Here is a 72,089-nt window from a genome sequence, read left to right as displayed (position 1 = left end):
TTCAAATAATTAAAAACAATAGCCTTTTGATTCCAAACCGAATCAAACATAAACGCAATCACAATGTACATTTGAAACTCCTTTGATTGTGACAGATTTGATCAGGAATTAATTCTAGTCATTTGTTTTTTACTAAGGGTGAGATATGCTGTAACAACACTCTTTCATGAATACAGCGCATCTATGACCAAAAGAACTCTTGATGTGGCTAGGGAATAAGAAACCTCCTGAATATGAAACTGAAGAGCCCAGCAGTCAAAGGATCTCAGTAGCAATAACAGTATTTTAAACAGCCCTTTTCAGGGCTAACTACAAACGGCCCTTTTCAGGTCTACCTTTTCCACACTACTTATGCAAACAACAAACTATTTTTATGCAAACCACAAACTAATTATGTGATGCAACTACTACTGCCTGTCTGCCTTCTGACACTCACCTGCGACAACCATCAGACAAGCTCACTCCTGCAGTCTTCCAGCGCCTTCTGCAGCCCGCAGTGTCTCCTGCAGCTTTCCAGAACCTGTACCCGTCAAGCTACCCGTTCCAGTGCCTGTACCCATCAGGCTACTTGTTCCAATGCTTGTAGCTGTCAAGCTACCCTTTCCAGTTCCAGTCAACATCAGCCTACCCATTTCGGAGCCTTGCAACATTCAGCTACACATAACAGTGTCTATTGATGTGCAGCCTCCCTGTTCCAGTACTCACTGTCATCTGGTTACCTCCTCCAGTGCCTACTAACGGCAGATTACCTGTTCCAATGCTTGTAGCTGCCAAGCTACCCTTTCCAGTGCCAGTCAACATCAGCCTACCCACTTCAGAGCCTTGCAACATTCGGCTACACATAAGTGTCTGTTGATGTGCAGCAGCTCTGTTCCAGTACCCACTGTCATCTGTTTACCTCCTCCAGTGCCTACTAATGTCAAGCTTCCCTGTTCCAGAGGCTGATTCCAATCTTAGTCAGACTAACCACAATCTCCATGCCTTTCGAATTTGCTACTTGCATTTATTTCTCTTGATACAGAAAAGACGATTCGTCATCTTTAAACGTACTTCAGCATTTTTCATTCTTCTTTTACTATTGCTGTTATATTTTTGCCTCTATGTCTATCTTATAATTGTACAGGTGATTGGCACATCTTCATACCACCTCGCAATCCACTGCAACAAAAAATTGTCTCATCATGCCTGATGAAGGTCGAAGGATAATCCGACCAAACCATTGCACTAATAACACTCAATATATATATTAGTTCAATCAATACAAGTAATATAAATGTTTTCACATTTTAATCGCGCATTTCTCTTGTTTCTATGGGTAAAATAAATTAAATTTTTACTGAAAATGACTCCTTGTGTAATAAAGTTTAAAATGTAGTAATCACTATGTATAGTCGGAACAAATTCCTGGCATGAACATTTCATAGCGATCACTGCTTCAATGCCCACACATACGAAGAATGCGTAGGAACACGACGTCGTGATGCGACCATCACACACATAATCCTGTTTATAAATTGTTTATTCTACCAGACCACATTCTTACAAATGGGTGACTCCACCGTGAGTCTATCCCACAATTGCTGACTTTGCTATGAATTCGGAATCCAACTATTACTCAGAATATGGACCGCACATTTCAAATAACATCGCTATTAAAATAATGAAAACAAACAATTTATTAATTTAATAAATCATAATTCCTGTGGCATATGGACAGTGATCAAGGAATTACCCGACGGCAGTAGCAGACTAGAACATCAATGTGGCATACAATGGAAAATGACACTGTCATCAAATTCGATTATGCTTGCGATAGTAAAGGTAGAGAATTTCAGGTAGATGACCCTACACTTTGGTCACACGTGTAGAAGCCTAATTTTATATTCAAAGGATGGACAGTCATCTTACCAAATTCACCCATGCTGTGGCTTCACTATCACATGAGGTACTGGCTTAAGTGCCTGACTAATAATGGTCTCGCCTGGGTCGATTACATACAACACTTATAAGTCAGAATTGATTAAATGAACATCGGATTCACAACAGAACCGCCTTTGCCAGGTCCTCATGGAAGAGGAGCTGGGCGATAGGAAGCCGTCTCAACTCCTGAGAAGGATGAAGCAACTACTAGGCGAGAACTCGCCTTATTCCTAATAATTGGATGGAATATCTCCCTCTCATACTCCTGTATTAGATTTAGCATTAAAATAGACATTGGACTTACAGCTGCCAAGATCTTGTATGCAACACCTCTGACTTTACCAGGACAAATGATTGCACTGACTGTCATTGGAAGCATGCTAGACCAGACTAGCTATACGTCTTGCTTGAAGAAGCACATGTCAAGACCTTGCATGTCAAACAAACGGCTAAAACAAGCAATGATTCACTTTCCTCATGATATACACACATGGACACATGTTTTTGTAAGAAACGATGGAGTACCCATGTGCCTGCAGCCACTCTACTCCGGTCCTTACAAGATTCTTAAAAGATATCCAGTGATAGATAAGATTGGCAGACATAACTCGATCCGCATTGATCGACTGAAGAAAGCATTTTTTGACAATACAAACTGTACTACCACAGTAGTACAGACTCCAATCCTGGGGGATTCTTTAACTACTGCCACACCAAACGATACAGTGCTATCTAGTGCTACTATTTCCACCAAATCCAGCAGACACATAAAGTAACCACTCCAATTTGCTACATACACCCAGTGAAATACTTGCAGCATTTGTACTCTTTCTTCTGAGATTGCCTTTTCGTCTAGGAGGGGAGACTTGTAGTAACTGCTATGTACAGCCAGAACAAATCCTTGGCAGGCACATTTCATAGCAATCACCGCTTCAATGCCTACACATATGAAGAATGCATAGGACCACAATATCATGATGCGACCACCGCACACATAAAATAAAAGGAACTATGTTACACTCCCTCGCGTAGAAATACAGTGAACAGGCTGGAACGTTCAAGAAGGACTGTATATAACGATTTGCCTGTAAAAAATCAAATCAGTTTTCTTCATCAATTTCTCAAAAACAGCACATATTCAGGATAACTCTGTCTGCGGGAGATGTTAAAACCCTTGTCCTGATGTTACGCACAATGCACATGAACTTTAATACTCATCATGGAAAATTACCACATCGAGCCAGAATTTAAATCTTCCTTTGAACAATTTTATTTCAAATTACTGTTCTAATGATACAAACGCACACACCCACGCTTTCATGTATATGGATTTTTCGACTGTTTTTTCTTAGAAAATAGCTATATTAATTTTAAGCTCATGTGCGGCATTCTGATCATTAAAAAATTAGTAATTTCAAACTTTGTGCTATTCTTACAAAATCCTCACTTCATTAATCCTTCATTATGAACATTCCACACAAGGAAATATTTATGTTAGAACAATTTAAACTAATATTCCTAACACATAAATAAATGTTGTTTATTTCATGTTACAGCGATTTCGTGTTCTTTGTCGACTGTCATTATTTTTCGGATTTCATTTTTATTTTGTAAGGACGTGGATCGATGAAACTTTCTATTAATCAGCAATCTCGTTAAATTTTCCTCTTATGGTTCCGTGGATACACTCCTACTTTCGACTTCAATAAAGTTGCAACACGCACAAGTACAGCCCTAAAATTGATAAATCTCGGTTATAAATTGGTTATCCTACCGAACCACATCCCTACAAATGGGTGTCTCTGCCACGAGTCTATCCCATAAAGATAAGAAACATTTTGAATGCCTTATTTTTCTTATATCACCCGCAAACCTTATTTAGCGACATTACCATAAAAGTCTAATAGAAAGATTCGGCAGTGCTGCTAGACTAAATAAAAATCATGATGTTAATATTAATTAAACCATTTTTATCATTATCCCATTTGTTTTATTATTTTTATTATTAAAACTGATTAATAATTTTTCAATAAAGTAATAATTTTTGAGCGCTTATGTAGGTGTATCAGAAGCCGCCATTAAAAATGCATGACAAGAACTTGAATAATTCAACTTACTATCTTTCTAAGCTTATAACTACTTGAAAAATGTAATTAAAACCCTAATCTTTTTTTCAATTAAAGGAGCAAAGACCAAAATTTAAAAGAATAACAGGTTTAATAGAAAATTATGTAATATTTGTTTTTTTTAAATCGGTTTTCTTTAAAAAAAGATTCAAAGAAAATCAATGAAATTTTACTTACTTCGATTATAAAAAATATATATAAATTCCAAAAAATCACTTACCTATAAAAAATAATATTCAATGGATGCTTCCATTGTTCATTGTTAAGAATTTATGCATAGTTATACTTATATTCCATGTCCTTTTTAAATAAAATACTTTTTTAAACAAGGATTTTAAAAAAAAAATGCAAACTCAGATGCTTTCACAGTTCAAATAAAGGTAGACAAATTTCTGATTTTCTTCACCTTTATTTTCCGGTGGCTTCAAAGCGCCACAATTAATGTCTCTTTCTATTGCATGCTGTAAACCAAAATTAGTATTTTTGGGGCCTCTGTAGCTGAAAAATGAACACATTCACTTATAAGTTTTCGCCTTTATAAAAAAACCCCACTCTACTGATTTTTTTAAAAAATTCTCTTAAAGAAATACATGAATTTTTAATTTAATATATCTTAATTCTTATTTATCGAGTGAATTTTTTAAAAAATATCTAAACAGAAAAAAGAAAATATGGAATGAAATAGAAAAAAATTGTCGTCAGCGTCCAATATTTACTTGACAATCTAGGCATAACATATGCTTCCACTTAAAAAAAAAAAAAAAAAAAAAAAATTCAACATGGTTTAAAAAAAAAAAGGTTTTACACTTTGGACTTTACAGGCAAAAATTGCCTCCAAATTCTGATACACCTAGCGCTTATGTCAATGGACCATTAAATCTAAGGGAGATAACCAGCATAAACATAGCAAAAATAAGCATATTTTGCAAGATATAATTTGGGACGCTGAAATAATCAGTAGCACAATGAACGAATGTTAAATAATTTTTTTTTTAAATGATTACAAGATTACTGTAGCCGAATTCCGGAAATTGCTGAAGCAGTTTACGAAAAGGAAACAAGTTAGCGAAGTTAATCAACGAACTTGAAATATAACAATGTAAAGTTACAAAATAAACTTATTAATTAACGTACACAAAACAAAAGTAAACAACCTGTTACAATGAAACGATGTTAATTAATCAACAACAAAAATTAAATAAACTTGTTGATTAATCAAGAAGTTGTTGTCCAATTAGGCAAAGAAAAAGGCTTCCCTTATTTAAGAGAAAACAATAAAAAAACAAAAAAAAACGAACATTTTATCTTGTGCAGAATCTTTGAACGTTGTAATTTTTTCCTCTTTTGTTTTTAATACATGTGTACATAATAGTAAAAAAAAAATAAATAAATAAAATGAACTTTAATCATAGACAAAAATGACTGATTACCTAAAATAAGGAAAAACAAATTTCTTATTTTTTAATTTTTTACTTTCGTTTAAAAAAAATTACATCGATTGTTTTAATACCTCAAAATCTCCTTCAAAAGCGTTTTATATTTTCGTTGTTTTGTGTACGTTGATTTTTATGCGCCTCAAATTATACATTGAAAAATGAAACTACAGAAGAAGAAAAAAAAATGGTAATTTGGAAGAAAGAGAGAGCCTATTTCCTCCGTTTGACTATAAGTGGCGTTACTGTCTGTCCACCCAATTACGGAAGCACAAAATGTATATAATGGCACCCTTGAAATAAAAATAAATGTTTTTGTTATATTTTAATTTTAAACATTTTTTTTTTTTTTTTTTTTGCAAACATATTTAAGTAGGCACCGCCAAAAATGGCCGAAAAATAAAGTTTTGTTGTTTTTTAAAACGAAATTACATTTATTAAAATCCATTATTTCTGAGTAACTTTTCTTTTTCCAGAAAGATAACACCCTGAATTTTATCACATAGAAAACAGAATAATGTAAAACTTTTTCTACTATTTTTAATTAAATTTTAAATGTTTAATTTTCCCAAAAAGTTAACAATTGACATTTTTTGTCTTGCACAAAAAACGTACATAAATATTTTTAAAGAAAGGTTTTTGAAATAATTAATTTATTTATTTGTTGTCTAACTAAGATTTAGGATGATTTTCTATGAGAATATGCAAAAATATTATAATATAAGTACCTGGATTTCAAATAATTCCGCTTATTCATATAGGCAACCAGTTACTTCGCGTCGATCTAGAGTCTAGATCGACAATGTTTACGTTTGTAGTTGATAAAAAGCAAACTATGGAAGACCAAACTGGCAAAAAAAAACCTTATTTTTCAGTGACGAAAATTTCAATGTATTATTAACGCTGAGGCTGGCCAGTACCAGATGAGTGACCATTTGTATGAGTTTGGTTTTTAATGTGTATGTGTGTGGGGGCCAGGCTTCCCAAAATGGGGGGAAGGCAATTTAAAGCAGAATAAAAATAAATTATTTCAGCGCGTTTGACCCACCGTAGTCGAAAGGCGGTAAACGTTTTCAAACGGGATCGAAAAAATGATGCTATTTTTAACACAAAGGGCACAATATTTATCATTTTATTTTTGTATCGATTCTTCAAAGCATGCTTTATTTAATAATGGTCATACATTATTCGGCTTTCTAAAAAAATTGTTAATTTATTTATCAAAGATTTTTAAATAGCTTTTTCGTATAAATATTAATTTTTTTTTTTTTTTTGCTTAACTTAAATTAATTATATTTTACTTAATATATTCACCGAATTTCACCTTTCAAAACTCAAAAGCGGGATAATTAAACAAAATCGAAGTTCTGATATTCAGACGTCAAAATAAGGTATGCAAACAATTTTTTTTTAAAATCTATAATTCTGTCCCTTATAATAACACAATATGTTGTGTTCAGTTTCAGATGATTATTTTAAGCATATTTGTACCCCCTCAAAACGGGGGGGGGGGTTGTAAGCAAATATATATATATATATATATATATATATATATATATATATATATATATATATATATCCTTACACTGTTATAAAGTTCATTATTCTCTTAATAATCGCTGAAAATTTCGTATTGATCGGATAATTATCTGATTTTTGGTAGACTTTTAAAAAGACGGTTCGCCAAAAAGCACTTACCGGCCCCCGCGCCCCGCGGCCCCCCAGTTTTGGCGGTGCCTATATTTAAGTTTTATTTTTTTCAAACATATTTACGTTTTTTGTTTTTGTTTTTGCAAACATATTAAAGTTTTATTTTTCCAAACATTTACGTTTTGTTACTTGTTTATTTTCAAACATTTACGTTTTTTGCGTTTTTACGGTTTTTTTTGTCTTTTTTGCAAGCATCAACTAAATGTTTTTGCTATATTTTTCTTTTAAACATATTTATTGGTACAACCGAGTATTTTTTTACGCTCTTATAATAATTTAAAAAAAAAAATCAACGTTTTTTCTTTTATCTTTTTTTTTTAAGCCCCCCCCCCTTTTCTTAATTTTTCTGCACTTATTTTACTTTTCCCGCGAGTATTTATATATATATATTTGAAAAAGGATATTGTAAAACCTGAATCTTACTTGAAACTACTATTAAAAAATAGCGCGCCCCAACACCACACCCGCCCCCCCCCCCGCTCGCGCCTCCAATGTAAACAGTAAAATCTTTGAAAAATGTTAAATGGTGTTCTAATGTCGGTGTGTTACTTACGGAAAAATGGTTAACTAAACTGCAGAAGAAAGCACCTATCAAGCCACATAAGTTCTATCATTGAATCCCCCTCCCGCAAAAAAAGAATGAAAAACAAAGATGTTTGGTGCTTATGTTTTTGTAAACCGAAACCGCATTAAAAACTACGTGAGACAAAAAAAAAAAAAAAGGTCCCCTAATTTGTTGTACTTTTCTTTAACTGTAAGTCATTATAAAAATGTCAGTCCGTAATTTTTTGATTGGTATGCCATGTGAGAAGGCAGTTTGCTAGGTGAAGCAAACCGTCGTTCATACTGTAACGCGCATGCGCGTAGCGTAAACGGAAGCTGCAAAATGGTGGAAAATAGTTCGTGGGTTCAGGGGTTAATACCATGCAAACGGTAACTTTGCCCCAAGTTTGACTATCAGATTCGGGGTTTGTATTACTGTACACATAGATTCGAAAAAGTTGTCAAAAAACAAATATATAACAAATAAATGTTATCAAAGGCAAGATAAGATACTTTTCTACCTAACTGGATATATTTTTTGTGTTTTTATTCAATGTAACATATTTATTCAGATCGAAAAACATACAGTGTTTACCGATGTATTGGAAAATTTAAAATGGCGTCTACCGTAAGTTTGGGAAAAGGTGTTATAAATAAAATACTATACAAAATACTATTTAAAACCTGCCGAATATATGTCAACCTATGTCACGGTAACATGTACTGAGCGAGTTTTTAACAGTATTTTAACCGGTTTTTTTATTTATTACACCCTTTTCCAAACTTACCGTGTTAAAGAGAGAATCGGCCGCCATTTTGAATTTTCAATACATACATCGGCGAATCGGTAAACACTGTATGCTTTTCGAGCTGAATAAACATGTTAAATTGAATAAAAACACGAAAATTATATCCAGTTTGGTAGAAAAGTAATTTATCTTGCCTTTGATAACATTTATTTGTTATATATTTGTTTTTTGACAACTTTTTCGAATCTATGTGTACAGTAATACAAACCCTCAGATTCGTTGTCAGCAATCTCAATTACTAATACAAAAACAAATTAGAGTGGTCGGTGTTCTGTTGTAGCAGATCTGGATATTTAACTATTTTCATTTTCTGCGAAGTTATTTTTCCGGTCGCCATCTTAAATGTCGACTTGCATGCGTCAAATTCATCTCGTTTTAATTACTGCATCTTATAAATGTTTCTTTGTTAAAAGTAGATCAGCAAACAAAAAGTAAGTATTTCTTGAATCTAATTGCTTTTTGGCATTCTTGTTTATTACAGGGTCGCACCCCAACCATTATGTTTCCCTCTGGTTTTGATATAGAAATAAGTCAATATTCCATGTTCGCATACGACAAAAAATAGGATTTTTTTTCCAATCGGGTATTTTATTTATTTATTTATTTATTTATTTATTTATGTAGACGTTAAGATTCACACTGTATTGTTTACAAAGGCATTTTGCGATATTGACGATAGACCAATTTTAATGTATAGATGACCACCAGTCCAGTGATTATAATCCGTCTCAAAATATAATTTCTATAATAATAATATAATAATAATAATATGCTGTGGTAAACCACTAGGTGTGTCAGAATTTTGGGGGAATTTTTGACACCCCTCACACAAAACTGCGAATAAAATATAAAAAACTCGTAATTTCTCTTTTTAAAGTGGGTTGTTTATTTTCTTTATGGAATATACTTCCAAAATAAACTATTAAAGTTGTTTAAAAAATAATAGAAATATTATTTTTTTTAAAACAATGTTTACAAAGTGCCTGCGCGCGTTCATGCAGCCATTTTTTACGTAATGAAATCGATTGAATTTTACGAGTTAAATATTGTTCAATTTTTAAACTTAAAAAATCTATCACATTTTTTCTAATGGTTCAATTTTTACGATATTTTCAGGTTCAATGTGAAATTTTATGCTCTTTCCAATAAACTGATTATAACATTCTAGACAAGCGTTTTTTTTTTAAATTCACCCCCCCCCGCATTTTGAAATGTCTATTAAAATTTTAATAATTAATTTTCTCACCTCAAATTTATATATCACAAATTTAAGATAAAAGATCAATAAATAAAATAAGTTAAGTTAAAACAACAAAAAAAGAATAGTTATTTGCAAATTTACTTGTAAAGTCCAAAGTGTAAAGTCTTCTTTTTTTTTTAACCACGGTGAATTTTATTTTATTTTTTTTAGTGAAACCATATAATCTTATTATATTGTCCAGAAAATTTTATAGAATTACGTCAACTTTTTCTATTTAATTCAATGTTTTTTTTTGTTTTGTTTTTAGTTGTGTAAAAAAAAAAACACTCCATAAAGAGAAATAAAACATATTAAATCAAAAATCATGTATTACTTTGAGAGAAGAAAAAAAATTAAAAAAATTTGTCGAGTTGGTTTTTTTTATGCAAAACCTGATAAGTAAAATGTGATTATTTTTCACATACGGTGACACATATTTCTTCATGCGCAAGGCTTGATGGCTCACACATATGTGTTTTTACGTCCTTGTATCCATCCGTATTTCAAAACCAGAATAAACACCGCTTCGCCAAGACCAGTTAATCCTTACGTAATGGCGGTCTTTTAAAATACTTGTTTAAAAAAATTCTTTTATTTAAAAAATACATGGAATATAAAATAAAAATATGTACAAATTCTCATAAATGAAGAATGGAAGCATCATTGATCAGTATTTTATATAGGTAAGTGATTTTTTTGAATTTATATATATTTATTATATTTAGATTAAGTTAAAATTTGTTGAATTTCATTAAATCTTTTTTAAAGAAAACCGTTTAAAAAATATTGTATATTTTTCGATAAAACCTTTTATTATTTTAAAGTTTGGTCTTTGCTCCTTTTATTGAAAAAAAAATTAGGGTTTAAATTACATCATTCATATTGTTATAGGCTTTGAAAGATAGCGAGTCTAAATCATCACTCCTTTTGTTATGGCGACTTCTGACACTCCTAGTAACCCACATATATAATTTTACTGATCCAGATGATCCTACTATTCATACAAATCATGTGAAATGTAGCTGGCGTCTGTCTGAAATTAAGAACCCTAACTCCTAGGTACGTGCAAAATAAATGCTGATGCTCAAAATAACCCCTCCATTTTGACCCCTCCCTTTACTTAAAAATTCACCAAAAATGAGGAAATTAACCAATTTTAGTTTTTTCAGTATTTATCAAATAATGATCACGGAATATATTGAATCCAATATTTTTATATACATCTTAGTGGAAATCTATAATTTTGTTTAAACAAAAAATACCTTTACTAAAGTTATGGCTTTCTGTAGTAAAAAAAAAAAAATGAATTTATTTTTGCTTTTTTTATGAAAATAAAGCATCATAAATTATAACAATAAAAACAAATTAATTTTTACAGGAACATTACGAAAAATACCCTTAAGTCCATATTAATGAATTCGATATAACTCGAAGAAAAATGAATTTCTCAAACTACCGATATTATTATTGAATTAAGCATTGTTTATTTGATATTTTCGCACAAAAAATTATGATAGCAAATAATATTTCTACTTTTTCTTTTAAATTACAGGTTTTACATACTTTTTATTTTAAAGATTTTAATATTTTCCTTGCTTGCATGAATGTGAAACTTTCGACGTAACATAATTTTATTATAATCTTGACCAATAATTAAAAAAAAAATAATTTAAAAATAGGAACATAGAAAAATAATTAAATTAAAAAATGGTAAAAATGATACGAACGTTCAGGATAGGAATGTACGGATGCCCGTCTGGAAAAAAAAAAAAGAAAACTAGTACCCCTTCCTCCCTTTTAATTACATGACGTCATTTTCACACAGCCTTTTGACTGGCTGAAATTTTGGGCTTCCGTATAATCTGTGTTTACTAAACTTCTGTTTGTTGTAATTTTGTGAGGAGCAAAATCCCTCGCTTTTTTGGGCTAATTAAACTATTTTTTGTACAAACAAGGTGTTTTTTTTTAATTTAATTAAATGTCTTAGGACTTTACTAATTATCTTTGAAATAGACCCAGAAAACTAATATTTATCTTTTAAAAGATTTTTACAATTTAGCTGAATTGGTTAGCTCTCCATGAAAACATTTTTTATAACTTTTTTTTCACGTGTACAAATATATTTTCCCCTTTGGAAATTAACTTTAGTCTTTAATCTTTCAAATACAATGAAAAAGTAGTGAGAAACCAAAAAAATTATGATAAATCAGCTTTCAAAACTTTCAGGTCCCCCATATTTATCCGTCCATTTTTGCCTGTACCTACTAATTCCCAATGTAAACTTCCATTACCAGAACTCCTCCTCCAACATCAGGGGTGTGCATTCTAACCTTCTGAAGGTTGAAATCCAATTACAGGAGAAGAATAAACCTGACCTATTTTACCTGTGCGTAACTGACATTGGTTCAACTGTTTTCCTAGATGAATTCATGGTTAAAGGATACTCAAACTTGACATCAAAATCTAACCCCCTAAAATCGTTATGGTCATGGAATATGTGCCTACACATTAGAGATGTCTTTCGATGTGGCAAGGACATCTCCAGAAAAGATCGTAAATTGGCTTATATATGCTTCAAAGTAGCACTTGCTCACAACACTGCATTCATATTTACCCTCTATCACCCCCATAACAGCAGGGTTACTATCATTGAGAATATCTCTGAGAAAATTAACCACATTCTGTCTGCTCATCCCTCGGCTAACATTCACATCTGTGAAGACTTCAATATTTACAATGTTGAATGGCTGGCCTACTCAAACAAGACAGATGACGATGGGAGGTACTGTCATGATTCTTTGATTGCTTATGAACTAACACAAATTGTTCATGAACCCACGCATATGCCTTACACTGATGGACAGTATGCAAGTCTCTGTAACCTTTTTCTTACAACTTGCCCAGAAATATGCTCATTCTCTCTTCTGTTGAGATCTTCCAATCACTTAGTTGTCTTGGTTAAAGTTATACCAATATGTAATGTCCTCAAATGTATTTCTCCATCATACTGTATATCGATACCCTATGGGTGATTGGGATAACTTTTGAAGATTTATATCAGATATAACTCTGTGTTCCAGGTTTAAAAAGAATGTACTCTATAGAATCTGACCTAATGGAATGGTTAATTGTCAGTGCAGACTGCTTCATGCTCTAGTGAACATTCCAGCAAAAGCCTAAAAGCCAGTGATGATTCACTCCAGAATGTGGCGCAGCCATTGTGCAGAGAGCACCTATTTCCTTTGCTTTTAATGAATTAGATGTTATGAAACTCAAGCCATTTTAGGACTGCTAGCAACCATTGTTAAAGAGTAATAAAGAATATGAAAGATTCATATGCTCAGTATGCTAAATTTAAAGTAGCTGAGCAGCGGTTTTGTTCGCACTAGTTTTGGTGAGAGTCCTGAACTGAGATTTGTCTTTTATCTTAATTATCATCAATGAACCTGAAATAATTTATTCAGCATCTGACAAAGCAAAACTCTTTGCCAAGAACTTTGCAACAAATTCTACTCTTTTTGACTAATGCTGCCTACCCACTGTATTTCCTCATATTACTGAAAACAAGCTATGCGACATACAAATATCTGTGCATGATGTTGTCAAGTTTATCAAAAACCTTGATTCCAGTAAAGCAACTGACTCCAACAACAATCAAATAATAGTGGTCAAAAAGCTTAAACCAGAACTAGCTCCCATACAAAGCGTTTTAAACGTTGCCTTAAGAAGAAATGCTTTCCAACACCGTGGAAAACTCCATCAGTCTGCTCCGTAATTAAAAATTCTGAGATCGGTCATCTGCTTCTCAGTACAGACCATCAGTTTCCTTTGTGTCATAAGTAAGTTGCTGGAATAGGGTATGGCACAAGATTTTCAGCTCTGGAATAACTAGAAATGTCCTATCGATTATTAAATCCTTTCTGTCTGATGGGCAGAAATCAGAAGCTCATAGTATCAACATTGGTGTACTTAGTGTTCCATCCTAGGCCTTACTCTCTACTTGATATTCATCAATGATCTCACAAATCACATTCTTACATCATTTGGAGACATTTATGCAGATGACTCTGCAATCTGTCGCAAAACTTCAAATGCTGGCAATGATCAAGATCTTTCTGATTCTCTCTCTTCTGAACTTGAGCATATGGTGCAATGGGGAAAAGTGACTGGTTAATTTTAATGCATTGCAAACCAAGCTTCTCTTTTTTCATCATAATCGCTGTGACCCCTATCTGATCCCAATCGAAATGATTGGCTTTCATCTTGGCAAAGTATGATGTCTTGATAATCTTCTAGGACTTACCTTACCTCCTCATCCAAAATGGAACACATACATCAAATTTATTGTCAAGATCATTGGAAAAATGGTGGAATCATTGTACTGCCGCCATAGGTATCTCACTGCCCATGCAATCCTCTATATTTTTAAGAGTCAAGTACATCATGAAATGGAGTAATGTTGCCAATTCTGGGCAGGAGCTGCTTAATGTGACCTATCTTCCGTTGATTAAGTTCAAAACCGGCTTCGAAACCTAGTAGGTGATACCCTCTTCACTTCAATCTATTTCTTACAAAAGAGACATTACAAGCCTGTCTCCTCTTGTTTGCTATTTTCATGACAAGTGCTCATTTGAGCTCCAATCTATAATCCGTTCCTTGCTAAACTTTCACAAAAAACACTCGACTAACTAAAACCACTATCAACAATTTACTCCACTCTCTATCTGTACCTAAATCTAAATGCAGATTTCATGATCAAAGCTTCTTTTCCAGAACTGTCCACTTGTGGGACATGGAAGGGACTAGTGATGCAAACTGTGATAGTCATGTACAAGAACCCTTCTAGTGATTAATCAAGAACAAGTATTTGAAAAATATTCTGTATTGGATACGTTTTTAATTAATTTTGATTAAAATATCTTTATTTAAGACTATTATTTTTAAGATGTAATAATACTTGTTTTGATCAGACTTGAGTATTATTTGTGAAGCGTTTTGGTCAGTGTAGCTTCCAACCTTCATTAGACATGCTGGTCGCCATCTTGAAAAAGAAAGGAGAAAAGATACTGGTTCCATAGATGGTTTCATATTCTTGGAGTTGTTTTTTTTTTTTCGCTGTGGTTTTGTATGTGTAAAAGAATTTTTTTTTTTGACAAGCAGAGGTCATTTTAATTTGAGTTTGACAGAATTATCTCAGTTTTGCTGTTTAAATTTTAAGAAGGAGGTTATATTAATGTTTGTCTTTCTTTATAATAAGAGGTTCCCATATACTGCTTATATCCCAACTTGGTCTGCATAGTTTTTTTTTTCTATTTTTATCTTTGATTAAAAAAATCTTACCAACACCTCTGATGTTTTATTTCTTATAAAAAAGTTCATAAATATATTCTTATAAAAGCTTGTATTTTTATGCTTGAATAAAAACTGTTTTAATTTAGATAATGAATACCATACTAGTGTCATTTTACTATTCCAAAAATATTATCAAGACTTTAACAATAAGAGATAAACTATCTACACTACTTGTTATGCCTTTGTAAACAATACAGTACAAATTTTAACTATTTACTCTTTTTTATTATTTTGCTTTTATATTAGTGACTTGAAAAGAATTTTAATATTGAAAACGCCGTTGTTTGGTTATCAATGTACCCAAACCTGAACTCTAACAGCACAAAATGCAGGGAATTTTTTTAAAAATTGTAAATGCGCGTGATTAAGGTAAAATTTACACTTCTTTTACCTGTGCTACTTAAAACATCACCTATAGCAATAAATGAATAATAAATGATAATATTAATAAATATTACTGGATGCTAAAGAAAATTAACTTTCTACTCTACATAAAAATATTATGAACATACAAAATATTCTGTGTTTTCTCTGTATTTATTTTTGAGATTATATTGAAACATTTAGCTCCCAATATGGCTGCTAAATTTTATCAGCTACTTTTACCTGTGTTTTGCGGAAGGATGTATTTTGTTTTGCAAAAGTAAAACTGATCATAAAATCAAACAGCGTTTATTAAAAATTAATGTGAATATATTACAAATACTGACTATTGCCAAGCAAATTCTTCAGGCTCAACTCTCTTCCTTATCTTCCTCAATGATCTTCCAAATCACATTCTAAGTTCACTCGTTGATATATATATATACATATATATATATATATATATATATATATATATATATATATATATATATATATACGCGGGTTTTTTTATATTCAAAAGTAATGGACTAATGAATTCAACGAGGTTGTTAGATAGTGCTCAATAAAAAGAGCTGATAATACTTGTTTATTGTTATATAAACATGCTCACATCCCGCTGCTACAAATAGCCACTTGTTTCAATCAAACAACAGATATCATCAGGCAGCGACTTGACTATTCAAAAGTTCAATGAATAATGGATTTTTATTTTAGGTAGGAACTCTTTAGAAGTTGGAGTTAAAAAACTTAAAACACAGAACTTTAATTAAATAAAAAAGTAAAAAGGGAGAGGCAATTTAAATAAAGTTAAAAGATTACAATGGGGAGAGAGTGATTGAGAAGAGAAAAAAAAGGAATAGAGACAGAAATAGAGAAAGAAAATAGAAAGAAAACAAAATAGAGAGAAAAAGAAGAGAGAATATATATATATATATATATATATATATATATATATATATATATATATATATATATGATATAGAGAAGAAAAGAAAAAAGATATTATTATAAAGAGAATAAATTATTATAAAGAGAATAAGAACTAGAAGGAAAAGGAAAGAATAATGAGATCTAGTTAAATAGAGAAAGAGAGAAAGTAAGAATTTGACAGTATATAGAAAAAGAAAAAGAAAAAGATCTGCGTGTCAACCAATTTATGAACAATTATACAATTCAGTAATGAAACATATTATTACAAATACAAACAGAAGATACAATCCAAGCGTCAGAAATGAACGTGTCAAAAAAGGCAGTGAATGTATTCAGCTAGCATATTTATCCTCTTACATACGTCCACGAGTAAAATCAACGCAATTCAAACATACGTCTACCATTAATTAGGCCCTTTATGCTAAATGATATAAGTTTAAAGTTTTCGCGTTAACTATCAAATTAAATCAACATATAAACTAAATCTATGGATTAACACAGCGGATACCATTAAATGGTTTTCCAATATACATAATAAAAAGAATTGTACTTTCTTACAATTCGATATTGTGAATTACTATCCCTCCATATCTAAGGAACTATTCCAAGAGGTGATGGAGTTTGCTAAACTCCTGTCTGATATAAAAGACACTGAAATTGAAATTATACGGACATGTAGAAATACTACATTAATTAGTGGAAATGATCAGTGGTTGAAAAAAGATCAAAATGACCTGTTTGACATTTCCATGGGGTCTTTGGATTCGGCTGAAATGACAGACTTAGTAGGTCTATTCATACTATACAACTTAACCAAAGACATCAATGTCATGGATATAGGCTTGTATCGTGATGATGGACTGATGATCATCAAGGAATCCAACGGCCCTAAATGTGAAAGAACCAAAAAGATTATCTTAAATGAATTCCGTAGAATAAAATTAAAAGTGGATATTATATCAGATGTTAAAACTGTAAATTTTTTGGATGTGAACTTTGATTTAAGGAAAGGCATCTACCAACCATATAGGAAGGAAAACTCAAACCCAATTTATGTACACCCCCTATCTAATCACCCAAAATCTATCATTAGGCATATCCCCAAATCCATTAGTAAAAGAATCAGTGACAATTCTTCCAATCTTGAAACATTTAATAAACATAAATATTTCTATAACAGGGCCCTTAAGGATAGTGGATACAAAAACACCCAAATTGAGTTCATAGAACCAACACACCCAAACACAAATACAAATAGAAACCGTAAGAGAAAAATCCTGTGGTACAATCCCCCTTTTAATCTGAAACTTAAAACAAATCTAGGAATGAAATTCTTAAACTTAATTAAAAAGCACTTCCCTATTAATAACATACTACATAAAATTTTCAATAAAAATACAATAAAACTTAGTTATAGCTGTAATGAAAACCTTGAAAAAAATAATTAAAAAACATAATAACAAAATATTAAACAAAAATAGCACACCCATTGCTACCGAAAGTTGTAACTGTAGAATTAAATCAAAATGCCCTCTTAAAGGAAATTGTCAAATTACTTCTGTAGTGTACCAAGCAACTATTTCTACTAAGGAAAATCCGAATGAAAAAAAATATTACATAGGAATGACAAATAACAATTTTAAAGAAAGATTTACCGGTCACAAGTGCTCTTTTGAAAATAATGAGTACAAAAATAGAACTTCCTTGTCTAAATATTACAATGAACTAGTAGAGCAAGGTTACTCCCCAATAGTAAATTGGAAAATTTTAAAGAAAGCGAAAACCTGTTCATCTTTAAACTCGCCTTGCTACCTATGTCTTTATGAGAAATTATTTATACTTACTTTTAGAGAAAGAGATAAATTATTAAATAAGAAGCACGAAAATTCAATTAATTGCAAACATTATAAAAACCATCTTTTAAGTAATTTAGTTTAGATATAAAATTTAAATAAATTAAAAATTGTCACTGATTTCTATAATTTATTAAAATACTATTAATATACTTTCTCCTCTCCTGATTTCATTCTTTACTTCTCCTATCTTATATACCTGTGTGTCTATGTGTATATGTATGTGTCTATGTATTTATTTTATGACCGTGTGTACTTAGATCTATATATTTCTATATTATTTGATATACCCTCCCATGTTTATTCAATCCATTTGTATGTTTCTATGTGTGTATGCATCTATCTGTACTCTTGCCAAATTATTTGTATTCTTATGTATTTCTATATATATAATTTATGTAAATTATACATATTTATGTGTGAGTATATATATATGTGTGTGTGCGTTGTTGTTTATTAGTATATGATTGTGTGCATATATTTGTGTATTTTTTGTATGTATGTGTATACATAAGATTATATATATATATATATATATATATATATATATATATATATATATATACAGTGATGATCATATTTATTGGCACGGTAAAATAAAAGTTAAATTTTGTCTAATAAATTCTAAAAAAAGGGATTAAATTAAAGAAAATAACAAAGTATATTATGTATTTTTAACTGGCCTTTCCGATGCAGCAATCGGATTTTAGAAAAAATAAATAACAAAGGAACAACAAACATAATTGCAAAAAACCCTTGTTCAAAATTATTGGCACGGTTTTGTTTTTCTTTTAGTATCAGTATAATATCAATCAATTTCCGGTTTACGTGTTTTCTGAACTTTTTTATAGCCATATTATGCTTGTTTAACGCTAATTCAGTGAATAATTTTTTTCAGATAATTTTTAGATAGCGATTTATTTAAACTATTATAAGTGACTAAATTATAATTTTCAATCGCCATGGTTAAAACTAAGGAACACAGCGAAGACGTCAGGAAGCTTGTTGTAGCATGCCATACCAATGGGGAGGGCTATGATAAGATTTCAAAGAAGCTAAACCTTCCCAAATCCACTGTTAGAGCCATAATAAACAAGTTCAAATCGCAAGGCCACGTTATGAGTTTAGAGGGTAGAGGGAGAAAAAGGATTCTTTCCCCAAGAGATGAACGGAAAATTGTTCGACAAGTAAAACAAAACCCAAGGATCTCTGTTGGGGAGATTGTTGATGAACAGAGCACCTCTGGAGTGAATGTATCTCGACATACAGTTGGTAGAGTTTTGAAGAGAGCTGGTTTAAAAGCATGTCGTCCGAGAAAGACTCCCTTATTGAAGCCTATACACCTGAAAGCAAGGCTAGCCTTTGCAAAACGTCATATTGATAAAGATGTTGCATTCTGGAAACGTGTTCTATGGACTGACGAAACGAAAATAGAGTTATTTGGCCATAATAAAGTGTTTTATATTTACAGAAAATCTGGCGAAGCTTTCCTGCCTAAGAACCCCATACCCACAGTGAAGCACGGTGGAGGCAGTTTGATGTTTTGGGGATCCTTTGCTGCCTCTGGACCAGGGCGACTTGTTAAGGTCACAGGTAGCATAAAAAAGGAAGATTATGTTAAAATATTGGATGAATCTGCTAAAGAGCTCTCACTTGGTCGTCGTTGGTGGTTCATGCAAGATAATGACCCAAAGCATTCGGCTAAACTGACTAAGAAATGGCTTGAGGACAATCATATTAATGTTTTGGAGTGGCCATCACAAAGCCCAGACCTTAATCCAATTGAAAATTTATGGAGAACATTAAAATTGAGGGTAATGCAAAGGAAGCCTAAGAATCTTATTCAATTGGAGGATTATTGTCAGGAAGAGTGGGCTAAAATTACTACTGAAGAGTGCAACAACTTGGTTGTAAACTATGAAAAGCGACTGAGGAAGGTAATCAAGGCCAAAGGCTATACAATTGATTATTAAATAAATCGTGCCAATAATTTTGAACAAGGGTTTTTTGCAATTATGTTTGTTGTTCCTTTGTTATTTATTTTTTCTAAAATCCGATTGCTGCATCGGAAAGGCCAGTTAAAAATACATATATACTTTGTTATTTTCTTTAATTTAATCCCTTTTTTAGAATTTATTAGACAAAATTTAACTTTTATTTTACCGTGCCAATAAATATGATCATCACTGTATATATATATATATATATATATATATATATATATATATATATATATATATATATATGCATGCTTATTTGTATGTCGATTGGTTCTCTGTGGGTATATACATATGTATCTTATTATTTTTAATTTGGATACTATCTACCTGTGCGTCGCTACTTTTGAGTATTTCGTTGATTTAATTACTTCTTTTGCCTGAATATATTTATATATTTATAGGTAAGTGTACTTGTATCTGTGTTATTAGTAATCTGGTCTTGAATGTATTATTTTGTGATTTAATATGACTTTATATCTATACTTAAATAGCTTAAACTTCCAACTTAATAGTATAGTTACACCTTTACTTATGTGCATGTATATGTATATATATATATATATATGTATATATATGTGTGTGTATGTGTGTATATATATGGATATATATATGTGTGTGTGTGTGTGTGTATATACATATTTGTATTGTATTCTTTTTATATACATAAATATTAGTAGTTTTTTATTTATAATTATTGGACCTATTTAATTTATTTAATCCCCTCTTATGGCTAAATATGTTATATTAAAAAGATAATAAATATTAATTTTATTCTGTTTTTATTATTATTATTATTATTATTATTATTATTATTATTATTATTATTATTATGTTTATTGTTATTAATAATAATTTTAATATTGTTTTATCATTATTTTCTTCTTTTATTCATATATTTATCTAATAAAAACGCGAAAACTTTAAACTTATATCATTTAGCATAAAGGGCCTAATTAATGGTAGACGTATGTTTGAATTGCGTTGATTTTACTCGTGGACGTATGTAAGAGGATAAATATGCTAGCTGAATACATTCACTGCCTTTTTTGACACGTTCATTTCTGACGCTTGGATTGTATCTTCTGTTTGTATTTGTAATAATATGTTTCATTACTGAATTGTATAATTGTTCATAAATTGGTTGACACGCAGATCTTTTTCTTTTTCTTTTTCTATATACTGTCAAATTCTTACTTTCTCTCTTTCTCTATTTAACTAGATCTCATTATTCTTTCCTTTTCCTTCTAGTTCTTATTCTCTTTATAATAATTTATTCTCTTTATAATAATATCTTTTTTCTTTTCTTCTCTATATCATATATATATATATATATATATATATATATATATATATATATATATATATATATATATATATTCTCTCTTCTTTTTCTCTCTATTTTGTTTTCTTTCTATTTTCTTTCTCTATTTCTGTCTCTATTCCTTTTTTTCTCTTCTCAATCACTCTCTCCCCATTGTAATCTTTTAACTTTATTTAAATTGCCTCTCCCTTTTTACTTTTTTATTTAATTAAAGTTCTGTGTTTTAAGTTTTTTAACTCCAACTTCTAAAGAGTTCCTACCTAAAATAAAAATCCATTATTCATTGAACTTTTGAATAGTCAAGTCGCTGCCTGATGATATCTGTTGTTTGATTGAAACAAGTGGCTATTTGTAGCTGCGGGATGTGAGCATGTTTATATAACAATAAACAAGTATATATATATATATATATATATATATATATATATATATATATATATATATATATATATATGCAGACAACATTACCATCTATAGTAACACTTCAAAGACCAACAATGACCAAGATCTCTCCGAGTCTCTTTCCTCCAACCTTGAGCACATAGTGCAATGGGACAAAAGGTGACTGATTAATTTCAACACAACAAAAATCAAGCTCCTTTCTTTTCACCATAAGCAGTCTGATCCCCACTTGGCCTCAATTGATGTGAATAGCTCTCATCTCAAAGGAGTCCATGCTTTCACAAGCTTCCAGGTCTGACCTTTACTCCTGACCTGAAATGAAAGACCTATATCAAATCTGTTGCTAAAGTTGCTCGTGAGCATACTCTATAACTTTTTGCACAACACTGTTAACACTTTGTTATTTTGCTATTGAATATTCTCCTGCAAGTTTCATGCCAAATTAATTGATTGAGAACTAAATAATGCATGCTGAAAAATCATTACAGCATTAAGATTAACCTTACGATGAAAGTGTACAGATTGGTTTAGATCCTATTTCCTAATATCCGAAAGTGTTCCCAATGTGTGGATCTAAAAACAAAGTGGAAAACAACAGAAGACACCCTTTGTCTGATGATAGAAAATCAACAAGCATTCCCCACATGGAACAGTTCTTCCAAAACAGAAGTGAATGTTGGAAGCAGAGCCAGAAACTTTCTCAGGTGGGGACCTGCAACAACAAGCAACTTCCCTTCTGAAAATCTCAGATGGATATTTGAACACATCTTCAGTGATGGCAATAATGAATCAACTGGAACTGATAGAAAGTTTCTGGACAGTAACTTTGATGCCCACCAATGTATCCAGCATTGGCATAATAAAATACGATTATGATGTGCTTGAAGTTTTTATTATTAAGTGACATGAAATAAATTCTATTTATTCTTCATTAATCAACATTTCTTATTATTGAAATCATATTAAAGAAACTCTGGAAACATCAGATAAGTTTGGATGTTCAAATTATCGCTTTCAATTATAACAATTAAATTTTCCAATTTCTTTATATGTTTAGATGGAAACTAAATATTGTTGGGTGTTTAGAAAATTGATCCCCCATCTAAATCCCACAATTTACACTTTTTATTGTTTTTTTTTTCTCTCTCATTAAATCTCATTGATTATAACCTTAACTTTCAGAATTTGATCAAAATTTTTCATGAATTTTATCCTCTGGGATCAGTTTTCAATTATAATGCTTTACTAAATTGAACACATACTTTGTGACCATCACCAAGAAAAATATTGCGACAATATTTTTCTTGGTGATGCTCACAAAGTATGTGTTCAGTTTAGTAGAATGTTATAATTAAAAACCAATCATCGAAATAAAAGCCATATTTTTTTAAAAACTGAAACTTAAGTTTGTAATCAATGAGATTAAAAGAAAAAAGTGTAAATTGTGTAATTTACTAATTTTCTAAACATATTTAGTTAAAAAAATAGTTGATTAATTATAATAAAATGGTAATTTAGCAAAACCTTTTTAATCTCTTAACATTTCATAATATTTTGATAGATTATCTTTGTCAACTGTTTTTTATGATTAAATAGAATGCAATTTTACTGCATGAATCTTTTCTATATTAAATATTAACCTGTTTTTTTATATAAATTACAAGAATACTTCAAAATGTAAGTATAATCTCCAACTAATACTTTCCTTTATTTGCTAATTTTTTGTAATTTTGAAAACCAATTTTTCTGTTAATGTAATTCATTAGTTTTCACGTGAATTTTTAAGAAAATATTGACTTCAAATTATGTGATTGTTAATTATATGATTTTTCTGTCAGATTTATATTTATGTTCTAGTAAAACGATGTTAGATTTTTACCATCGAAATATATTTAAAAATAAGTGTTTTATTAATTGAACAATGAAATTAAAATTTGTCACGTCTTTTTATTATGTAAAACTAAAAGTATGATTTATTATTTTTATAAACTTTCTGAACATCTGAACTGCATATCGCCAAAACCTCGTGCAATTTTGTGACATTTAAAAAAAAAAGTAGCTTAATGTTGAAATAGTTTTTGAATAAAAGTAATTATTCCTATATTTAAAAATGCCTAATGTTCATTATTTCTTTAATGATTATTTCAATTCTATTAGTTTATTTTTTCTGTAAAATTGCAGATTTCATTAATGTCTATTAATACGCTATAACTCTTACGAGTGTTTTGCTCAATAATATTGTCTTCTAAATCAAAAATATGAAACAAAAAAAAATTCGAATGATAAAATAAGAAAACCGTCTTACAGGTTTTCAAGATAAGTATTAAATATATAATATTAGGATTATTAAAATTGTGCTAAAACTTTTCAGAAATTTTTATTGAAAACCACATTCTCATTAAAATCATATAAAAATTATAAAATATACTTCTATATAAAATAACATTATTTCTGAATTTTTTAGATGGGGTTTAATAATTTTTGTTATTTGTATTATTTGAACTATTGTTCTCATCTTTAGTGTTATTCTCATAATATATCACCCGATGAACCCCACACCTTCTTAAGATGTATCTTGTTGAACTCGATAATTGTTACATAATTTTGAACAGAACCCTTTATCTAATCCACGGAAGTAACATACTTTTATTTCATCAGGTAAGCCCTAAGTAATTTGCAATTGTATTTTTAGAATCACACGAACTGAGAATAGAATCTTCAACTACCAAAGTGTTAGTCAGGACTAAATTAACTTAATACTTTATCCATTACGCTATGGATCCTTTTAAAATTTTAATGTAAACATATGAGAATGGGACAATAATAAATTGAAAACATTTAAAAACTTATGGCGTTTAGAAAAGAAATATCAATGATAAAATTTCAAAGACAGAGAAGTAAAAAATGGCAGTATTTGAGAATTAAAAAAAACGCAATTTATGAAAAAATAATAGTCTACTTGTACATTAAAAACATAAGCATGCTTCTTTTTTCTCTTGAAATTGAAATACAAAACAAAACTACTATAGATACAATGATTTTGTACGAAAATGAACAGATATATTTGATTGTGACATGATGACAGTGATGTGCAGAGAACCTTTTCAGGGCAGGTGCTCAAATGAAAAGAAAATGGCAGAAATTTAGTAATAAACATGTCTCCATGAGGCAGATGCCTCTGATACATTCCTTTAAAAAGGAACTTTTAAAACAAGAGTAAAAGGGACTGTTGCTCACCCCTCTCTGAACATCCTTGCATGTTGACATAATGAAAATAATTTTGGATTAAAGAATATGTTCGGCATTTTATTAGTAAACGCTATAATGCTAATTTTATTTTTAAGGTAAAACTTATTCAAATTTACCTCTTTCATTTGTGTAATGATTAGCAAAGATGCAACATCACTAATTAAATTAAGAGCTTCAAATGTAGTCTATTTTTATACTATCTTGGTTGCTTTGTACATATGTGATACCAGCAGGTGTTTTTCTAATGCAGTAAAGAGAGCCCACCTTTTTGCAACAGCTTGGAAGTATATTCTATCTATTTCTTTCAATTTGTGTTATTTGTAATTGTAAGCTCGAGCAGTTTAAATGACAAACTTCTAGGAAGGTTGCTATTAGTAATCGCTTGTTTGAGAAAAGCAATCTTAGTAGTAAGGAAGCTTATCTATTTGTGATCCCATTTCACTATAACTGGTTTTGTCTTTTTTATATTATCGTTAGTTTAAATTTCATGTATCAAGTTAACATTCCTGTGAACTATTAAATCTAAATATTTCAACTTAAAATAAGTTTTTGCATCAATAAAATTTTTCATTCTAACAATTATAATCATAATAATGAACTACTATTCCACAGCAGACTCTTTCATATGTAATATATTGATGTTAGCATTTTGTTGATGGTCAGCATAAATGGACACATCTTGATATTATTGTAGCTCTTTTGTTAAAATTGCAAAAGTATTTATCTAAGCTAGCCCGCTCATAAAATATGCTTAAATATAATATTTTAATTTATGCAGATTTCGTATATATTATTATAGAGTCAGTTTTCTATCGATATTATATATTATAAAGTTGTGATTTCAAAAATAAAAAAAAATTGTCACTATAACTTGGGTGCATCAGCTTGAATCAAAAACCGAAACCAAAGCTCATGAAGAATATATATATATATATATATATATATATATATATATATATATATATATATATATATATATATATATATATATATATATATATATATATATAAAAATTAAATAAGTTTACCAAGGTAATCAAAATGGTAAACTTAAAATATATTATAAATATTAAAGAGTTAATATTTACAAGTAAAATAAACTCAGCCAGATGTAAAAGCTCAATAAAACCGAAAAGGAAATAGAGCTTATAACTGTTTTTAACTCTTTTTCGAGATGTCTTTTAACATGTTTTATTAATCATTTGTTCATATATATATATAGTTCCTTCAGTATATAATCAAAACCGAAGCCAAAACTTGTGAAGAATTCTTGGTAAAATTATTTATAAAAGAAGTAAATGACTTTAGTACCATCAGTTATGATCATAATAATCAACTATTATGATATTCATCATAATAATCAAGTATTTTACTTTCTGGTGTTTTCTGGTGGACTAACAACATGGCAGTACAAAAAACTGTTCCTTTGAGATACAATTACACACAAACAAAAAGACTGAACTGTTAAGGTAACAAGAATGATCTTTACTTTGTTTCTCGTATGTAAATGACCGCTACGCATTGCATCATATATCTGGTGAGATACTCTCTCTCTCTCTCTCTCTCTCTCTCTCTCTCTCTCTCTCTCTCTCTTTCTCTCTCTCTTTGCTGACTTCGAACTGAACAGACATGCCTTTTACAGCGTCCTGATAATAGCCTCACACTCTATACAATGCATACGAAGAACTCACACACGCATCGTCTATCCAGCACACACGCATTGCACACACTCAGTTATCTACTTGACACACACACAAAGCGCACATGCATTTGCGAAATTCTACTTCAAGGTATAAATTTTGTTTAGCCATATATTCCTTCCTGTAAATAAATATACATTGTTTTAGTTTATTCACTGTGCGATATTTCTGTGTATTCATTTCCCCTGTATGACGTGTAACCACTGCATCCTCTACAACATCAGCAACATAGAAGTTTGCTATCAAGGTTGTTAGGATGCCACCAGTCTTGCAGACTACTATTGGTCTAACAAACGCGATGATGCCAGAGCCCCCTCCATTACAGAAAATCAGTAAAACTTCAATTCGTGGATGATGATGTCTATGCTTAGCAGTTTTTACACTTTCACACTTTAATTCTGAATGTTTTGGTGTGATTTCATGAATATGTGTCGGAAAGTTACATAAAAATATTATTTCTTCGATTTGCCTATTTTTATTGGAGCTATCGATTTCTTACAGAGAGGGTATACTATGGCAGAAAACCTAAGCCTAATAGAAAAAAGTGACTACATTTCTGGAATTATGTTAAAACATTTGAAACATCTTAGGCGCCATGAAAATATTTTTGTTAGCGAATGTAATTTATGTTTCCAAAATAAGCGTGTCTTAATCTTAATATCTTTTAAAAAAGAATTTGCAAAGAACGTGTAGAAAATAAACATATTTTCTTCAAATTTATCTTGTTTTTTTATTTCTCAGAATATCCTGCAATGGAACAAAGAAAAACAAAGTGTAAAGCCGGAAATGAGAGAAATCACACATTTTGTGAACTATACTGTTTATTTCTCTTATCAAATTGCATTTAATGCTAATATATTGGAAAACATTTTCTTACTAACTGTATAGATAGTTTTCTCTTCTTTATTCCTGTGCAATATAACACTAGAATACTTATTACTAGTGTACCTTTAGTTGCATGATTAATGCACACATGGAATCTTTAATAAATGTTAAATTAAAAACATCAAAAATACTAAACAAACACATACTTCGAAAATTGAAAAGTGAAATTATAGCTTAATTATGCATTGAAAAAATGGTCAGGTTTGTGGAATAATGAGATATTTATAAAATTATATTTGTGCAAATTTTAAGAATTTTTATACATAATATTATTTATGGTTTAAATATCATTGAGATAAAATGGATAAACATTTACTATGTTATTTATTTTGCGTTTTCAATATTTTGCATGGATAAAAGATCAGTCCTCTATTTCAAGACCACAGATTTAATAGTGTGTTGGCTCATAGAAAGGCACAACATTCTTATGTTCATATACACTATCAATTACAGTTAAAAACATGTAACATTTTCCTTGTCACATAAGAAAAATCTGGACATGCATCTTTCAAGCATCTACTAAAATTCAAATTAAAACAAAAACATTAAGAAATCTTTTTAAAATTAATTTCGTGCCTTACATAAATAGGAATATATGAAAAAATATAGAAAAATAAATTGTACAGAACATTTCAAATATTTACATCTCAAAAATGAACTATAAATCTGATACTGTAGAGAAACCACATTCTTGTGAAGTATGTGGTTCTTCTTTTAAACACAAACAACATATGTTAGAACATTTGCGAACACATACTGGAGAAAAACCATATTCTTGTGAAGTATGTGGCTCCTCTTTTACACAGAAACAACATATGGTGCGACATCTGCGTACACATACTGGAGAAAAACCATATTCTTGTGAAATATGTGGCTCTTCTTTTACACAGAAACATGTTATGTTACAACATCTGCGAATACATACTGGAGAGAAACCATATTCTTGTGAAGTATGTGGCTCTTCTTTTTCAGTGAAACAAAGCTTAGTCGTTCATATAAGAACGCATACTGGAGAGAAACCATATGCTTGTGAAGTATGTGGCTCTTGTTTTACACAGAAACATAATATGTTTGAACATATGCAAACACATACCAAAAATAAACCATATCCTTGTGAAATATGTGGCGCTTCTTTTACACATAAACGCCATATGTTACGACATATGCGAACACATACTGGGGAAAAACCATATTCTTGTGAATTATGTGATGCTTCTTTTGCTAGGAAACATGGTGTGTTACGACATATGCAAACTCATACTGGAAATTTCTATGTGTGAAATAACTCCCTCACCACGATAAACTCCATCTTGTGTTTTGCTTCCAGAACCAGATTATGAGCAGCTGGAAATAGAAGAAGAACTCTGTAACACAATAGAAAAAGTTAACAATATGAGGATGGAAGAAAGGCATAGGTTACCTAAAATACAAGCCTCAAGATTCTTTAAGTCATTAATCATAAAAGTAAATGTTGCACTTATAAGGCTTGTTCCTGAAGAAATAGACCTTAGGCAGCTAAATAATGTCACATACGCAGCTGGACTATACATAAGCAACAAAATACTTCACCCGAATAAACACCAAACAAACAAAAAACTTTATGTAACCAAAGCAACACCACAATGGAAAGTCAAGCTGCTAATACAAATAAATACCTATAGAAAGGAGCTTAGCCAATTAAAACAGTTCATGAAGAATCCCACGATGGAAGGTAGGCTCAAAAATATTGTAGAAAGAATCTGTGCAAAATTTAAGACAAATTGTAAAAATATCGGACCCATACTGAAGGAACTGGGAGGCAAAATACCCGCCATTGCCTAAAGAATTAAGCATCGCATGACAAAGATTAATGCAAAGACACAGAATAAGCATTTTACAAACAATCCCAGAACTTTCTACAGGAATCTAATAAGGGAAGAAATTAAAATCAAAGATGCCCCATGTACACAGGAATTAGACGATTACTGGAGACCTTTATTTGAAAACGAGGAAGTACATAACCAAGAGGCCCAGTGCTTCGGGGATATTATCAATGCAAATAAAAACAAAAGAGAAATGCCAGAGCCAGAAATAACACCAGAAAAAATTAGAGCAAAGCTAGCATGAACTTCAAATCACAAGAAACCTGGCATCGACAACATATCTAACTTCTGGTTAAAACAGCTAACAGCATTACATAATCATTACAGCAGATGCTTCACCAGAATGTTGAAACCTTATGAAGCGACACCATCGTGGCTATTAAAAGGCGATACAAGTTTAATAGTTTTTTTTTTTTTTTTTTTTTTTTTTACAAAGGCATCACCACATTATCAAGGCCCAGAGGCCACTCAAAGATAAGGGTTAAAGAGTGTACAGTAGAAGTTGGTCAATATAGTAATCATTAGTAATGAAAATTTGGTAAATTTAATAACTTATATGGAACGGCTCATCAAGAACTTATTTACCTTAGACTTGAACACAACCATATTGTAGTCAGCCGGAAAGCAGGAAAACGGAAGACAATTCCACAGGCGTGCAGTTCTAAGAAAGAAGCTTTGTTCATGGAATCTATGTTTAGGTTTAGGCACAGATAAAGAGTGGGGGAAATTATTGATAGTGTTTACAGCTAGACGAGTGTTTCTTGTGAAAGTTTGGCGAGGGGGGACCATAGATTGAAGCTCAGTTGAACACTTTCCATGAAAATAACGATACATCAGAGACAAACTCGCAACATCTCTTCTGTGAGATAGAGGTTGTAAGGAGGAGAAAAGGACATCTCCTACGAGGCTACGAAGTCTATTTTGAACTCTATCAAGGCAGGACAAGTCCTTTCTAGCAGCTCCTGCCCAGATGTGGCAACAGTATTCCATCCTTGGACGTACCTGGCTCTTATATAGATAGAGAATAGCATCAGCAGTGAGATATCTACTGGATCGATAGAAAGATCCCACCATTTTTCCAGCGGCCTTGGCAACAGATTTGATATACGTGTTCCATTTAAGATCAGGAGTAATGGTCAAGCCCAGAAGCTTGTCAAAACTTGAGGCCTCCTGAAGACGAGAGCCATTCATTTCAATTGATGACAAATGTGGATTAAAATGTTGATGATGTAAAGAGAGAAGCTTGGTTTTAGATGCATTAAAAGTAACCAGCCACTCCTTTCCCCATTGTACTACATGCTCAAGATCAGAGGAGAGAGAATTGGAGAGTACTTGCTCGTTTACTGTCTTAGATGTGGTACCATAAATGGTAGTGTCGTCAGCATAAATGTCTACAAATGATGTAAGGATATGATTTGGAAGATCATTAATGTAGATCAGGAAAAGAGTTGGGCCCAGGATGGATCCCTGAGGGACACCGGCATTAATACTGTGAGCTTCTGATTTTTGCCCCTCAACTACTACTCTTATGAACCTATCAGAAAGAAATGATTTAATAATTGAGAAGACTTTTCCAGCTATACCATAGCTAGCGATCTTATGAAGTAAACCTTTATGCCATACCCTATCAAAGGCTTTAGATATGTCAAGAGCAATTGCCCTAGAAAGATTGCCACCGTCGAGAGATTTGCTAATCCTATGCGATATAACTGTAAGGACATCTGCTGTAGATCTAGCAGAACGGAAACCATATTGAGTGTCACTAAGAAGGTTATTTTTGTTGAGATGTTTGATTACTTCTGTATTTAACACAGATTCTAGCAACTTACTCATGACGCACAGGAGACTTATTGGCCTGTACTGAGAGGGGGATGAGCGATCACCTGAATTCTTAAATACAGGGCATACTGATGAGATTTTCCAGGGAGATGGGAAACTATTCTCCTTAAGACAACGTTTAAACAGTTTTGTAAGTATGGGCGCTAGTTCAGGTTGAAGTTTTTTGAGTACTATAATTGGAATACCATCAGGGCCAGTTGCTTTACTGGAATCAAGGTTTTTGATTAGCTTGGCAACATCACGTACAGATATACGTATATCACATAGCGTGTTTTCTGATACAGGAGGAAATATTGGGGGTTGGCGGTCTTGGTCGCAAAGGGTAGAATTAGCTGCAAAGTTCTTGACAAAGAGTTTGGCTTTGTCTGATGCTGACGAGATTACCTCAGGTCCATTGATAATAGTTGGGATGGAGCACACGCTTCTGTTCAGGATTCTGTTTGCTATTTGCCAAAACTGGTGGGAACCAAGCCGCTGCTCAGCTACTTTGGACTTAACAGATTGAGCATACAACTCTCTTGCGTTCCTTATTACTTTCTTACAATGGTTGCTGGCAGTCCTGAAAACGGCTTTAGTTTCCATACATCTATTACGTTTGAAGCAGTGGAAAAAGTGATTTCTGTGCGCAATGGCAGCAGCACATTCTGGAGAGAACCATGGCTGGCTGTTAGGTTTTTGCTGAAACTTTTTAAAGCAGGGAAACCAAAGATCCCAGCAAATACCAAAGATCAATTGCTCATTAATAAGACCATTTTGGAAGATTGCAGGAAAAGAAAAAGAAATCTAAATATGGCATGGATAGATTATCAGAAAGCATTTGATAGTGTACCCCATTCGTGGATACTAAAATGCCTCGAATTATACAAGATCCACCCGACCATACGGGAAATTATAGCTGCCCAAATGAAGGAGTGGCAAACATCCATTACCTTAAATCATAACGGGGAAAGGATATCAACTCTAAATATAAAAATAAAAAAAGGAATCTTCCAAGGATACAGTTTATCCCCTCTACTATTTTGCTTAGCAATTGATCCTCTAAGTAATGCCAAGGTTGTGGTGTTTCTCACTGAGAACGCAAACGCCGAGTTTGTTTTAAGACTTTATTCAGCCGAGAGCCGACCGCAAGTATCTACATGCTGTCTCTTTTGTGCATCGCCCGTTTTACCGGTGTTCCCCCTGTTATCGCCCCCTGTGTACATACGTACATTACATCTCCCCCCAAAAAAGAAAGGTCCATTTATCATGGAAAAAGGTCAGGGTAGACTGCCCTTGTGACCCATTTGTGGTCGAGGATTATTCTGCCTCAGTATGTGACCATTGAACCCCCCCTTTTTTTTTAAGTTAAGAAAAAATAAAACGTAATTGTTCAATCTTTAGTCAATCCGGACTAAAACGATTCGGTGGTCTTATTGTACGGCCCGATCGTCGTGGCAGGGCTGGTGGGGTATGCTCACTCACTCCTCTATCTGGCTGCTCATAATCGGGCGAATTCTCATGTGTCAATGGAGTCTGTGGATGTGTGTTATTTTCTGTTGTCATATCTGGAGGCATGTTTAGTTCTGTGAAAATGCATTCTGGATTGTTTTCACTTGGGGATTGAGGTGCTGGATCGGTGATACAACGGCGAGACCTGATGTGATCCTGATGACGATGAACCAACCGGCCATCCTGCAATCTGATTAGAAAGGATAAAGGAGATACTCTTTCCAGAATGTGACCAGCCAACCACATGGATCCGGAACCAAAGTTCTGTGCAAATACTGCTTGGTCTTCATCAAATGAACGCATCTGGGCAGATTTGTCATGGTGAAACTTTTGACATTCTTGGTTGTTATATACAACACTTGAGGTGGCGGGCTTCATACAATCCAGATTGGTGCACAATCTTCGCTTCATCAACAACTCTGCCGGGGTAGATCCCGTTGTTGTGTGAGGCGTTGTCCGGTATGTCAGCAGAAAACGGGATATCTTTGTTTCCAGAGTTCCTCCTGACATTTTTTTAATACCGTTTTTAACCAGCCCAACTGAGCGTTCGGCTAGACCATTTGATGCCTGATGATGTGGACTGACAAATTTGTGTCTGATACTATTCTGTTTCATGAACTCTGCAAATTCTGAACTGGTGAAGCATGGGCCATTATCACTGACAACAATGTGCGGGAGACCATGAGTAGCAAAACAGCGCCTCAACCTTTCAATTGTAGGGGCTGAAGTAGCTGCACTTGTGGTATAGACATCAACCCATTTTGAGTGTGCATTCGTAATGACAAGCAGGTATTGGCCATTGTAATCGGCATAATCAACGTAAACCCGCTGCCAAGGTTCAGCTGGCCATTCCCAGGGGTGTAGTGGTGCTTTAGCAGGTACACTTCTGGAGCACTGACAAGGGTAACAGTTGTTCACCTTTTTTTCGATGTCAGCATCTATCCCAGGCCACCATACATAGGTCCGGGCGAGGTCCTTCATCTTGACTATGCCAGTGTGGCATTGGTGAAGCTCGTCCAACACTCTTTGCCTGAGATGGTGGGGAATTACCACTCGTGAACCCCACAGCAGGCAGCCCCTTTCAACACTTAGTTCATTTTTACGAGCGTGAAATGGTAAATACGGAGCATCATGTGGGAGATTGCACCCTCCATGTTGTGTGGCTTGAACAACCTTAGAGAGGATGGGGTCTTTGCGTGTATGAGCACAAATGTCAGTCGAGTCAATGGTGGAATTGTCAATGTGATCCATGAGATGTATAATGCAGCCTGGTGTTGGGACATCTAACGCTTCCTGCAGGGGGAGACAACTCATTGCGTCGGCAGTGACGATGTGTGAACCAGGCCTATATTCTATCGTGTAATCGTAAGCACTCATCAACAGTGACCAACGTATTATTCTTGGTGGCAGGGTGTCCAATGTTGGCTTTGTTGGGCTAAAGAGGCTGATAAGTGGCTTATGATCCGTAATGATACGGAATGCACGTCCAAATAAGTAGTGATGAAACTTTTTAACCCCAAAGATAATACTCAGTCCCTCCTTGTCCAACTGACTATAATTTTTTCTCAGCCGGTGACATTGTTCTCGAAGCAAAAGCAACAGGTTTCTCTGAACCATCGGCAAAGATGTGCGACAAAACAGCTCCGATACCATATTGACTGGCATCACAGGTCAGTACCAGTTCCTTCTTCGGGTCATAGTGAACCAGGACATTTGTGGTCTGCAATGCATCTTTGACTTGCTGAAAAGCTGTTAATTGGGGGGTGCCCCACGTCCAAGAGACACCTTTCCGCAGTAGATAATAGAGGGGGCCCAACTTATCTGCGACGTTGGGGACGTACCTAGCATAGAACTGGAATAAGCCCAAGAAAGCCTTAAGTTCGGTCACATTGCGTGGGGCTGGTGCATCCCGGATGGCACGGATCTTTTCTGCTGTAGGGTGAAGGCCTTCGGAGTCAATCCAATGACCCAAGTAGGTTATGGAGGGTGCCATGAACTTGCACTTGTCCAGACGAACGCGGAGACCAGATTCTGAGAGTTTCCTTAACACTCGGTCAAGGGTGCTCAAGTGTTCTGCGTCTGATGATCCTGTAATTAGTATGTCGTCCTGATAGCATATGACATGTGGTTCATTTGCCAACAAATTGTCCATACAGCGTTGATAGATACCAGGAGCTGATTTTACTCCAAAACTGAGGCGGTTGAACCTGTAGAGACCCCGTGGTGTATTGATTGTAAGGTACTGCTTTGAGTTTTCCTCTAACGGAACCTGCAGGAATGCTGATCTCAAGTCAAGCTTGATGAATTTCTTTCCCTGCACCAATTTTGCATACAAATCATCAATGTTGGGGATAGGGTACTGGTCGAGATTTGAACATTTGTTTATTGAACCGTATTGTTTGGTCAGTTTTGACAACTGCTACTATAGGGGCAGCCTATTCTGAGTATTGTGCTGGTTCGATAATACCCAGAGACTCTAGTCGATCCAGCTCCTTGTCAACCTTTTGACGCAATGCAAAGAGCACGTGTTGAGCCTTGCAGAATATGGGCTTTGTTGTTTGGGTCAACACTAAGTTTTGCTGTGAAACCCTTCAGTGCGCCCAATTCATCCTTGAAAACATCGGAGTATTTTGCAATAATGTCTTCAATTGCAGGTGTAGCATTTACTGCTTTCAGCTGATGGATGCGTTTCCAGCTGAGTTGTACTACTCGTAACCAGTTTCTACCAAGAAGTGCAGGGCCAGAACCAGGAACAATCACTAATGGCAGACGAAACTGTCGGCCATCATAGTCTACGACACTTGACACGTACCACACGGCGTAATACTTTCTCCCGTGTAGGTTGCTAGTTTCTGTGACATAGGCTTAAGTACCGGCTTATCAGGTTCACACCATAGTTTTTCAAATGCATTGCGGCTGATCAATGAAACAGCAGCTCTGGTGTCGATCTCCATCTCGACATTGCGACCATTTATGCCCACCAACACCATCAGGGGCTCGGTTTTGCTATTTGCTGGCAGGTTAAACAGCCTATGCACCGAGGCACAGTTGCTGCCTGTATCTTCGTCTACTGGTTCTTCACTGGTGACCTTGTGGGTTTTACGATTTCCAGCTCTGTCGTTGTACTTCCGGGTCAAACAGGCTGGCGAAATGTGACCGGTTTTGTGACAAAAATTACACATTGCCTCTTTGAAACGACAGGAGTTGGGGTAATGTTTTCCGTTACATCGGAAACATGGTCTTTGTTTTTGTCTCCGTAGTGGAGTAGGCCATTCAACCTGGTTGACTTTCGTCTGTATTGTAAAATTGGACGTTGAATAGGCTGCCATGTCACTAACATTCCTGTCTACACTTTCCATGGCAAGAGCTATCTGTTGGGCATAAGGAAATGTTAGTTTCCTCTCGGAAAGCTGTCGCCGATGGATTCGGTCATCTATCAATCCAATGATGAGCAAATCTCTCAACATCTCTTCTATCGTATTTCCAAACTCACAAAACTTTGTAATTTTTTTTTAAATGAGCAATAAAATCCGAAATGGACTGACCTGGTTGTTGGCGGCACATGTAAAAGTTGAATTGCTCAACAATTACGGACGGTGTTGGGTTGCAGTGCTCTTTTAACGAGAGCGAGAGTTCCTCATAACTTTTGTCTCTTAAGCTGTGCGGCGTAACGAGATCCTTCAGCAGAGAAAATGTTTCACCACCACAAACAGAAAGAAGGACGGCCTTTTTCTTTCCTGGATCTTGTATTCCGTTAGCCTCGAAATAATACTCCAATCTTTCTGAGTATGTGTCCCAATCACCTCCACTCGGCGAGAATTTGTCGATTTTACCATAAGACGTCATATTTTTAAAATGCGTGTGTGCAGGTAGAAATATGTCGCTATTTAATTTCTATTAAACGCGATGTTTTTCGGAGAAAAAGTTTAAATAACTTTCCCCTTTATGAGAAATGATCTGATCCTCGTCGCCATGTGGTGTTTCTCACTGAGAACGCAAACGCCAAGTTTGTTTTAAGACTTTATTCAGCCGAGAGCCGACCGCAAGCATCTACATGCTGTCTCTTTTGTGCACCCCCATTGCCGGTGTTCCCCCTGTTAGCGTCCCCTGTGTACCTACATACATTACACACTCTTTAAAGTTCATCCTTTGGAAGATCCTGGTATATTTCTGCTGGCTCTTTCTTGCTATTTCTCTGGCAGGCTTGCTTAGTGCTTCATCCTCATCTCTGAGACAGTCCTGATCAAAATGTTTGGCCAGCTGGGTGACATGTTTTGCTGGCTATTGTCTCTTGATGTTCCTTTACTATTGAGAGGGTGTGGTTCTGGGAGCTTCTCAGATACTGGCCTGTGCTCACTATTGTTGCCTTATGTTGGTGGTTGATCTTTGAGAGCCCCAGCAAATACAGTGTTGGTAGACACTGATTTCTATATATTATTTCATGAAGCGTTGGTAGCTTCCATATCTCTACATCTAGCTGGTTGATGTATTTTTATGGCCAGTCAATGATATCAAAGCTGTATGTTATTACTGGCATGGCAAGCTGGTTGATAGCAGTTATTTTATTTTTATTTGTAAGCTGTGTTTTGTAGATTTTTCTCACACGGCATACATATTCTTTACTAATCTTCTCCCTCATCTTGGCATGCTGTATGTTCTCGTTTTCCTCAATGCTGAGGTACTTTTAAGGCTTGTGCTCTTCTAGATCCCTGATGTCGATGTCTTCATTTAGCTGCATATTTTCTGTGTGGGTCCTCTTCCCATCTCTGAATGTACACTTGGCACATTTATCCAGGCCAAACTTTATTCCGAAGTCATTGAAGGAGGTGTGTACTATCTGGAGAAGTTGGTGCAGAACAGTGTCAGAGCTGGCATGGGACATCATATGGTCAGCTTATGACAGAAAATCATTGTGCCAAAGTCTGCATTAACAAAAATGAGAAATCAGCAAAGCATGTGTCAGCATTCACAACATGGAAGGAAGCAAATAGTAAACCAGGATGCCGAGAAATACAAAGGAACCAGTACAAGCATCAGAAACACAGCAACTATGTGCATTCTCTAAATACTTTGCAGAGGAACAATGAAGTGATATTTAACAAGTTTGACCAAATGTCTTTCGACTTGTAGCAGCTGACACCCGCTACATCACAGGCAGGAGTTACTTCCCTCGACAAGATTTGAAATCTCCCTGGCTTGTCCAATCACAAGCCAGCTTTTTATCACGTGACAAAGTATATAAAAGGTGAAATCTGTAACCATTAATTCTCTTTCTCACTGGTCTGCCCAACAGCAAACATCGCCAGGGGTGCTTTAGCTCCTGGCCGAACATGAGTACAACAAGCTAGCTATAGCCCTCTTCTAACTACCACTTCTTTCCACGTGCTGTACCCACACGAACTTTATCATTCTGCAGGACTACCCAAACGAACATTCTTTGTCATGCTAAAGAACATACAACTCACACTCACGCACGACAACATGTCAACATACTGAAGACTTTGCCCTTTCGTTCTCTTTTAATTGGTTTCCTTTGCCCCGGCGACTACTAGGTATAAACATGTGTGGACTAAACTATTCTCTTCTTCAACCAGCCAGCATGCTATTAATTCTATCATCACGCATGAACACTGAACTCTCATATTAATACGTTTCTCTCTTGAACACTTTTCTCATCTCTATAGACTCTATCCACAAACAAAATGACTCAGACAGATTTTCACAAAACTTATAATCAAACTTCCCAACCTCCCAAGCACCCACTTTCTGAAAGCTAAAGTTGATACAGGAGTTGAAGGCAATACACTTCCGTTATGTACCTTCTGGAAGATGTTCCCACACCTGATAAGTGCAGCAGGATAGCCACTCTTTGTTGCAACAAAGTATGAACCAACTGTTTTAATAGCATATAATGGTTCTAATATTAAACAGCACAGACCCATAAATATACCTTGTTCACACAAAGGAAAGTGGAAGACATTCAAATTCTTTATTGTGACAACAGAAGGACCTACTATCATAAGACTACCTTTGACCAGAGACGTTTAACTGGTTACTCTGCATTGTGCAATCCAGGAAACCCCAGTTTCAATAAGTTCAACACAGGATCTGATAAATACGTACCCAGACCGTTTTGACAGTATCTGTAATTTTGAGGGTTAATTCATATTGTCCTGCAATCAAAAAACGACCCTCTTATACAAGCACAGAGTAAATAACCCATATATATGGAGGAAGAAAAACAATGTCGTGAGATGACCTTCAATTTTATTTTTCCTCCAAACCTGTTCCGAGCGTTTGTATATCTTAAACTCTGTTGATTAGAGAGTTCTCTAATGGGAGGTAACGGTTACATGCTATCATAGGATCTTATGCATTAAGTCATTTTTCCGGTAAGTAGGCCCACTATTAGTAAAGGCATGCCTCTGGGTGACGATTTATGATTGAATTTCATAAATAAAAATACTCGATAATTTTGCCTAATTTTCGGGGTACGCTAATATTTTTACTATTTTATTATAAAAGTTATATATCACTATATTATTTTACCATTGGGGTAAAAAAAAGCTTGATTAATAAAAACAACAAAATACCCCACATAATTATATATTTTTTATTATAGAAATTATATTTTGAGGTATATTGTATACACCCTTGCTCATCTATAGATTAAAATTTGCCTTGCGTCAAGACCGAAGATAATCTTTGTAAACAAGGGAATGCGAATAATCACAGCAAATATAAAATATTTCCAGTCTTACTCATTTGAATACAGCGTTTTCTCCCCCACTTTTTTACATTAATATAAATTGAATCCAAGATTATATGTCGCTTGTTCCCCTCAGAGAGGAAATGTTATTATGACGGCAATTAAAAGTAAAGAAAATAGAAAAAAGTTTGTATGTACGTATTAGTCATGTAACGAAGATGAAATATTAAAAAAATAAAAAATAAAATAATGTTATTGGATCAAGCATTTTTTTAGGTACTTATACAGTTTAATCAAGACATTAAAAAAATGAAAATATCGAAAAAAAGTTATATTGTACTTATCTGTTATGGAATGAAGTTCTTCGAAAAAATTTTTTACTTAATTTCATCAAGTATTTTTTTTTTTTTTACAGCAAAAAAACAACAACAAAAAAAGCTATTTGTTATGATACCGAGCTAAAGGTTCGATTTTTAGGAAGAAAAGCTAGTATTAAAGACGGGGATGGAGTATCGGCGCTTTAAACCGAGTTATCTCCCCATCGCGTGTTCAAAAGTTTTTAAGATGGCTGCCTGGCAAGATTGGAGTTTAGGTGGCGATTAACTTCGAACCCAAAACAACTCAAACCAAAAACAAAAGGGACACATTATATCCATTCACCGGTTTTTATCTATGAAAACAGTGACCATATCGACATCGTTCAGTTTACAAATAAGCTGAACTTGTTTTTACAAATTAAACAATATAAACAGAATTTTTTTTTCTTTTGTTGTGAACAATATTCTAAATTTTTTTTTAATATTGACCTATTTTAATGTTAGTCTTTTTCGGTGCTTCTTCAGTTTATTGCCGAAATTGAAGACGCCATTTTTTCCACGCACTTGCTAGTAAAATTTAAGGGATATATCATTATCTGGCCGAACGATTACTTCCGGAAAGGGAAATAATAATTTTTTTTTCACGCAAATAAATAACAAAAAAATAATTGTTTAATTGGAAATGTTTCGATTTAATTAATGAGAACGGGAAAGTTTTTCATGGATCATTTTTTTTTTATCAAAAACAAAATGAACTGACATGTTCATAATGGTTAAAAAATTTATCAAAATAATTGTAAGAACATTGATTGAAAAGTTTGCGTAAAACGGAACATGAACACAGCTCAGGGGAAGTTGTGAGGAAAAGGTCTAGAAAGAATGCATATTGACCAGGTGTATCGAGCACATGGGTGGGTTCGTGAACAGTCTGAGTGAGGTCATAGGCAATGGCAAAATCATGACAAAACCTCCCCTCGTCATCGGTTTTATTTGAGTGGGTCAGCCATTCCACATTATGGACATTGAAGTCACCGCATGCGGCGCATATGTGAATGTTAGCCGAAGGATGAGCAGACAGGATGTGGTCAATTTTCTCAGATGTGCTCTTAAAGATAGTAACCCCACTGTTGTGGGGTCGATAGAGGGCAAATATAAATGCAGTGGTGTAAGCTAGTGCAACCCGGAAGCACATATAAAGTAAATTAGGGTCTTCTCTGGAGATATCCCTATCACATGGAAAGCCATCTTTGATGTAGGCACATATTCCATGCCCATGGCGATCTTGGGGGTCAGATTTAGATGTTAAGTTGGAGTATCCTTTCATTATGAATTCGTCTAGAGAAGTGGTTGGCCTGTGCCAGTTTCACTTAGAAAGAATATGTCTGGTTTCGTCTCCTGTAATTGTGTTTCAACCTCTGCCTTCAACGTACTGTCATATAAACATGTTTTTCCGCTGTAAAAAAAAAAAAAAAAAAAAAAATACTCAATCAAATTAAGTGAATTTTTTTTTCGGAGATCTTCAGTCCAGAATGGATGCCTACGATATTTTCTTTTTAATGTCTTGAATTAACTGTACAAGTATCTTTTTTTTTATTATTTATGAAAAGCAAATTTTCATCATTCACGATAAGGAAAAACAATAACTTCCATACAAGAATGAAACATGTACATCAAGTCAGTTGCCAAGGTCGCTGGAAAAATGGTAGGATCCTTCTACCGCTCCAGAAGATATCTCACCCTAGATGCAATTCTCTATCTATATAAAATCCAAGAACATCCACGGATGGAGTACTGCTGCCACATCTGGGCAGGAGCTGCTAAAAACAGCCTATCCTGCCTTGACAGAGTACAAAAAAGACTTTGTGGCCTAGTGGGTGATGCCCTTTTCTCTTCCCTGCAACCTATCTCCCACACGAGAGACGTTGCGAGCATGTCTTTGTTTTATCGTTACCACCATGGCAGGTGCTCGTCTGAACTCCAATCTCTGGTCCCCTCTCGCCAATCTTTCACAATAAACATCCGCCTAGCTGAAACCACTGTCAAAAAATTTCTCCACTCCTTATCAGTGCCAAAATCAAAACGTAGATTCCATGAACAAAGCTTCTTTCTTAGAAGTGCACGCCTGTGGAACTCTGTTTCGGTTGCCTGTTTCCCACCTGACTACAACTTGGATGTCTTCAAGTCCAATGTAAATAAATTCCTGATGAACCGCCCCCTTAAGTAAGACACTTTATCAAATCTCAAACACTAACGTACTGTACATGCAATAACCCTTATCCCCGAGTGGCTTCCGGGCCTTGATAAGTGGTGACTGCCTTGTAAAAAAAAAAAAAAAAAAAAAAATTACAGATTCCAACAACATTTATATACAGTTTATAAAAGTTTAAAACAAAAATTGAGATTACCAAATGGCTCTGACAAGAAGTTACCGCTAAAAAGCGTAAAATTGGATTTTCTTTAATTAAAAGCTATTTGATCAATTTTCGTGATTGATTGACCATCTTCATTCCGTGATAAGTCGCTACACGGTGGAAGTTTTACGTTATTTTTGTTTATCGTGACAAGTGCCAATCTGAATAAGCACCAGATATTGAAATAAATAAAATTAAAATAAATTGATTTTTAATTCGGAAAAGGCCGGTACTTTTTTTTTTAAATGTGGCTATTTTTATTTATTTATTTATTTTTTAGCTTTATAGTTTTCTGCGGAATTACTTTTCTGGTCGCCATCTTCAATTTTCAGGTCGACTCCTTTAAACCTATGTTTAATCTTTTATTTACTTTTTTTCAAATCGGACAATTAATACGAAAGATACCTGTATACAAGTAGGTATAATTTTTGATAAGTTTATTTATTTTTCTGTTATTATTATTTTTTTAAAAGTTTTCCTTGTGAGACGTAACTAATTTCTGCGCCTGCGCATGTCTGTTACTGCGCTATATTTTTAAAAATAATATTTTCAAGTTGAATTCAATTTTTACGATATTTTTGTTTATTACATTGTTAAGTGAAAGTGCAGACTGCAGAACAGTGACAAAACACCCTCCCCCATCTCCATGTTTAGAATAGGTTTTTAAATAACAACGTATTATTTCAGCGCGGAAACATACACAAGTATCCCAACTTCTCTAGGGAAAAATGTCAATATTAATTTACGTGAAAAGAAACAAAAACAAACAAAAAAACAAAAAACAAATAAAAAAAACACACAAACTTTTCTATTCATTATTAAATCGGTACTTTACTTTACTACTACAGTTTATCGGCGAAAACGGAGACGTCATTTTTTTTTTCGGGTACTTGTCGTCAAAATCAGTGGGAGAAATCAGTATTCTAAATTATTAATTTGTTGTTAACCCTTCAATGTTGCTTTACAATTAATTATTTGTTAAAAAAACCCAACTATTTTATAAAAATCCAATGTTCCTTTAATTACAAAATTGTTTTATTAAAATTATATTTTCTTACGGGGACTTATCAATAAATGTCTACAATTTTATTTTGATAGATTTTTATACAATAAATATTTTGATTTTCAAATGGCAACAGCCGCAGAAGTGACAAAATTTCCTGTTAAAAAACAAACAAAAATCCAGTTAACAATTATGAATATGTCCTTTTCATTTTCTGTTTTTAATAATAATAATAATAATAATAATAATAATAATAATAATATCTATATATATAATGTTTCATGAAAAACTTTCCCGTTTTCATTAAATTGAAACATTTTTAATTTTTTTTTTTTTTTTTTTTTTTTTTTTTTTTTTACAAAGGCATCACCACATTATCAAGGCCCAGAGGCCACTCAAGGATAAGGGTTAAAGAGTGTACAGTAGAAGTTGGTCAATATAGTAATCATTAGTAATGAAAATTTGGTAAATTTAATAACTTATATGGAACGGCTCATCAAGAACTTATTTACTTTAGACTTGAACAAAACCATATTGTAGTCAGCCGGAAAGCAGGAAAACGGAAGACAATTCCACAGGCGTGCAGTTCTAAGAAAGAAGCTTTGTTCATGGAATCTACGTTTAGGTTTAGGCACAGATAAAGAGTGGGGGAAATTATTGATAGTGTTTACAGCTAGACGAGTGTTTCTTGTGAAAGTTTGGCGAGGGGGGACCATAGATTGAAGCTCAGTTGAACACTTTCCATGAAAATAACGATACATCAGAGACAAACTCGCAACATCTCTTCTGTGAGATAGAGGTTGCAAGGAGGAGAAAAGGACATCTCCTACGAGGCTACGAAGTCTATTTTGAACTCTATCAAGGCAGGACAAGTTCTTTCTAGCAGCTCCTGCCCAGATGTGGCAACAGTATTCCATCCTTGGACGTACCTGGCTCTTATATAGATAGAGAATAGCATCAGCAGTGAGATATCTACTGGATCGATAAAAAGATCCCACCATTTTTCCAGCGGCCTTGGCAACAGATTTGATATACGTGTTCCATTTAAGATCAGGAGTAATGGTCAAGCCCAGAAGCTTGTCAAAACTTGAGGCCTCCTGAAGACGAGAGCCATTCATTTCAATTGATGACAAATGTGGATTAGAATGTTGATGATGTAAAGAGAGAAGCTTGGTTTTAGATGCATTAAAAGTAACCAGCCACTCCTTTCCCCATTGTACTACGTGCTCAAGATCAGAGGAGAGAGAATTGGAGAGAACTTGCTCGTTTACTGTCTTAGATGTGGTACCATAAATGGTAGTGTCGTCAGCATAAATGTCTACAAATGATGTAAGGATATGATTTGGAAGATCATTAATGTAGATCAGGAAAAGAGTTGGGCCCAGGATGGATCCCTGAGGGACACCGGCATTAATATTGTGAGCTTCTGATTTTTGCCCCTCAACTACTACTCTTATGAATCTATCAGAAAGAAATGATTTAATAATTGAGAAGACTTTTCCAGCTATACCATAGCTAGCGATCTTATGAAGTAAACCTTTATGCCATACCCTATCAAAGGCTTTAGATATGTCAAGAGCAATTGCCCTAGAAAGATTGCCACCGTCGAGAGATTTGCTAATCCTATGCGATATAACTGTAAGGACATCTGCTGTAGATCTAGCAGAACGGAAACCATATTTATTTACCTTTTTCATAGTTTTTTTTTCGGAAGTAATTAATGTCTAGTTTAAATTTTGTGTCAGTGTGCACTGGTTGTCCAACCTCCACTTGGAGGTTGCCCTTGAGGTATGTTTATTCTGAAATCCGTTCTTAACAAGGGGAGGTTAGGAGGTTGTTTATTCTAAAAGGCATTTTCTAATTTTCAACCTCCCCATAATCAATTTCTTAAAGGTAAATCTTCGAGTGGTCCCCCCGAGCACATTCACCAATATTTTTCTTATTTATTTTATACTTCGGTCATAGTTTAAAATACTGATTTCTCCCTCGGATTCTAATGACAGGTGCTCCCTCCAAAAGCGCGTCTTTTGTGAGATATTTTTTCTTACCTGCTTTTGCTCCAAGACAGTGGCAAAAAGTTAACAACAATTACAACAAAACATACCTCTAAAATTTGACACACCTTCATTGCAAAAAAGGAAATGCCTAGTTTGCCTCTGAATAGAGCTGGTAACACCTCAAAAGGTAATAGTCCTTTATCTTAAGCAGGAGTTGGAATTCGGGTTCAGCACTGTTTGAAGATCAGATTAATTACAGCCGTTTGAAGGGGTTGGTATGATGCTTTCTGATGAAAGATTTAATTCTCAACTAGAGTCGATATCACAGAAGTTCATAAGGAATGTTCATTTGAAGAAAAAGTCATTCTCTGGGAAACATATATAATAATAACTTAGCCTAATCATTTAGGCTTTAAATAACGTCTCAAGGAGACAATGTGTAGAAGCAGCCAAATGCCTCATATCCAGAGAGAGTTGAGTTCCATGTTCCTTCTTTGGCTACTTCTCTGGAACTACCTGAAAAAAGAAAAGGCATTCAAAAGCCCACCTGGCAGTTAAAATCTTGACCAATCTGATTCATCTAAACAAAGACAGTGGGTGGCCAATCAGCCAATAAGGAGCCTGCTTATAATTGTAGAATTTCTCACACACTGTCAAGGAAAGGAGGAAAAAATAATGATTATTCATTACTTTTTCTAATTATAATATGAGGTAATTTAAAACTGTCAATAAGTGACAGATAACAAAGGTTGTCCCTAGTGACTTAACTTTAATACAGTTAATAATCATTATTGAATTTAAATATGTGTGTCTGCTGTTAAATGAATTTATATACAATAAATCTAGTTTGTCTAGATTTGTTATTTACAAATATAATTAAGGAATATAAGAATTTATTGTGATATTTTATCCCCACAATTCAGACAAACCCACTCCCCCACGATGTTCTGCTGATTTAACCTTACTCAATGTAAATTATATTAATTTCCACATCATACCACAGGGGCTAATCCATCATTAGCGACCGAACAAGTACGGCAGAAGAAGGGCCCTCTTCTTCCATAAATTCTGCAGAATCACCCTTTACTTCCAAGGTAAAAAGATGCTTTAGTGAATGGATTTGTTCACACTCTTCTCTTAATACCCAGGTTGAGCGAACTTTATCGTTATTACCAATGATTAATCTAAATATTTGCCTAGGCCTCAGAAGGGTCGAGACTTATTTGGCAATTTAATGAGCACAATCTCATCTACAGACACCTTCAGAGGGAAGTCATCCCTTATGTTGGCATCAACTTCTCTAAAAAACAACAAGTACTCATTATGTCAAATACGTCTACATAGTTAATAAATTAGCCCTTTAGTTCAAGGGAATGTGTAGTTCTATTAGGAGGATCTGGACACATTTCCTCAGAACTGTAATTAATTTTTGATTAGCAAGCAGGGATGATAGCCCATTTGCAGAAAGTGGTTGGGGGTCAGAATGTCAGGACCTCTATCTGATGATGAAATAAACGTGAGCGGCCTATCATTTACAGCCTTTCGCATATCTGAAAGGGCGATTAGGAATTTGAAATAACCGACCTTCCTCCTACCCATCAGTTTTATTGAACATTGTTTAACCGTTTTAATCAGCCTTTCTCATGCCCCCCCCCCCCTGTCAAGCAGAATAAAGGGGAATAGTAAGGTGATTAATAGAAGTAGACTTGAAATGTTCCTTAAATTCGTCAGAGATGAGTACGTCTGATAATATGATGCCCGATGCTAAGAATGACTTGTTATCATTGGAATACACACGTGAAGATACACCAAATTTGGTGAACCTGATAAAGACTAACTAGATGGATAGCATGTAACCTCATAAAAACAACAGGACATACATTTTTACGTCTTGTTCATTGTATTTAACAAAAAACTGCCCTGTAAAATCCACACCCACCTGTTTGAAGGGGTGGACAAAATTTATCCTATGAGAAGGCAATTGAGATCTGGAGGGAGCCTTGCAGGGTAACGAATTGATTCTCTTTCATGTAATGCAACTGGTGAGAAATGTCTTCACTGCTTGTCTCCTCTGAGGGATCCAAAATCCGGATTACCTTAACTTTCTTAGACTTGAATTTTTTCCCATATGGCAGCAAATTAAGTGTAATTCTTTAATGACTCGTTTGGTCAGGTGATGATTTTTTCTAACAGAATAGAGAATTTTACTTTGAAGGGAAGAATATTGGAGTTCTGAATGCGTCCACTGGTCTGCATCAGACCATTCTTATCTAAGAACAAGCCAAGGGCCAATACTCTTAGAGGTTCAACCATATTTGAATGTTGTTTTATATATTCTAATTCAAAGGGAAAAACTTCATTTTGCATGCGAGTAAAGAGCAACAATTTGGCTCTTTTATAGGTGTCAGGGCTTCGGTGTTGTAACTTATCGCTAAATCTTAAAACCTTTTCTAAGACATTAATTGCCTTAGATAATGTAGAGAAATCAGATATTTTGAAAGGTAAACAGTTCTCATCCCAGCTGATTTCATCTGTTGTTGTCCATAAGGTAAGGGAGAAATGGGTCAGCTGATGCTATGTTGGTTTAGCCAATCTTGTCCATATACCCCAAAATTGAATACTTGTGCAAACTTAGAGGTAGTAATATCTCTAGTTAATAGATCCATTAGATTTTTTGGCAAAGGCACATACTTGAGTTTAGGGAGTTCTCCAAATTTGAGGTTAATCTTCTCCAAGGATTTATTTATATCTGATATGTGATTTTCCACAAAATATTTTTTTTTATTTGGAACCCTTCCCATTTAAAACCCATGATAGGAAAATGGCATAGATATAGATAGACATTAGGGTCTCAAATACGTGAGGAATAATTTTAAGGGCCAGATATATAGCCATCAATTCCAAGGTGGGAATTTGATGGGAGCCACTTTTGCCTTTGTGAACATCAAGGAACATTGAGTGCCTTATTTTGTATATAATAGAAAATTTGTAGGCATGCTTAGATGCATCACAGAAATAAATGATTTCAACCGGGGAGTCCTCCAGTAACACAGATTTGGGAAACTCAAAGTCTCATAAATTATTTAATTCTTTGGCATGTATTTGCCACAAAGTAAGAAAACTTTCAGGGATCTACTGATCCCATGATGAATTGTTCTTCCACAATTGACTAACAAAAATCTTCCCCTGAATAGTGACAGGAAGAAGTAATGATAATGGGTTGTATGCACTTAAAATCTGAGATAAATCCCCATGTTTAGTTTTGACATTAACATCTAAAGCTGTGGGAGTAAGTTTAAAAGAATGTTGTTGAGGGGAATATCGATACCTAACACTTTTTCATGGGTGGGAAGTGGAGATGTAGTGGAATCATCTTCCAACATTTCAAATTGCAAGTTCACGCAATTGGAGTTGCAGGAACGAAGCTCAAACCTTGCTTTAATTAACCTGACACAGACATTGCTATAAACGTAAAGTAAGTAATCATGGTCACAACTAGTGGTGACCAAATTGTCAAAATAGAACTTGTTGGAAATTATATAAGAAGCCAAATTAGCCTTATATTTTTCAGCATGAAATTTGTGTATAAAACTCAATAAAAGGACTGTCATTAAAGTAAAAAATAATAGTATTGTATCTGAAGGTGTACAATTTATCGTCTACTATAAGTAAAAAACAAAATCTCTTTTTGTCTTGAATAGATTTCAGGTGAATCTGTAGAAAAGCCTTACGCAAATAGCCCAAAAGAACATAATTTTTCTCTTTGAAGTCTAGTAATAGGTCCAATAGTTGAGCTGTTAAATTGACATCAGAGTAAGAGACATCATTGATTGAAATACCTCCCTCCCCCCAACGTTTTAACGAACAGCCAAAGACAGTGTGGATTTTCATTTTTACCCCCAGACCCTCCTTAATAACAGGTCTGTTGGGGATCCAGATGTAATTCTTGTATGTTTTGGGTGGAACCAAGAAGAATTCAATTTTTCCACCATCTTCATATTCTCTGAAAACTTGCAAATAGTCATCATACAGACCCTTATCATTTAAGGACTCTTCCATCCTCTGCATTATTCACAGAGAGGGCACATAATTAGACTCTACTTTAGAAAGTTTCTCAGAGTCTCATAGCAGATCAATATAATATTTACCATCTCTGAGGACAATAGATTTTTTAAATTTATTTATCTTCTCTTCGTCATAGGAAAACAACGTATTGTTCTCATCAGTTCCAATGGAATCTAAAGAGAAAAACCTTGATTCCATGCTCGATAGAAGATTTATTAAAGAATGGTTGAAGTGTATCCTCATAAGTTACAGTAGGATTCAGTACACTATTAATCAAATAAGAATTGCATGTAGGGAGAGCATTTAACACTTACAAAAGGCCGGTAACTCTTCCTTAACATTTGAATTAAAATTTAAAAATTTGGACCCTTCACTGAAGAGAATTATGTACTTGGAAATCTTCCGTACAATATCTCCTTAACATTTGATTAAACAAAGGTTATTTATCTGTTGAATTAGACCCAGACTCATTATTCCATGAATAGCAAAGTCATGTAATTTTGTGTGTCCTGGACAAAGATGAAAACCCTCATTAGTCAATTTTTACATGATTTTGTTGAACCTGTCCACATGAAAATTCAGCTTCAGGTCATTAGCAGATAGAACAGAAAATAGAAAGGGTCTTTGAAACCCCAATTTAAAAGAGACTTCAAGTTCCTGAAGTTTCAAAGAATTAGACCCAATAAGAGTCTTTACTAGCATATCAACCGTCCCTGGATTTAATTATTTCTCAGGACTTAATTGATTTAAAACTGCCTGTGAAAAGAATGACCTCTGAATACTTGTATCTAATAGTCAGTAGAAGTATACAGAGTTGCCCTTTGCCCTCGTTGAGATTTTAAATTTAAAAATGCAGTGTTCCTGTCCCGTTAAAGAGGTACGTTTCACAACAGATTTGAGATTCTTAGAGCATATAATAGAATAGTAGTTCTTAGTCCACAAACAATGCAAGAGTATGGAAATCCCTTAATGCACTTGCAATTAATTTCAGAGTAACCAATAAGACACTTAAGTTCCTTAGTTCTTTGAAATTTAGCATCAACGTTCTGATATTTGGGACAGTCCTTAACAGAGTGATCTGTAACCTTGCATAATTTACAAATTTTCTTAATTTCGCCATTATTAGAGAGTGTTCTGAAGGTACCCTTCTTTACGTTAATAGGTTTGGAGTAGGAACTAGCTGCCATATTGGACCTTGGTTTCAAAGAAGCCAACATTTTTGGTGGGCTATTTTCCTGTCTTGTTATGTCTAATGGCGCTGCCATCAAAATTTCCAAAATGTTGACATTATAGAAGAAAGAGAAGGAAAGGTTCATTTGTCTTGTTCATTATTTCTCTTCATACACTGTTTGGGAATTTCACAAACAAGATATGGGTTATCATTCCCCAGACGTTGAATTATCCAAAAGGAAGTCTGTACAAAAGAGTTTATCCATTTTGCGTAAGTCCAGTTTGGCACGTTCAAGGAAGACCTGGAGGTCTTTTAATAGTGTAATACGTTCTGGCTGAGGAATAATTTCCTTGAAAATTTGATTTTTAATTAACAAAGGATTTAGGAATCTCCCCTTTAAACATGCTATGCTTGGTTATAATTATTAGGAGTTATGCCTAAATTAGGAACAAAGTTGAATGCCTTGCCCATTAATTTTGATTTTAATAAAACCAGCTTCTTAGCCTTCCTCATGTTGGTCGAACAGAACTCAAAACTCCTGAGGAAGCTTCGAATTTATTGGATGAAGACAGTCCAATTCCATTCTCATCAGTTGAGTAGCAATAGGTTGTTTTAAACTAGATTCTTCTCAGCTACATCTCAACTCGATTTGAGAGAGGCCCGTCCAGTAGCATTTTCAATCAACCAATCTAATGTGCTGGTAATACGAAATTTCTTAGCTTCGATCTGAGAGACCAGGTCCTTTAAAGCCATAATTTGGCCACTTGAAGCAGAAAAATCAAATAACAGGTGAAAAAAAATCTTCTTAAAAACAAAATAAGGCTTGATAAAGCCGTTTATATTAAAGAATTGTGAATGTTAATTGCTGTGAATAACATTAACCCTTCCAACTTATAAGAAGAAAATAAAAAAATAAATACCGGCAAAAGAAAAAAAAAATGACCATACTACGTTTAACAATCAAAGGGAGTCTTATGTCCTTTGAACTACAAAAAAACATTCAGATATACTAAAATGTGAATTATTATTATTTATTTTTATTTTTTGATAGAAAGAAAAAAAAGAAAATTTTAAACTCACTTCAAGTAGATGAGGCAATATTAAATGCGGATGAATTAATTTAAATCTTCATTAAGGAAGACTCTCAAAGGTAAAGCAAACAATCTAAATAAATTTTATAAGATACAAAACCCTTTGTGGCATTAAATGTTAAATTTAACGTAATCACAGAAAGTTTGTTTTTTAACAATTACGACAATTTATATGAATAATGACAAAAGTTTTTTTTTAACAATTACGTGATCAAATATGAATAAACATATCAAAGATTTAATTATTCTGAAATATCTAGCATTTAAAGCTAGCTTAATCAGAAATGTGAAAGGTTATCCTTCATTTAAACAGTAAATTTTAACAAATATTTAGCAATAAAGTACAAGTTTAAAATAATTCCTTTTATAAAATAAAAACAGTGTGAGATATTTCTTCTCACCTGCTTTTGCTCCCAGACAGTGGCAAAAAATTAACAATTATCATAAAGCATACCTCTAAAATTTGACACAGACTTTATCGTTTTTTTGTTGCAAAAAAGGAAATGGCTAGTTGTCCTCTGAATAGAGTTTGTAACACCTCGAAAGGAAATAGTCCTTTATCTTCAGCAGAAACTGGAATTCGGGTTCAGCACTGTTCAGAGATCGGATTACTGTCGTTTGAAAGGGTTGGTATGATACCTTCTGATGAAAGATTTAATTCTCGACTAGAGTCGACATCACAGAAGTTCATAAGGAATGTTCATTTGAAGAAAAAGTCATTAATGACCTTAAAAAGTCTCTGGGAATCATATATAATAATAACTTAGCCTAATCATTTAGGCTTTAAATAAAGTCTCAAGGAGACGAAGGATAGAGGTGTCTAAATGCCTCATATCCAGAGAGAGTTGGGTTCAAGTTCCTTCTCTGGCTACTTGTCTGGAACTGACTGAAAAAAGAAAAGGCATTCAAAAGCCCACCAAGCCTATTGCCTGGCGGTTAAAATCTCGACCAATCTGATTCATCTAAACAAAGACAGTGGGTATCCAATCAGCCAATGAGGGGCCTGCTTATAATTGTAGAATTTCTCACACTCACTTTTCGGTGATAAACCGTAGTAATACCTAAAATCGAAAAGCAATCTAGTCTTTGTAATATTTATACAAAGTTCAACGTTTTCATATAAATAGTATTTATTTGTATCCAGTTGCTTATCATGCTGATGGTATATGTGGATGATATTGAATAGGAAATATCATAATAATAGCTATATATATTTTTGTGTTATTCATGCTAATTCAAGCAAGTTAGATTTTACATTTTTAGGCGATTGCATGTAAACAATCTGAAAATATTGGTGGTGAAAATAAATATATGCACATGCACTTATATATATATATATGTGTGTGTGTGTGTGTATATGACATTAATTTTTGACAAAAATACAAGTAAAAACTAATAAAATGAAATTAATTCATCGTAATTGTTACTCTATATTGAAAAGGAAGGTTCAGGGTTACACTGAATAAAAGGGATGAAATTGGATTTGAACGTAAAAAAATAACCAAAACATTAAAAAGTGAGAAATTAACATGGCGTTGCAGATATACGAAAAACATGTCTTATAAAACATTAAAAATATAAGAAAAAAGTATAAATATATATTATGTCTTTTTAAAGATTTTTGCTCAATCATTATTCACATGGAATATAACAGGCAAAGTCTTACCTTTGGCTAGAAATATTATAAAAAATAAAAAACATATATAGATATGGATATACATAAAAATTCATATTTTCACAGAAAACACATAAAAGAAATAACTTCCAGTTTAATATGGAGGCCATTAACTGACAGAATTTCCTTTATTATTTATTTTCAATATCATAGTTTGTAGCCCCCAAAAAGTAATATTTTTATTAAATCATCTTTATTTTAGGAAATATCAATTTTTAATTCCTAAAACTGAGTTTCTTTAAATCTTAATTAAATCCTTAAATTAACTTTTGGAAACTTATTTTCAAATCAAAATTTTTGTATGGACTTACTAAAGTCACATTTTTATTTAATATTAACAGATTGCATCAGGTTGACAAGAAAGTCCTTGCAACTTCTAACTTTTAAATTCGAATGAACATATCTCAGTTCAAACAAAAATTTATTCATCAAAATAAGCACCATCAGAATCGGCATACGTTTTGCAAAACAAAACAAGTGTATTTATGCCAGTAACATAAAAATCTTACGTTCTGTTGACAATGGAAGGCGTTTGCGATATTGCTTAGATTTTTTAAGCATTTCTCACACAGAAAGTTGTCGAGTTGCTTGAAAAATGATAGTCAGTAGGTAAGAGGTATGTAGAGTGGCAGATGAGGCAGGGTTCCATAGCCCAATTCATTCAACTTCTGCAGGGTTGGTTTAGCAATATGCAGATGGGCATTGTCGAGCATGAGAATTGGGCCTTTTCTATTGACTAATGCTGGGTGATGTTGTCTTGGAAGTTTCTAATGCATCTCATTCATTTGTTGATAGTACTTCGCTGCTGTAATGGTTTCATATGTATTCAAAAAACTGTAATGGATAAGACTGGTCGGAGACTACCAAACAGTCATTATGACCTTTTGGTGCAACTCTGGCTTCGGGAAATATTGTGGAGCTTTGTTGGCATCTAACCACTAAGGTAAGCATCACTGGTTGTTGTAAAGAACTTACTTTTCATCGCAAGTCACAACCTGAATGAGAAACAGGTCATTCTTATTGTGTCAAAAAAAGGGGAAATAACGCTTCATTCAGTGTTTCTTTTGATTGTCGTTCAATCTGTGAGATACCCATTTATCAAGTATTTTCCTTTCTAATCTCTCTCAAGTGGTTAGACATTTGTGTATATGTTACGTCTATTTCACAAGCAAGTTCTGAAACAGTTGTGCATGGATTAGCTTTGACTAAAGTTCTTAATTGATCGTTATCAACATCTGATGGCTGACCACTGCACTCATCACCTTCAAGACACATCGCCATCACAAAATTTCTTAAACCACCACTGTGCTGTGCGTTCAGTAGTAGTTCCTGGGCCAAATGTTCATTGATATCGTGAAGTGTTTCAGTAGCTGTTGGGCCTAATTTGATTTAAAATAAGAAAATTGTTTGGATTTGCTTTTTTAATTGTTTTAAAACGATTGTAATTTAAACGATTAGATAAAGCAAAAACGCTTTTTAAAATGATATAAAGTAAAGGTATTATTACAAAAAGTTATTTGAAAATACATAATTTGACATCAAAGTTTAAAATTCCACAAGAACCTTTTTATCACCCTAATTAAACATGCCATACACAAAGAAATTTCGGTAACTCTTAATAATTATTTCAGTTAATTGGTTTAGAAAATACATTTTTGTTCTGACAAAAGAAAATTATATTTTTGTTCTGACGCATAGATTATTGCGTCATTAGCCTTCCATAGAAAAATTATTCATGTTCGATTTTCAGATAAATTTTTTAATTATTCACTAATCAAAAATGGCATCGATTAAAAAAAATAAATTATTAACAGTAAGATTGTCTGTTTATTCATAAGTTTAAAGACTGAATTTTCTACATTTTTTGTCATGAACCTTGAAAAATTCAATCATGAAAAATAAAATTAAATTCACCGATTTTACAGAGAGTGAAATAAAAAATATGAGATTTTTTTTAGAATCTTTCTTCTTAAGAATACTGAAAAAATTATAATGATTCAATTTTACAAGTTTTACTGTTATTTGTTATGGGGGTCGAAATTTTGTCTTTATTATGGCCATACCTATATATATATATATATATATATATATATATATATATATATATATATATATATATATATAGGCTAACCTATAACTACAGGCTGACCTAGATAACTTGTAGAACTGGTCACAGGACTGGTTGTTCCGTTTTCACCCACAGAAATGCAGCATTCTAAAACTAGGGAGCAGGAGATCAGTGGCTAAATACACATTGAAAGACAACTCGCTTAAAGTGATAACACTGGAAGAGCATGATCATGAGAAAGACCTAGGTGTCTACATCGACAACAAACTGAGTTCCAAGGAACATGTAGCTAAATCTATCACAAAAGCAAACAAAGTTGTTGGGATCATTCGCCGCACTTTTGACTTCCTCTCGAATACAGTCTTTGTGCAACTCTACAAGAGCCTTGTGTATCCTATCTTGGAGTATGGCCACTCTGTCTGGCAGCCACACCATAAGACCTTATGCAGTGATCTGGAAGATGTTCAGCACCGAGCAACCAATCTGCTGGCATCACTGAAGGGCAAGCCATATTCTGAAAGATTGAGAACCCTGATACTGCCCACTCTTGAGCATCGAAGAAACCGTAGTGACATGATCGATCTCTCCAAGTACATCAATGGGATCTATGATTCAAGAAAACCGTCTTTTTAGATCGCCAAAAACAGCACAACCAGGAGGAACAACCTCAAAATCGTAAAAAACGCTGTAGGCTAGATGTCCGCAAAGGGACCTTCTCACAGAGGATTGTCAACACATGGAATGATTTCCCAGATGCAGTTGTACAAGCACAAACGGTAAATGCATTCAAAAGCAGACTTGACGCCCATTGGAGATTGCTGCCGAGTTTATATTGTCCATCCTCCTAAATGGAAGTGCAAATTCCTGTGTTTCTGTGCCACACATGCCACAAAGTTGTCTAGGAAATTTTTCCCTTGGAACGATGAACAGGTCCAAAACCTGGACCTCAAACATCTATATGTCACAGTCAAAGTCATATATATATATATTTAAATAAGGGCGTAGTCACCAACAATGTGTATTTTTTTAACATTATTTCATTATTCCGTGTCTTGGTTTTTCATTGTAATAATGTTTTTAAATCATTGAAATCGTTTTTACGCATTTCAGACGTTCTGTGAAGTGTCTTCGTCAGAAATTATTTAAAAAAAATATATATATATACTCTGTGTATATATGTTAACTAGGTATGACACTAATAAAGGCGATTCCCATAGCACATAACAGTAAAAACTTGTAAAATAAAATTAATTCATTGTAATTTTTGCAATATTTTCAAGAAGAAAGATTCTAAAAAAAGCCCATGTTTTTCCTTTTTGACTCTTCATAAAACCAGTGAATTTTCAAAATCTACACAAAAAGATAACAAGTCGCATGCTCTCGTGTAATGAATGAATGTGTGAATGTAGGATTGACATGAAATTCTTAAAGATAAACTAAAATGACCGAAAAATGGGTTGAAATGACTTAAATAAATAAAAACTAAATGACTTAGAATGACTTTAATGAACTTAAGGATGAATTGAATGACCTTAGGAATGACTTAAATGCTTAAAAAGCAACTGGACTCCTTCAAAAACAACTTGAATGGCTTTGAGACTGACTGGTTGTAAAGTGGGTGATCATTTTATATTTAATTAATACAGAAAAGTGATCCCTCACTTTATATCACAATAAGTACAGAATGTAGTAAGAACAGATACTACGCTTTGATCTTGGACAAAAGGCAAAAAAAGCTTAAAAAGCTAAGAACAGCATCTATGAATAACAGACCTTTGATCTTAACTAAAAAGGCCAAGCACAAAAGTGTTACGGACGGACAGACTGACCGACTGACTGATCGAGTGACTTATAAGTCGCATGCACGCGACTAAAAATGGGATAAATATACATATTTTGATTTTTGACATAAACAATGAAAACAACACGATTTTTAAAATTCTCCCAGAAGCTGAAGAATTGATCAATTTCGTCAATATTTTACAGACTTTTTTAAATATAAAATCCTGAAATACACAGCAACTGAAATAAAATAATATACAAAAATTTCTCACGTTGCTCCCCTCCTCACTTGAGCGATTTCATCAAAATTTCTGGAAGTGGGATGAATTCACGTCTTAGTTCTTTTCCATATTAAAGTATACTGGATTGATAAAATAAAATATATTTAATTTGGAGTCACAAACATTGTCGATTGTTATCGATTTTTCAGAAAATTTATTAAAATTGGAAAATTTATTAAAATTATTACGTTTTACGAATTTTCAAAAATTATTTATTATTTTATATTTGAGAGTTTTTACCTGTATAATTTCAAGTGCTTTCCGAATAGTTTTTACAGATTGAATTTTTCATGATTTGCAAAAAAATATGAAAGATTCGGTCTTAAAACTTCTGAATAAGCAGACAATCTTACTATTGATAATTAACAAAGAAAATTTTAATCAATGCTGTTTTTGAATGGTGAATAATAAAAAATATACCTACAAATCAAATGTGAATAATTTTTTCTACGGAAGACCAATAAACCAATAACAGAGCAATCTATCTGCACTCTGCTGATTATAATCGTAGCGGCGTTACTAGGTTTTTTTGTCAGAACAGCAATATAATTTCTAAAACATGTAACTTAAACAATTATGACTTAGGAGTTAATTAAATTTCTTAGTGCATGGCATGTTTTACATTCTGTTAATAATAAATAAAAATGTGATGTTTAGTTTATAAGTCCATACAAAAATTTGAATTAAAAATACGTTTCCAGGTTTAGTAAAATAAGTTTCAGTATTTAGTTAAGATTTTAGGAATTAAAAATAGATCGTTTTTTTAAATAAAGAAGAATAATTTAAATATTACTTTTTTCAGGTTACATTTTACAACATTGAAAATTAATATTAAAGGATATTCTGTCAATTAACGGATTCCATATTAAACTAAAAGTTAATTTTCTACTTAAAATATGAATTTTTTCTGAATATCCATATCTATATATGTCTTTTTCATAATATTTCAAGCCAAAGGTAAGACTTTTACTGTTATATTTCACTTGAATAATGATTGAACAAAAGATTTTTAATATTTTTGAATTGTTCTCCGTCATCAAGACAAGAAAGAATGTAAACGAGGATACTTGAAGACAAAACACAAAATTATTGGTAAACCCACTCATTTGAGCACCTGCTTTGTGACACCATATATGAATTGGATAGATTCCGTACATTCATATCTGATTTACCTCTGCACTCCATGTTTAAAAAGGAAGTGTCCTCTATAGTATCAGATCTGACCGAATGGTTAATTGTAGGCATAGACCAATTCATACCATCTGAAAAATTCCAACAAAAACCTAACAGCCAGCCATGGTTCTCCCCAGAATGTGCTGCTGCTATCGCGCACAGAAATCACTTTTTCCATAGCTACCAACGTAATAGATGCACTGAGACTAAAGCTGCTTTCAGGTCTGCCAGCAACCACTGTAAAAGAGTAATAAAAAATGCAAGAGAGCTATATGCCCAGTCTGTTAAATCCAAGGTAGCTGATCAGCGGCTTGGATCCCACCAGTTTTGGCAAATAACAAATAGGATCCTGAACAGAAGTGTGTGTTCTATCCCAACCATTATCAATGGACCAGAGGTCATCTCGTCAGCGTCAGACAAGGCCAAACTATTTGCAAAGAACTTTGCAGCTAATTCTACCCTATGCGAAGAAGGCCATCAACTCCCCATATTTCGTCCTGTAACACAGAACAAGCTAGGTAACATACAAATATCCGTGCATGAGGTCGCCAAGCTAATAAAAAACCTAGATTCCAGTAAAGCAACTGGCCCTGATGGCATCCCAATTATAGTGTTAAAAAAGTTTCAATCAGAACTTGCTCCCATACTTACAAAACTATTTAAGCGCTTTCTTAAGGAGAAGTGCTTTCCGACCCGCTGGAAGACCTCATCAGTTTGCCCTGTATTTAAGAATTCAGGTGATAAGTCATCTCCCTCTCAGTACAGACCAATACGTCTCCTGTGTGTTATCAGTAAATTGCTGGCATCCATATTAAATAGAGAAATAGTCAACCACCTCAGCAGGAATAACCTTCTTAGTGACACACAATATGGTTTCCGCTCTGCAAGATCTACTGCAGATGTGCTTACGGTTATATCCCACAGGATTAGTGAATCTCTTGACAAAGGCTTCCTTTCCAGGCCAATTGCTCTTGACATATCAAACGCCTTCAACAAGGTATGGCATAAGGGTCTACTTCACAAAATTTCCAGCTACGGTATAACTGGAAATGTTTTCTCAATCATTAAATCATTTCTCTCCGATAGGCTCATAAGAGTAGTGGTAGATGGACAAAAATCGGAGGCCTGCAATATAAATGCTGGAGTCCCTCAGGGGTCAATCCTGGGCCCAACTCTCTTCCTGATCTACATCAATGACCTCCCTAAACACATACTTAAATCATTCGTTGATATCTATGCTGATGACACAACCATCTACGGCAACACATCAAAGGCTGTAAATGACAAAGTTCTCTCGGATTCTCTCTCCTCTGATCTCGAGCGCGTGGTTCAGTGGGGGAAGATGTGGCTGGTTACCTTTAATGCATCCAAAACCAAACTCCTATCCTTACATCATCAACGCTCTGATCTCCAGCTGGCATCAATTGTGATGGATGGCTCTCGTCTGGGTGAGACCCCGTGTTTTGACAAGCTTCTGGGTTTGACCTTTACTCCTGATCTGAAATGGAACACGTACACCAAGTCTGTTGCCAAGGTCGCTGGAAAGATGGTGGGATCCTTCTACCGCTCCAGAAGATATCTCACTACTGATGCAATTCTCTATCTATATAAAAGCCAAGTACGTCCAAGGATGGAATACTGTTGCCATATCTGGGCAGGAGCTGCCAAAAACAGCCTATCATGCCTTGACAGAGTACAAAATAGACTTTGTGGCTTAGTGGGGGATGCCCTTTTCTCTACCCTGCAACCTCTCTCCCACAGAAGAGACGTTGCGAGCCTATCCTTGTTTTATCGTTATTTCCATGGCAGGTGCTCGTCTGAACTCAGATCTCTGCCCCCCCCTCGCCAATCTTTTATGAAAAACACCTGTCTAGCTGAATCCACTGTCAAAAACTTTCCCCACTCTATATCTGTGCCTAAATCAAAACGCGGATTTCATGAACAAAGCTTCTTTCTTAGAACTGCACACCTGTGGAACTCTGTTCCATCTGCCTGCTTCCCTCCGGACTACAACTTGGATGTCTTCAAGTCCAATGTTAACAAATTCCTAATGAACCGCCCTCTTAATTAAACACTTCATCAAATCTCCACACTAACGTAATGTACTTGCAATAACCCTTATCCCTGAGTGGCTTCCGGGCCTTGATAAGTTGTGATCACCGTGTAAAAAAAAAAAAATGAAATAAATGGTGTCAGCAGATGAGTGGAAAAATAAGTTTTCTTGACTTTGGTAACTGTTATTTATTGACTCCCCCCCCCTTTTCTTTGTTAGGAATTGTTAAAAATCACCTAATCTTTTTAGTGTAAGAACTAACGATACCGCCCTACAATTAATTTTAAACTAAATACATTTTGTAGTTTCTACAGAAATTAAATTCTATTGATGGAAAACATTAGGTAAATTTTATATAAAAATCCTAATAATTTCTAAAACGGTATTTAATTCATGACAGTTTTTAGTATTTAGTAAAGAAAGTCAAAGTACCATAATTATTTTTATTTGTACATTTGCATTTCAAATGTTAGTGTGTAAACTGTATGGTTAATTGAGATTCTACAAAAAAATTGTAATATTTTATATGATAAAAAGACATTTTGATACATACATGTTTACATTTATTTTGTTTTTATTTATATCAAAGTGTACTATGTTTAGCATTAATTATAGTCATCTATTAGATATTTAATCAGGATATAAAATAATAATATAAAAAGCAAAAGTAAGCTTTTTACCTTGTTTCATTACAATAGTATAAAAAGGCAAACAAAATAAAACCACTTATATTTCTAATATCTCATCGATGTTTATTTACAGATTGCATCTTTTACAAAAATGATGATTTTACAATTTAGAAAATAATAATTAAATTCTTTATCTGTTTTACATAAATGTTATAATTTTTTATGGAAAGAAATTGATTTTTCTTTTTGAAGAGTAAATCTATTTTTTCTGAGAAATCATTTGCAAGAATCAATAAAGAAATACTGACATAAAACAAAAATTTATTTACTTGTAAATAAAACAAAAAAATATTTACTTGTAAATTAGAGTAATTAAATTTGCTTGAATTCATATTTGAAGAGCAGAGAAAATGTAAATATTAGAATTTGCATTTTACAGTGTATGACAATTTAACATTAAACTGAAAACCAAATTCATGTCATATTTATGAAACTCTATTTTCACAGAGCTACATCGAAAGAAAAAAAGACAAATTTTATATTTTCATAACATGTGAGATAAGAACCTGCCTGTCATATACTTAGTCTTCATTTTTATTATATATTCTCAAACATAAAACATATACGATTCAGAAAGGAAATAACGGTGAAAAACAAAAGCAACTTTTTATACTTTTCATTTTAAATATAAAAGAGGGCAAATAATTGAAAATATTTGTATTTTTGTAAATGTAATTTTTATTTTTTTTATTTACAGATTTCAACTCTTATAGTAAATGATGATTTTCCAAATCGGCAAAGAATGATGACAAATTTACATAAGTGTGGCTGTATTTATCTGCAATACATCAAAATCATTTGAAAAGTTCTGTAAAAAATGTGGAAACCGTTTGAATGGTTTTTATATATGCTCTAAGAAATCTTGTTTGAAACAAAATAGAAATTTACACAGCAAAAGGCTGATCGAGTTATAAAGTTAATGGATATGCAAATCACTAAATTTACATTTTAAAAGTTACATGTTAGTAGAAAGAAAAGAATCGATTTCTTAGTGATTGATACTTTAACATTAACAAGAGTGCAAACATGAACGAAACGAAACCATATTCATGTCATGTTTGTTAATCTACATTTTTTGAAAATGTTCTGTAAAAAATGTGGAAACCACTTGAAGAGTAATTATACATGTTCTGAGAAATCCTTTTTGAAAATAAAGAGAAAACAACACATAGCAAAGGACTGACAGAATTATAAAATGGATAGGCATATCACTAAATTTACATTTTAAAGGCCACATGACAACAGAAAGAAAAGAATAAGCTTTTTTAATGACACTTTAACATTTACATGAATGGATATACATATAATGAGTGCAAACATGAATGAAACAAGACGATATTCGTGCCATGTTTGTGAATCTACATCTTTTTGAAATGTTCTGCAAAAAGTGTGGAAACCGATTGAAGAGTAATTAGATATGTTCTGAGAAATCCTCTTTGAAAATGAATAGAAAACTACACATATCAAAGAATGATAGAATTATAAGCTACCACAGTATTAATATATACATTATTCCAAACCAGTTAGATTACATGATTTAACGTTAACATGAGTGCAAACATGAATGAAGCAAAACCATATTCATGCCATGTTTGCGAATCTAAATTTTCACAAAAGTGTAATTTACAAAAGCATGTACGAACACATACAGGTGAGAAACCATATTCTTGTAAAATCTGTGAAGCTGCCTTCTCACGAACGGATGAGCTAAAACGTCATATGAGAACACATACAAGAGAGAAACCATATCCATGTCAGATTTGTGAAGCCGCATTTTCACGCAATGATCAACTTCAAGGCCACATACGAACACATACTGGAGAGAAACCATATTTGTGTAAAATTTGTGGATCTTCATTTTCATGGGGTCAACAACTAAAAGTTCACATGGCCAAACACACGGGCGAACGAGGATTTTCTTGTGGCGTTTGTGGATCTGAATTTTCCAATAATTTTTCACTGAAAACACACATGCGAACACATTCTGGAGCGAAACCATATTCTTGTGAAGTTTGTGGCTCAGCATTTTCACACAGTTCGAATTTAAGAAGACACATTCGCCTGCTGCACTCACATTAGAAATCAGATTTTAAGTGCGAATGTTTGCTTAATCGAATGATAAAATACGAAATAACATCATTATTTTCTGAAGCATGTTTCATAATATAAACTAGACTTTTTCTATTTAAAAGATTATATAAATTGTTTAAAACAGTTTCACACAGTTCAAGAAATAATATCTGAAATGAAAATGCTTACTAAATCGAATGATAACATCTAGTTGAGATAATACTCTGTAGCTTTCTGTCTTTGCCTCAAAGAATAATCATCAAAATGACAGTGCACACATATATGTGTCTGTGTATGTAGACAGCATATTTTGTCTTCAGCATGTTTCTTTTTATACCACATTGAAAAAATCAGCAACATAATAGTGCTTATATATATACACACACACACACACACACACACACACATATATATATATATATATATATATATATATATATATATAGGCAGCAATTTCTTTCTTGAGCATATTTCATTAAATAACATTGACTTTTTTCTATACAACAATAGTGCATATATATAAATCTTCAAAACATTTTTTATCGTAAACATCTGATTATCCCTGAAAACTTAAAACTATTGTGAGTTCGAGAAATTAACTTGATTAAACAATTGCAAGAGATTTAATGACTTACTGACAAAATAATTTTCCAATGAAGGACTAAAAAATGATTTTATGCAGTTTTCAAGCTTTCTTTATTCCTTTTCTATTGATGACGTGCAGGAATACAAAATATAATAAAGAAATTAAAAAAAAACTTTTTTACATGTACATATTTTCGACCGATCCTTCAGTCTTCATCAATGTAATGAAAGCGATGTGCATACACGGGGGAGGAAGAAAAAGATGAAGGACGAAAAGGTATAGCCAATGAAAAGATTCCACGTCAGGCTTAAATACCTAAAAATATGCAAAGACCCGCATAATGCATATACACATATAAAAGAAAAAAATAAACAGTAAATAAATATGAAGAAATGCACATTTCACTGTCTAATATTTTGAATTCTAACGATAGTATTTATTCCAAGAGAAAACAAAAATTCAAGGGGTATAAGACGTTATGTTGCTGATTTTTTCTATGTGGTATAAAAAGAAATATGCCGAAAACAAAATATGCTGCCCCCCCCCACACATATATATATATATATATATATATATATATATATATATATATATATTGGCAGCAAGTCATTATTCAGCCACGTCTGATTAAACATGACAGTTATACTTTTTTATGATTTGTCTGGGTATCTTTTCCATTTGCCTAGCGTTTTTGTTTAATTTCAGCAGGCATGTTATATAAAATGGTGCCCAAAATATAAAAATAAAATAAATAATAAATAAAAATAAGATAAAAATAATTCGCTCCGAACCCTCCTGCACCCACCTTTATAACCAATTAAAAATATATATACATATAAATAAACCGAGCCTCAAAGGAAAAGAAAACAACAAAAATCGCTCCTGATGATAATCGGATGCACTGATAGAAAGCTCTTGAGAAGAATATGGCAAACAACAACTTTTGGGTTCCATTTTATATAACATGCCTGATAAATTAAAAAAAACGCTAGCAAATGGAAAAGGTATCCAGAAAGATCGAAAAAAAGAATAACTCTGTCGTGTTCAATCAGATGTGCCTAAATATATATATATATATATATATATATATATATATATATATATATATATATATATATATATATATATATATGCGTGTGCACTGTCTTCATTAAATAAAATATGAAAAAATATAAAATAATCTATCCCTGATGATGAATCCAGAAGGAATGGAAAGCACTCTGACTTACAACAAATATGGTGATTACATCAGCCGGTTCCTGACTGAAGGTAAGACCTCTATTCGAAAGTTGGAAAGAATCATCAACCGAATTAATAGACAAATAATGTCTATTTTATTTAATGAAATATTTATATATCTAGTTTGTGAAATGATTGTTCTAATGTAGGAAGGCATATACTACTGCTGCATTTAGATTAGAAAACATGTAATTATGGATTTGAATTTTCGAGGAGCTTCAGTTTGAAAACGATCAAGGAGAAGTCTTCTTCATAGTGTGACACATAGACACCCTTTGCACAAAAAAAACCGGGATTATCATCATTATGACATTCGATTTAGTACATGCCAGCATACATTGAATGGCTTTAAATGTTTTACTTACAAACAGGTCCATCTCTCGTCAGGTCCTTATTTATCCCACTTTCTTTAACTTCATTCATATTAGTTCCTACTGTATATCCTTAGTTTTTCTTAATGAAGTTAACCTGCTATATTAAATGTTCAACATCTATTAGTATAAAGACCTTAAAATATTCTTTCAATGCAGCCATAATCAGCTTTTTTCCTCTTCTCTTAAGATTCGTTTTTATTTCGTGTTATAAGATTTACAAATCACGTTACACACCAATTATATCATTGTCTTATCATTTCCTAACTCCTCAATCAGATTTATTTCCATACATCATTACACTTGATACACAAATCTGATAGATTCTTTATTTCGATAACACTTCTGGTTTGTAATGGCATGTTCCCTGAACTTATTTCACTTTTGTAAAAACAAGAGACTGAAGGATAATAACAGCAAAAGGTAACCGAAAAGTTTATGCAAGAATTTAATCAAGGACACTGACAAAAAGTCTTAAATGTAATGAATCACAAAGTTTCATGTTATAAAAAAAAACGAATGATATTTATTCCAGAAAATCGATGATAGCTGATCTACAAAAATTAACAATACAGGTTATGACATTTGAATATTGAAACGTACACACAAAAAAGACCGAAGAAGAATGGCTACAGAAGCTTACAGAGAAGTTTTATGAATAATTTAATCAAGAATAGATTGACAAGTAATCTCAAATTTAATGGCTCAAGAGTAAAAAAAAAAATTAATTTGATAAAGAACTAACAATCATCATAGGATAGGAAGAAAGAAAAAGATTTAAGGAAATAGCTGGTCGTAAAAAATAAATGTTATAACATTAAGATGTTGAATGTCTGAGACATTTAACGCTTGGATGTAGATACTTATACTAGAAGATCTGCAGAGAATTATAACTTGACAGATTACATGACAACTGCGAATATGGACTTTCATCTGTAGCATTAAAAGAAAAACGATACATATAGGCGTATACATAAAGGACAAGGCAGTCAAACCAAACATAGACTCGGAGGCAATAAAGAGAAAGAACTTCCCTTATTATTGAGATAACTGTTTGGAATGATAAAATACAAACAAGTACTCTGGAATTATTCAAAACAATGTAACCCTGAACAAAACATTACATCAACCCGACCAGTAACAAAATCTTATCCTCCACTGTAAACTTTCTTATCTACGGCTTCTTTTCCTTGAACCGCTTAAGTATGGAATTTAATCCTTGATCCCTGTTTTCCAGGCTTTATCAACATGCAGATATTTAAATGTAATGTGAATAAATATCTTGTCCAACAACTCTACATATGATGGCCCCTATTAATCTTCTTCCTAATAAAAATTAGCCGTTTTGTTTCAGTGACAATATGCGCTTTTTTGTGATGATTATCAGTAAAGAATACACATGATCATTAAAATAAATTCTTTTGTTATTTTTCTTGTTATTTTGTATTCTTATTTTGCTTTTTAGCGTTCGTATCAGTCATTTCTCTTTTTAGTAGTAACATGCCACTTTACACTGCAAATTTACACTGTAGATTCCATGAACAAAGCTTCTTTCATAGAAGTGCACGCCTGTGGAACTCTCTTCTGTTTGCCTGTTTCCCACAACTACTACAACTTGGATGTCTTCAAATCCAACATAAACAAATTCCTGACGAACCGTCCCCTTAAGTAAGACACTTTATCAAACTCCCAATACTAACGATTACTATGATACTATCCCATTGATTACTGTACATGCAATAACCCTTATCCCCGAGTGGCTTCCAGGCCTTGATAAGTGGTGACCACCATGTAAAAAAAAAACTCTACGAAAAGAAAACTCTGTAAAACGCATAGAAATACTAGTGAATAAAATTGATAGTCTACTTACCTCTTTCATCGAATTCTATATTAATTGGTAGAGAGTTCAGTATTTGAGTTGAGCAGTATAATTTTAATTTCCTCTTAAACCACAAGATTTTATTATATTAGTAATACTTGTTTGGAAACAAGTGTTATATACTACGTCAGAGGCATGCATACATTTGTCTATCATTCATAGAAATGAAAGCTGGTAAACAAAAATCAGCTTAATTTTCTTTCTTCTATCGTAATGTGAGCGGTAGTAAGGAAAAAGGGGCGGTTGGGAGAGGGGCGCCACTAAAAAGTATACATTCACATATACAGAGAGAAAATAGGCAAACATACAAATTTTGTGTTTAATATTGTTTCAATTTAAAAAAAAAAAAAGTCGCGTGTGTAATTTTAGAGTAATTTTGAAGACAAAACAGTTAATTAGAGTAATTATTAGATACGGGAAATAATGGCAGAAAAAGTTAGAGCAACACAGTTTTGAAAGCTGGTTTATCTTATTTTTTGTAGGTTTTCGGCTACTTTTTGATTGTATTGGAAAGATTAAAGCCTAAAGTTAATTTCAAAAAGGAAAAAAAAAGTACACGTGAAAAAAAAAATATTATGAAAAATATTTTCACAACGGCATTTAGAAGCTGACAAATTTAGCTAGATTTTGAAATGAAATAAATTCATGGTAAAAAATCCTTTGAAAGATAAATATTAATTTTCTGGGTCTATTTCAAAGATAAGTAGTAAAGTAAAGTCTTAAGATATTGAATTAAAAAAACACATTGTTGGTTCCGTTCAAGAAATAGCTTAAGTAGCCTCCTAAAAGTAAGATTCTGGCTTTGCTTAAACAAAACAAACCGAATTCGTCTAAGAATGCGTTCTATGAATACTCAATATGTCCGAAAGTCAAAAAGCTGTCGGAAAATGACGTAAGGTAGTTGGAGAAAGGTAGGGAGTGCTGCCCCCCCAATTGTGCATCTGTACATTCCTATGGTGAACGTTTTTATAGTCTTTACTATTTTTTAATTTAATCATTTTTCTGTGTTACTTCTTTTAAAATTAAAAGAAAAATATATCTTTCAAGATTATATAAAAATTATGTTACGCCGAAAGTTACACGTCTATCTAAGCAAGGAAAATATTAGAATCTTACATATAAAAATTACATGAAACATATTATCTAAAAAAGTAGAAATATTTTTTGCAATCATAGTTTTTTGTGTGTGAAAATATTAAATAATGCTTAATTCAATGATGATATCGGTAGTTTGAGAAATTAAGTTTTGCTCGAGTTATATCGAATTCATTAATACGCACTTTAGGGGCTTTTTTTCGTAATGGGCCTGAACACATTATTTCTTTTATGGATACAATATACGATGCTTTATTTTCATAAAAAAAAGCAAAAATAAATTAAGACATTTTTTTTTACTATTGAAAACGATAAATTTAGTAAAGGTGTTTTTTGAAACAAAATAATAGGTTTTCCCCAAAGATTAAATAAAAATAATGGCTTCATTATATTACATAATCATTATTTGATAAATACTGATAATTTCATAAAATATTTTTAATTTCCTGACTTTTCGCAAATTTTTAAGTGAAGGAGGCGATCAAAATGTTTATATATTTTGAACATCGGCTATTCATCATTCATTATTAATTATTTTTTAAAAGCAAATTTTGTGTTTAATATTATTTTCAAATGAAAAAGTGTTTGATTGATTGAAGGGTTATTGTCAAAATCAAATATAATGTTTACAACCCGACGAAGTCGAGATTCTGTACTGTATTGTTTTAAAATGCATATTTATTAGGTACGGACAATTTAATTCCGTAGGGGGGGGTATGGTTTTTAACGCCAGTTAATCATAATCATTTTTTAAATTTTCGAGTACTTTTTATTGTGTTTGAAAGATTATAGCTTAAAGTTAATTTCTCAACGAAAAAAGTATGTGAAATAAAAAATACATAAAATAATTTTATCTCAAATCTGAAAAACCCTACATTTCACGCAAAAATTAATTATGACAAAAATCGCGTTTATATTTTTCTGGTAAGAAAAATATAAGTTTTTTGGAATTATTTCCAAGTTTAGTATTAAGTTAAAGTCTTTAGATAATGAATTAATACAATAAATGTACTTAACTAACTTTTGCTAAAAAAGTCATAAATATCCAAAAGTGTATCAATGGTAGGAACGAAACTTATTTATCGTATCAAAAAAAAAAAAAAAAAAAAAAAATTCTGGCGGCAAAATTCAAATATGTATGGAAAGACAAATTAGACATAATGCATGTCTTGATTTAACTTTATTCCTGCATACCGAGCGACTTTTTTTAGTCGCAGATCCCCCTTCCTTCATTTAAAAATGAATAAACGTTAATTAAATTCATTAATTATACTACTGACAATTTATTCTTTTAAAAAAAGTTAGCACCATTATTTATTAATATTAATACAGAATTACAATTGGTTAAGAAAACAATTTATAATTATTGAAAAAATTACTAATAAATACAAACTTACGTTAAAATTTATAATATTTACGTGAAATTTAAAGTTGGTAAACAAACAAACGGGTAGTTGAAGAGAGGAGGAGGGTGGGCAAAACAGACCGGTTTTCTTTTCAACTCTGTGCATCCATACTTACTGACACGGAACGTTTGTATAATTTTTGCCATTTTTTAATTAAATTATCTTTCTATGTTCCTGTTTTTCAATTAATTTTTTTAAACTTTATTTTCAAAGATTATACTAACATTATTTTACGTTGATAATTATACGTTCTTGCGTGCAATGGAAATATTAGAATCTTACATGAAAAGATTACGTTAAAAATGTAAGCATAAAAAAAGTAGAAATAATACTTGCAATTATAATTTTTTTGTGTGAAAATATTAAATAAACAATAATTTATTCAATGATAATATTGGTAGGACGCGTAATTAATTTTTATTCGAGTTATATCGAATTCATTAATACGGATTTACGGGCTTTTTTTCATAATGTTCTTGTAAAAATTATTTTACTTTTATTTTATTGTTACGAATTACGATGCTTTATTTACATAAAAAAGCAAAAATACATTCTTGCGTTTTTTATTTACTACTGAAAACCATAACTTTAGTAAAGGTATTTTTTGTTAAAAAAAAATAATACATTTTTATTAAGATCTAAATAAAAATAATTAGTACATTATATTCCGCGATCATCATTTGATAAATACTGCAATTTTCATTAAAATTGGTTAATTACCTGATTTTTGGTGAATTTTTAAGTAAAGGAAGGGATGAACATGTTCATACATTTTACGCATCGGCATTCATTTTGCCCATACTTAATATTAATAGTATTGTTGTTTTCATTTCGAAAGAAAAACTCACGTGTTTATAGGGTAGAAGCTAACGGGGCGCTAGCAGTCTATTTTAGAAGTCAAGGCAACGCTAGCAGTTTATTCTAGATACAAAGACGGCGCTAGCAGTCTGTTGTAGAAGCCAAGGGAGCATTAGCCTTAAAAAGTTTGGGAAACCCTGTTCTATTGCAATGATCTGACGTTAGTTCATTACGCTTACATATAACATTTTTTTCTGTGACTGGGAATTTACATACATTTTGTGTCAAGAATGGCAAAGAGAGTAGGATCAGTTAAGACAACTGAGTTATCTCCCTTCTAATAATTTGATCTACTAGAAATTTCAGGATGTTGGTGTGAGCAACTGTATTAGTTAATCAGCAATTTTTATAAGACTTAAACACTACAAACAGCCGGACCAAATCTTTGGCAGAGACATTCTCATAGCAATCATCGTTTTCAACACGCACGCATACGAAGAACTGTAATTTGCTCATTTGCACACATGCTCTTGAGTTGAAAGCAATGTTTAGTTTCAGAACAGTTTCCGATGGTTAGTTGTTAGTTAGTATACAAGTCCTGGAGTTGACTGGTTCTCAGTAGACAGTTCTTGAGTTGGAAGCCACAGAGCAAAAGATTCTTCCCATGTTGACACGAAGAAAACATATGCGAAGTTGTTATAGAAAAGGTTTAATTTTTATGGAGCAATTCTGGTTTCTGATTGGTTGGTAGCAGAACGTGAATTAATTTGATTCGTCATTTCCTAGAAGCATCGTTTATAAATAGAATCTCCTGATTGTCAGAGACCATACCCTCATTAGTAAAAAATATTGCAACACATGCGATAAAGGAACTATGTTACATTTCATGCACAGTGATGCAACAGACTAACTGGAATGTTCCAGAACTCACCTATACAAGATTTTGCCCGCGAAAATTAAACCAGTTTCTCTTCAGATTTTACCAGCCTAACTCGCGTCTAAGAGACATCGTCTATGTGGGACGTTAAATTATCTTACATGACTTTCCACGTGTTATGTATCTTAAATTCTTAACATGAAAAATTATATCAAACGAGATTTATTCTTTGCAACACTATTATTTCCAACTGCT

General features: G+C 33.0%; 1 long non-coding RNA gene across 1 annotated transcript; it reads left to right on the top strand.

Annotated features, from left to right (window-relative positions):
- Positions 1–42,768: 42,768 nt before the first annotated feature.
- Positions 42,769–62,876, top strand: LOC145297843 (uncharacterized). The gene is made up of 2 exons (XR_013870340.1): positions 42,769–42,880; positions 62,211–62,876. It is a non-coding gene; the product is annotated as an uncharacterized LOC145297843 (long non-coding RNA).
- Positions 62,877–72,089: the final 9,213 nt, after the last annotated feature.

This window comes from Euprymna scolopes, chromosome 18, assembly GCF_053919585.1.
Source record: "Euprymna scolopes isolate OS-2025 chromosome 18, ASM5391958v1, whole genome shotgun sequence".
Taxonomy (NCBI): domain Eukaryota; kingdom Metazoa; phylum Mollusca; class Cephalopoda; order Sepiida; family Sepiolidae; genus Euprymna; species Euprymna scolopes.
Note: the sequence above shows the minus strand (reverse complement) of the source record. Positions and strands in the feature narration are given on the sequence as shown.